Source organism: Xiphophorus hellerii, chromosome 14 (assembly GCF_003331165.1).
Source record: "Xiphophorus hellerii strain 12219 chromosome 14, Xiphophorus_hellerii-4.1, whole genome shotgun sequence".
Lineage (NCBI taxonomy): Eukaryota > Metazoa > Chordata > Actinopteri > Cyprinodontiformes > Poeciliidae > Xiphophorus > Xiphophorus hellerii.
The window spans coordinates 26,477,840-26,549,583 of record NC_045685.1 but is presented as its reverse complement, the minus strand read 5'-3'; the positions used below and the strand labels follow the sequence as shown (position 1 = coordinate 26,549,583).

At 38.5% G+C, this 71,744-nt stretch overlaps 4 protein-coding genes across 4 annotated transcripts; 1 reads left to right on the top strand and 3 right to left on the bottom strand.

Moving 5' to 3' along the window:
• Positions 1-15,352: 15,352 nt before the first annotated feature.
• LOC116733295 (uncharacterized) lies at positions 15,353-20,024 on the top strand. Its single transcript, XM_032584093.1, has 3 exons — positions 15,353-15,443; positions 17,654-17,696; positions 18,612-20,024. The coding sequence occupies exon 3, from the start codon at positions 18,633-18,635 to the stop codon at positions 19,464-19,466; it is 834 nt and encodes a 277-aa protein (XP_032439984.1). The 5' UTR covers positions 15,353-15,443; positions 17,654-17,696; positions 18,612-18,632; the 3' UTR covers positions 19,467-20,024.
• Positions 20,025-21,768: 1,744 nt separating this feature from the next.
• Positions 21,769-29,370, bottom strand: LOC116732114 (L-amino-acid oxidase-like). The gene is made up of 8 exons (XM_032582078.1): positions 27,668-29,370; positions 27,366-27,406; positions 26,510-26,724; positions 25,696-25,808; positions 25,264-25,465; positions 25,117-25,185; positions 23,682-23,818; positions 21,769-22,806 (listed from the first exon to the last, which is right to left on the bottom strand). Exons 2-8 carry the CDS (start codon positions 27,394-27,396, stop codon positions 22,017-22,019), a joined length of 1,557 nt encoding a protein of 518 aa, XP_032437969.1. The 5' UTR covers positions 27,397-27,406; positions 27,668-29,370; the 3' UTR covers positions 21,769-22,016.
• Positions 29,371-30,095: 725 nt separating this feature from the next.
• LOC116732163 (L-amino-acid oxidase-like) lies at positions 30,096-36,809 on the bottom strand. Its single transcript, XM_032582154.1, has 8 exons — positions 35,945-36,809; positions 35,372-35,435; positions 34,733-34,956; positions 33,934-34,046; positions 33,462-33,663; positions 32,265-32,333; positions 31,872-32,008; positions 30,096-30,983 (listed from the first exon to the last, which is right to left on the bottom strand). The coding sequence occupies exons 2-8, from the start codon at positions 35,400-35,402 to the stop codon at positions 30,182-30,184; spliced, it is 1,578 nt and encodes a 525-aa protein (XP_032438045.1). The 5' UTR covers positions 35,403-35,435; positions 35,945-36,809; the 3' UTR covers positions 30,096-30,181.
• A 6,844-nt stretch (positions 36,810-43,653) lies between these two features.
• On the bottom strand, positions 43,654-47,372 carry LOC116732189 (L-amino-acid oxidase-like). Its single transcript, XM_032582182.1, has 8 exons — positions 47,273-47,372; positions 47,000-47,052; positions 46,252-46,487; positions 46,036-46,148; positions 45,713-45,914; positions 45,488-45,556; positions 45,255-45,391; positions 43,654-44,907 (listed from the first exon to the last, which is right to left on the bottom strand). Exons 2-8 carry the CDS (start codon positions 47,028-47,030, stop codon positions 44,103-44,105), a joined length of 1,593 nt encoding a protein of 530 aa, XP_032438073.1. The 5' UTR covers positions 47,031-47,052; positions 47,273-47,372; the 3' UTR covers positions 43,654-44,102.
• Positions 47,373-71,744: the final 24,372 nt, after the last annotated feature.

Here is a 71,744-nt window from a genome sequence, read left to right as displayed (position 1 = left end):
CAAGAAATTCATAAGGAACATTCTGTAATGGACAAAAGGACTGTTTGTCTTTTCTCTGTCTGTTTTATCTGCTCACACGCACACGGCTGTACGCTGACATAACCATAACATTTAAGACTGGCGACAGTCACACAAAAACAAAAAGCGATACTGTAATCCTTACAGAGGGATCAGAATGAGGGGAAGATGAAGCTGAACTCGCTCTACAATCTTTGCTTCAGTTGGTGTCAGGCGTAAGGTGAGCTGAGTGGAGCCCAGCGCTGGACGGTGAATGTCCCTCTGTCTCTGTTCCATTTGTATAACCTGTAACATTTCATCATTTTAGGCATTAAAGCCTGTTTTGTATTTAACCAGAGTTCATTATTTCTCCATGTTACGACACTGGGGTCTCAGTCGGGTCCTGAACCTGTAAACGGACCTGGGTGCTTCCAAGCTTTCTTCACTCAACACATCTTCATCAACACCAAGATGTGAAATTGGTCATTTTAAAATGGTGTTTTTTTACACTTTGTGTTCAGCTGCCTGTTTTATCAAGATTTGAGATAAATACAGATTTTGAAAAGAACATGTGATCTATTATTTACATTTATCACATAATAGCCACATTGTTTTAAAAAAAGGACTCGAAAGGACTTGAAATTCCAAGTTTCAGACTTGAGACTTGTAAAACACTGACTTGGTCCCACTGTTGTGTTAAAATAATCTCAAACATGTTGTTCTAGTCCTTGACCTGTAGTGGGCTTCTGCATGAATGTGACTTAAACATCAAACCCTTTTATTTGTTTTGCTGTCTGCAGCCTCGCTGTAGGACTCATTACAATGTGTCACATGACATCATTTAAACATTTTGCTTTAAAAATATTTCAAATATGTCCTGAACTCACATTTTGTCTGACAAAAACTCACAGGAACTTAGTTCACTCTGTGTCTCCCAGGTAGGATCTTGACTTCACAAACTTCTGCACAACTGAGGCTCCAAATATATTTCATGACTGAGAAACAGCCCTGTTAGTATCTCAGACCATGGATTATATATATAACCCATTTCATGCATAGCGGACAGTGGGCAGCCATCTAAAAGCCATTTTCTTGTGTTTATATGTTTTTTTTTTATTTTGTAAATGCACACAGACCACTAAAGTGGTCACTAGCGCATCATACAATACACTGCCAACTACTGGCCATCCACTGCAAGTGCAAGAAAATGTAATTAAATCCAATATGGCAGACAGATGATAAAACATGCTGACCAATTGAAGAATATCCTGTCCCTCCTTCTACTGTAGAAAACTCAAGCAAGTAAAAAAATATATTGTGACATCAAGCAGCTCCTAAAGACTAATACTACTGATGTAGATTCCAAATAACAACCTTGTATTTGGAGAAATTACAAATGATCACCTGTCCACTAAAGTGGACGGCCTGCATCAGTGGCAATATTTTGACAGGTGTTTATTGATATCATTGCTCTGACAATAGATCTACAATATGCACCATTTCCAGCAAATATTTTGGCTGTAAAAACATTCTTATATTTTAGTTCTTAACTTGAAGATTTATGGAAAAAAGTCAATTTTTGCCAATTTATTTTGTAACAAGGTTAGGCTTTATTGTGGTTCTTAAAAAATATATTGTTATTTATATTTAGATGTTTACATTACATATATTCATTCCAAACTGACCATGATGGACTGAGTGGCTTTAAAGTCCAAAGCATTACGACGACACGAAAAAGTTCTGTTTTAGATTTAACTAAAAATCAAACTTACAAAAAAAAACTAAACCCAAACCAGAGACTTGAAGAGACCAAGAGGAAAACAGGGAGAAGGACCAGCAGCAGTGACGTGGAGTAACAAGATGAACCAACGATTACCAGTCTGTGATTTGACTAATTAGAGATGTGATTACATATTCATCTGCTAATAGAATAAAAACATCTGTTTTATGTGGCTAAAAGTTAGTTTGGGGTAAAGTGGAGCTAATGTGCTAGCAAACATCAAGTTAAGGACAACCATAAATACAAAAATAGAAAAAATGCCCTGATGTTACATTGTGAAAACCAAAAAGACAACTGGAACTAAAATGTCCTTCGTAAAAGAAACTATGAATCTTGTGTTTTTATGGACAAGAAATGTTACAAGAAATTCATAAGGAATATTCTGTAATGGACAAAAGGACTGTTTGTCTTTTCTCTGTCTGTTTTATCTGCTCACACGCACACGGCTGTACGCTGACATAACCATAACATTTATCCCTGGTGTGAGACTATCGGTGTCTATCAGACCCTGCTTGGCATAACGCGGCCTGTTGGAAAGCTGTTATGGGAGGTAATTTTGCAGTTGAAGGCAGAAAATGAAAAATTGAGATGGGAACAGCTTAATGTTGCACCTGGTCCAAATACTGAGCCTCCCTCTCTTCAATCCACATCTTCTTCCAATGCTGGTGCCCAACAGGTGGAGAGGTTGGTGTTTGGTGGAGCGGTTGGAGGAAGTGCAGGTGTTACACGCACCAGGACTGGTGTTAGTCTAACAGATGCTGACTTTCCTGTAAACAGGAGAGAAGAAATCCTCCTGGAATCTGTTCTGTTGTCAGTGATACAGACGACGCTGCCTCCTACTGGTAGCTTTCTGCTACTGCAGTAAAATTCATTACAATAGATGCCGACTCTCGAAATTAGAATATGCATAAAAACATATCAATTAATTCAATATCGAAGGAAGAAAAATAAAATAATAATAATCACGTAACAGAATTTTTTCTTGAGTTTAATGGCAGCTGCTAAGCAGGAAGTGACATTCTGAATGCTGAAGTGTTACCAATTTGTTGAGCATGTTATTGATGGTTCACTACGTCTTGCCATATCAATGACTTTGCAGAAATATGACCCAGCTGATGTTTTTTCCAATTCTTCAACAATATATTTTGCATACAAGTCCAGAAACACCACAGAGACTTTGAAGGCAGAGTTCGAACATGGACCCACGTTTTGAATGGTGAGTAGGGATTAGAATGGTGCTTTTTCATTACATGAAGTGAATGTTAGCCAAACATTTAAAGCACTAACAGACCCAACCTAAGATTTTACTTTTGTTAGTTCACTTATCTTTGAAGCATATTTAACATTGAATGTTTAACTGTTGCTTTTGCATCTAGTATATCCAAAAAACTCTGCATTGAAAATGTGCAGATTTATAAATGAAATCTGTAGTAATGTATTAAAATTAATGCATGTAGTTTTATTGTTTTGATTTTAAATAATAAAGGTGTAATATGCACTATTAAAGGTTTTTAGCTGCATCTAAATTGAATTAGAATAATTTCTTTCAAATCAACTGATAAGCTTCAAGTTTTTACAATAGCAAGTGGCATTTTTTCTGTTTTTTATGGATCTTTCACTTTAATTTTAGGATTTTTATCCCATTTACTACTGACAAGCACATATTATATGTTCACTCTCATGTTAGACTACAGCTTATTGCAGGTAAGCATACTTATGTTTGCCTTTTTGGGACCCAAATTGACATACTTTGTTGACTTTGTTGACCTGAAGACCCTGTAGCGGTTTTTTCTTTGGATTAGTAATTTAGTTTGTTTAGTGTTAGTAAGTGTGAACAACAGACTCTGTGAGGAACAATTGAAAATTTAGATCCTTTCCTTAAATATGATTCCCAAGTGCTTCCAACATTTCCAAATCTAACATATTAAGTGACAGAAAGAAGCATGCAGCTCAGGAGACTAAAGCAGAGCATTACTGCTATAATTTATTCAGTCTTACTGGTATCTGGTACTAAAAGTAGCTAACCTGAACCTTATTACTTGTGTTTCTTTTCATGTTTTCTTCTGTGTTTCTTATAGCCTCAGCTGTGGGAACATGACTGACTCCTCGCCTACCAATGACTCCTTCCCTCCTTTGGTTGACTCTCCCAGCTTTAGGTCTTTTGAAATATGCTTCGACTCCATCACTGCCGTGTACATTTACTTTGGCTACACCTTTCTCCATATCATTCTCCTGCTCCCACTCTCCACCTCAGTTCTCTACTGGGGTTATCAGCAACAACAACGTTCCACAGCATCAGTCATGAGCCACTTTGACTACTACACCTACATCATGGCTGCCACGGAGCTGATGGGAATATTTGGAACCATCCTTCACATTTTCAGCACTTTTCTCCACCACGTAGAGTTGATGTTTTGGGGTATTGTTATTTTTTCGTTTACCTGGGGCACACAGATGTTTTTACCGGTCATGATCTGCCTGGATCGCTACCAGGCTGTTGTTTTTCCCATCACCTACGTAAGGCTAAGGCAGAGAGCTGGACTCCGTATCAGAAACATTTGCACTGCGGTGATCTTACTGCTCTGCACTGCAAACATGCTGTCAGTAAAAACTCTGATCACAATCCCTGAGCTCAGCATTGTGCAAGCCTGTGCATCAGTGCTCTGTGTAATTACAGTATGTTTCTGCAGCGTGTCGGTTCTGTGCGTTCTGATCCGGCCAGCGCCTGGGGCCGGAGATGTTGATAGAGCTCAGGTTGACCCCTTAAAGAGAAAGGCTTTCAACATTATTGTCATCATTATGGGAGTGCTGCTTTTTAAGTTTGCAGGAAATCTGGCTTGCCTAACAGTGAGCTCCTCGCTACAGGCTGCTGACAGTCTTCAGTGTGTAATACGAGCTTCACAGATGATTTTCCACCTGCCCAGCTCTTTGGTGTTACCGCTTCTATTTCTGCACAGAAACGGGAAACTACCAGGATGTAAACACACATCGGAGTCCGGCTGAGGATCACATGACTCTACGATCTCTGCTAACTGTAACACTGACTAATCAGCAAAACTGTCATCTTAAAATGTTACAGTAGTTTGTAGTATTTATTGCAATAACAGTTGAAGTTACAGTAACATTTGTTTTAAACATCAAAGCTAAAAAAACACAACCTAATAATTAAAACTTACCAATTATCAAATAATTTAGTTTTAGTCTTGTGTTATATAGTTTTAATCATATTTCAGTTTTCTCAGTCATAATCTAGTTTTCATTTACTTTTTATGCTGCATTTAAGTTGATTGTTGTTTTAACTTTGTGAGAAATTTGGTTTGCTACATGGGAACTCATTTTGTGTCTACTGAATCTACTTCTATTTGTCGATATCTAAACACTTAATATAGTACATAAATGAATAATAACTGTAGCTTTAATTATTATTACATGCACTATTATTTGTGTGATTATTTGTGAACTTTTCCTACATCCAACCATGATTTATTCAAGATTAGAACAATTTACCTATGCATGACGTTTAACTTTGGAAAGTAACAAACAGCAAATAAAATACTCTAAAACAATTTTGTTGTCTTTGTTTCTCTTTTCTGACAAACAGAATAAATTTAACTATGTCTAAAAAAGTTAACAGCTTTCTGACATGAAAGTTTTCTTTCCATATTGTTTCCACGTCTAGATATAATAACGCAAACATTTGGGTTCACCTCAGACAGGCTCTAAATGCACATAACAGATGATAAACATTAAATGGATTATTAAACAATTTTGAAAATGAAGTAAGACTTTATTTTTACAGTTTTTTGAAGAAGCAGTTTAAGTACTTGTTGCAAAGTTATGTTTAGTACAGCAATATTCACAAATATAAACACATTCAATGGATGTGACTTGACAAAAATAAAAGAAAATCTAGCAATGGAAATTAATGGTAATATGACTTTTCCTCCTCCTCTTTAAACATCTAAACTAATAATATTAGTAAATGCAAAAATATTCTCCACACACTGAATTCACAACTACATAAAATCAATGGAAAACATTTATGAACAATTTAAATAATGCTAGCTGCTGTCATCAAATAATTTACAAAAAACAGTAAAATCATGTTTTTCATTAAACATAAGAATCAAGTTATTTTCAAAGACTTCAAAATAAATGAGAAAGTTTGACAAACATGTTAGGAATAGCTAAAGAGTTTCTTTAGAGTCCTCTCTAAAGTTTGAACTGAACTGTTGAAAAACTTACTGTAATGACTGGAGTTTGTACATTTGACTTGATTTAACTAATTATCCTCACTAATTACATATATATATATATATACATATATATATATATATATATATATATATATATATATATATATATATATAACAAACGAGGGCTATATATTATATATATAGCCCTCGTTTGTTGCACCTACTTCTGGTCACCCTGATTCAAATAAATCCCATTTAGTGTGACTAATCCACCAGTTCATGGAAATTTGCCCACTTTTTGAAATTCTCTGTCACAGAAATTTAGTCACTTATGGCCAGAAAAACAACACGGCAACTTTCCTGCTCTATGGAGGTACAGCAGAGGTAAAACTAAACTGTTGGGTAAATTAAACAAGATTACAGTTATAAAGAAAATACAGCTAAAGCTTTTATCTATCAGGGGAGACATTTCAAAGACATTGGCGAGAATATACCCAGTGAACCACAGCCACTGCATGCTGGATATGGCCATGACGGTTTGTAAAGCTCTCTGCTTTGATTGGTCAACCTGCTTCTTTACTCTACCTCCATCGCCAGGTCCTGGACGGATCAGAGCCCAAAGAACGGAGACGCTGCAGAAAGATGTGAGAAGAGTGGAAACAGGCAAAACGGCGAACACAGTAAACGTGGCGTTGTAATTTTCTACAGTTCCATAAATGGACATTGCTGCAAAGCAAAGCATCCAAACACACAAAATGCTGATGTTTCTCACCCTGAGTCCATAAGAACTCCTCAGGCCCACATAGGTGACGGGGTGAACAACAGCAAGGTACCACTCTATACAGGTGAGGATGTGAAAGCTTATCTCTCCCCATAGAGTGAGGGTGGAAGCACACAGCCCTGCTTTCATCAGAGCTACATTTTTAATCTTTTCTCCCAAAAAGTAGCAAGCCAACCCAAAGGCCCAGATGAGCTCCATGGCAGCCAGGTGGTACGTGAAGAGGTCAGAGTGGCTGGATGCTGAAAACGAGCGGTGCTGGCGCCATCGCTGATACCCCAGGTAGAGGATGAAGGTGCAGAGAGGGAGGATGAGGATGGCCTTTGTTGAAGTCAAAACAGTGCTGACCAGAACTCCTACTTCTGTGCTGGCACAACCGACAACCAGGAGACTGTGGTTGGAGGCTGATGAGTCAACCGACATAGTTACTGTGTTTTCTGTTAAAGTGAACGATGAAAACCCTCAGAGAGAGGAAGAAAGGACACGAAAATCAGAAATTAACTCAGAAATATCTAATATTATTAACTATAATCTGTCTGTCTGTCTAGCTATCTAAGTTTTTTGGTCAGTAGTGGTAGTTTCATACAACTTATGTTTATAAAAATGTATCAGCCAGAGTTAATATGAATCTTAGTAATTTCTTTTTGTATATAAAAAATGCATAAAATGACCAAATCATTTTTAGAGAACTCACCCTGTGAGTAGCGCTGTGCTCCAGGTGTGCTCCAGGTGTGTGAACAGACTCACCTGCTACCTCGGTTGAGTTCACGTCACTTGATTTTTTTGCATGTTGCATCACAAAAACATGATTTACTGAGAATACAATCTACAGATTCTTTTTCAACATTTTTCCTCGCCAAATAAGTCAAACTCGCTACACACCATGTTGATGCAGAGTAGCTTCGGTACGTCAAGTAATGTGTAAATGAACACCTAGCAGAAAGTATTCTACATCTAATACCTCAACAGCTGTTGTTGTGTTGCTACTTTTTGATCAATATTCTAGCTTATGGCACCAAAAGAGCAAAATATCTGGCTGAAACGCATAAAATGAATTCCTCAGTATATAAATGAGTTTTTAAACTAATGAAGTCCACTAATATGTTTCTATATTTACTGAAATATAAATGTTGTTTTAGGAGCATATTAGTTTTAAATGACTTGCAGACATTGAAAGATGTTTATTCAAACTAAAGTGTTTTGTTGCAGAGGGAAAACATGAGACATGTAAATGCAGCTGGATTATGATTTATATTACATTATTTTTTATGGATATGAACTGAGTTTGACCTGCAAATGATCTAAGCTGAAAATACTCAAATGAGACCTAGAACTGAACCCTGAGGGACACCATACCAGAAAGGAGTTTTTTTTATTTAAAAACATAAAAAAAAGTGATCAAGACTTTATATAACAATCACAATTTCAAATAAGATTAAATACTTTTTTACAGATATGTACATAGAAAGATTAAATTATGATTTGATGTTTTCATCACAAAGAAAATATCAATTAGTTTTTCTAATATTTTCACAGAAAATGATTAAAAGAAACAAAATCTGATTGAAGTGACTGTTTTAGGGGAAATATCTACACATCAAGGAGAAAGACTTGTAACTTAGTGATAACTAAATTAAGTAATAATTCAGATGAAATCTCATTCAGACTCAGAGCGGTGTTTACAGAAAGCTAGTTTTCCTGCTCGATGTAGAAACAGTGAAGGCAACACCAGACTTCCTGGAACAGTCAACCAGGCTGCAGACGACTGGATCTTACACTGACTGTACGCATGTTTGGGATCAGTCAACAGGCTGGCGAACAGAACGCCAATAAACCTCAACCACAGAGCTCCCATTATGGCCATGATGGTGTGGAAAGCCCTTCGCTTTGACTGGTCAACACTTGATTTGTCCTTGGCTACCTTTCTCGGCCCGGCATGAATCAGAACGTAAAGAACCGAGACGCTGCAGAAAGAGACAAGAGGCAAGAAGGCCACCAAGACACAGGTTTGTATGATGAAGAGGGTAGAACCACGAAGCCACTGATTCAGGATCAACGCTGCAAAGCAGAGCAGCCAGACGCATCCGGAGCTGATGTTCCTGATTCGGACCCCGCCAGAATGTCTCAGACTCCGGTATGTGATGGGATGGACCACAGCCACGTAACGCTCCACGCAAGTGAGGACATGAAACAGAGACTGTCCAGGCGACGTGAACGAGAACATGGCCTGCGCCACCGTCAGCAGGCTTCTGCTCCTCACAAAGGCGCCGGCGCAGTAAAGGCCGCACGCCAAGGTGCTGAGCAGCTCCAGGAGGATCACGTTGTAGGTGAAGACGTCAGTGTGGCTCGTCTGGGTCGCCGTGGAAACGGAGCGCTGCTTCCTCCATCGCTGCCAGCCCAAGTATAGGATGAGGAGGAACAGTGGGATGAAGAAGATGTTGGTGACCGTGAAGCCTGTGAAGATCAGCATCCCGACTCTGGAGTTCACACAAGTGCTGATTCCTTCACAGGAGCAGTTTGAGCTGTTTGTAGACATATCCACCAATCTGAGAACAAAAAGCATAAAAATCACAGAATAGTACAGAGTAGATCAGTATTTAATTCACTGTGTAATATAAACAACTTAGTAAGAAATCAGGACCTACAGTCACAATAAAAACATTGAAAGGTTGTAAAGTCTTAAATATATTGAAAGTATAATTTTGTAAGCAAAATAATTATGTAAACTGTAACTATAGGCAGCTTGAGTTTGGTATTTTTGATCAATTAGGGATAATTTTCAGACTCCATAAAAATTCTGGAAAACAAACATGGAAAACCTTAATTATGTATTGCATAAAATAAAATGCTTATTTCTGATCCACGCCCTCTTCTAATGGTTAATCAATTTGTTCAGTGAAGGAAAACAAACCAAAACACCAGACAGTTTACAAATATTTCACAATCAACAATAATCATATTCCAAATGATCAGTACAGGTGAAAAAACATTTCAGGCTTTGCAACATACGTTTTGCAGCCTCAACCACAGTTTTCAATATATTTATTATTTCTGTGTTGGAAAATTTGACCAATTAAGTTAAGTTGTACAATGAACTGACTGCTGAGAAAATAACATTGTTCTGTCTCTGATGATCAAAACAGAAATGAAAAGCTTTTTTGATCATTTAGAAAGAAATAGTTAATAGTGGTTCTGCTGGTAACAGCTGGTCCATTGCTGTGGACCAGCTGGTCATGTAGACCGGCCGGCGTGGCTACATGAATCAAGAAAAAAGAGAATAATTAAACTTAATTAAGGAGAGAAAGTATTTTCGTTTGCAGCACATTCGTCCTGTGAGTTTTGAAAAAAACATTTTCCCCCTTTTATTGTCTGATTATTACTAATCTTATGATTAAGAAGGAATTATCTGGAGAAAATGATCTTGTTTCCACAAGACAGATAAAGTCACCATACAAACAAAAATATAGAGCAGATTTCAACTCAGGTTTAATAATTAAACAACACTGCAATAATAATTCTGTAATTAAACTGTACTCACTTTCTCAGCTGTTTCCTATAATCTGCAGCTGACCTCCTCTGGTATTTAGTAAATACAAAATAGTTGTAGTTTATGTGTTTGTGTGTTTTATTCTGTCAAGGTGACAAATGGCTCCTCAACTCTGACTTTGCATATTGCAAAAATAATTGTATGGCTAAACTCTATTCTGCAAGCAAATTAAATTTTTGCATCAGTCTTGACACGCACGCACACACGCACACACACACACACACACACACACACACACACACACACACGCACACCCCCACACACACACACACAGACCCACGCACGCACACACGCACACACACACACACACCCGCACACCCCCACACACACACACACAGACCCACGCACACACACACCCACACACACACACACTGACGTGGCCACAAGTGATCTGATTTGAATAGCAGCTGTTTTTATTTGCAGGTCATTTGAATCGTGTCAACCTGTTGCATGAAATGATGGATGAGTTTGATTCCAGGAACAAATCCTCTCCGACTTTGAACTTAATCTAAATAAAGCCAGTAGAAAACGTTTGTCTGACATTCAGACCCAATCACTGAAAAAGGTTCTGCTGTATTAACGGGCCTGAAGGGATAATCGAGTTATTGATGGATTTTAATTAGAGCATAAATCAGGTTCCAAAGTGGAAACATTTGATTTGCAAAACAATCAGTTTGCAGGACATTCATATATTTAGTTTTAACAAAGATTTAATAAGTCTGCAGACTAGGTAAAGTTATAAAATGACACTTTTTAAAAATGTAATTGGGCACAGTTAGAGATGGTTCATTTATATGTTTTCATGCTCTTTTAAAAAGACTAATGATTCATTAAACTCCTAAACTTCATGTATCTGCATCAATTAATGAGCAAATACAAAGCAGAAAGTTCACAGATTAAAAAAATGTGTAATATTTATCTGGGACCCACAGCTCAATACTGTGAATCAAACAAATGTAAAAAGGATAACTGACTGCAAGAATCTCTCCGAAAAAGTATGTAAAATTATATGAAAACTGTGATAAAAATGTTCTATCAACATCTATATTCATAATATTCTAGGTTCTGTTCTCCGTTTGATCACTGAACATCGTAATGTTTCTGTTTTTATCCGGTCTGGTTTCCCTCCCAGCTGCTCAGCGTTCCCTGTTAGTCTCCATCAATCATCCTCCCCAGCATTTAAGCCTCTCTATTCAGTCACTCTCTTGTCAGATCCTTACATTACCATCGCTGTTGTTCCCAGGTTATACTGCTTTCCATTCAATTTTCACTTTTGTGTTTCTTCCTTTTCTCTGTTCATTTTTTATTAAACATGATAAACATTATTCTGCCGTTTTCCTGCTAGGATTTAGTTTCTACTTCACAGAACAGGAGCAGCAGAGCAAATTCACTTTCAATCACCGCTGGCTGGAGCCGACACAAAGAAACTCCTACCTTTACAAATTAACGTTTGGTGGTAAATGACATAAATGACCTTGGTCAATGAATGGTCGTAAATGACCTTCCTTTTCAGGAAGGTTGGGTATTAAACGACCAAACCTAAAAACAAACAAAGGGACCAGAACTTTATTCCCTTCATTTAAATAAAATGCAGCTGAAATCTGTCTTTCTAATCTGTTTGTTACTTAATGATCTGATTGGTTATTTCTGTAGGATTATTATATTGATTGATCAAGTTGAATGGTAACATCCTGGTGTTGTTTTCAGAATTACATTGTAGTAATTATTACATTTCAAAATGTTCCCTTGCTGAAATAATTCACCTACAATTAGGTATGAATGTAATGAAAGAAATCACTCTGATACTAAAATTAATTCAGTATAAGATCTTTATTATATCAATAAACAGATCAATGTTGCTTTAGTTTTGCTTCAAACGGATGATGAAGTAAGTTGTACATTGGAAGTAATTATGAAAAGGTTGTGAACTTCAGAGGCCTCAGCTGGAGCTCAAACATTGTGACAGAAATAATTTACAAACCGCAGAAATTACAATGTGTTTGTTTGAAACACCTGCGTCTGACTACATAAAGGATAAACAAGCAAGCAATGTGCAAATAGCTGCTGAAAACTGCAGAAGGAAACCGTCTGAGCTCATCTTTGGTCAGGTAGGCTTCTTTCTGTTTGACTAATTTCAGTGTTAGACACCAACTGAGTCTTTTTTCATTTTAGTTTGCAATGGGAATCCATACTGAGTGGATTGATCTGGTCAAGGTTACCAAAAGTCTATAACTTCTGTTTAAATACTGAAAAATTCAGGGAAAAGGAAAATTACCCACAACACAACTGACATATTATAACCGTTTATTTCTTATTAGTTAGAGCTACTTATTTTTAGTTTTACAGACATTTGTGGATCACTAATCAACATTTCAGTTTAAATCACAAGTTTTTTTTGATGACCAAACAAGCACTTCATGAGATTTAACTTTCAGAAATGGTTTTTATATGGATCTTCTGCCACATAATTGAATCTTATATCCACAGTTTAGAGAATCACAATAAAAGCAAAAAATTTACTATCACTAAAAAATTCTGGTTTTAAAAAAAATACAATTTGTAACTCAGTTCTGGGTGAAATTTGGACTGAAGCAACACTGGATTGTTTTAACTCGGCTGGTTTGTGTTGATGGTTTGACCCAACATGTTGGGTCATGGGAATTACCCAAAGATTGGGTTAAACTGGCCATTGCTTAAAGTTAAAATGACCCAAAATGTGGTTGAAACTCATAACCTAACACAAGATGCATTATTCTACTATATTAGCTTTTTAAAAAAAATAGATTTTTGATTTTTTAATTCAGCACAAAAACTAGATAAAAAATGATCAGAACATTTTAAAACTACTTACAGGTATGTAGTATACATCTAATTAATTATTGGTTATTTTCATGACCAATGATGTGTTGATCTATCCAGAAAGTAGATGAATCTGATGGGTGACCATAATTTGACTTCTGCATTTTTATTCTTTAATTTTGTCTGCACCTGTAGACAATCATCCATTTTGAGAAGGAGGGAGAAGCTGAAGACATTACAATGCTTGCAAGTGAAAGGAATATAAAACCAGCAGAATTCATCTGCAGAATTACAAAACATACAAGAAATAAAATGTTTTTTAAAAAGCATATCATTAAACCACTTCAATTACTAGAAATTAAGCCAAAAAAGTTAATTTTAGACCAAACTATAAGTAGAAATTTCAGCCATTAAACACAGAGTAACTTATCAACATTCCAGTATTTCTTTTCCTGTCCCGCAGCAGGAGGACATTTGGTTACCCTGCTGTTGCACTTTGGAGATTCTCCATCATGACTAAAAAGAAAACACAAAGATTTAGTCTCCACCTTGAATGATTTGTGAAAGAGAACATGTCTTTGTCCCTCTCATTCTTTAATCTTATGATTTTCCATTTTTTACAGCCTCACCTGTGTGAAAATGTCTGCCCAGCAGCTGACCTCCAGTAACGACTCCGTGTCTCAACTCCAGTCCCTCAACACATCTGACCTGCAATATGGCTGCTCCTTCTCGGCTGTCGCCACATACATGGGCTTAGCGTACCGCTGTATCTACGTCATCTTGGTTTTCCCTCTTTCTGTCATCGTCCTCTGTTTGGGATTCAAGCGGTGGAACCAGCAGCGCTCCACCTCACAGTTCATGGGTCATTCTGACTTCTTCACCTACAACATGGCCGCCGTTGAACTGGTTGGAGTCCTTGGAGCAGTTCTTGGTATTTTCTCCAAAGTCATGAATTTGTCAGGGATTGAGTTAGTGGGGATATACATTTCCTCGTTTCCCTGGAACGCCCAGATGTTGTTACCGATGCTGATCTGTGTTGAGCGCTACCTGGCTGTGGTTCGACCGATAACCTATCTAAAGCTGAGGCAGGCCATGGGAACGCGCATCAGAAACATGATCACTGCAGTCATTTGGCAGCAGTGCTTTGTGGGGCCTGGTGGAGTGGCGCTGTTCATAGAGTACACTGAGCTAAACTTTTTACCGTTCTCCATAATGGGATTTTGCTTAATCGCTGTAATTTTCTGCAGCCTTTCGATTCTCTGCGTTCTGATTCGTCAGCCTCCAGGTAAAAAAGTTCAAGACAAGATGCAAACTGATAAAGCTAAGAGGAGAGCTTTCAAGATCATCCTGATAATTATGGGAGTGTTGATGATAAGATTTGGAGGCAATATGATTTGCTATGCAGTGAATGCTTTACCAACAACGAGTCGCGACGTTTGGTGTATTGCCACCATATTGGGGTCCTGGTCAAATCTGCCCAGCTCCATGGTGTTACCGCTGCTTTTTCTCCACAGAAACTGCAAAATGTCACGTTTTAAAAAATGATCCTGGATGAGGAACAAGGGCATCTTTGTCAAAAAGAAATTTGTGTTTAAACATTTAACTGACAATGAGTAGTTTACATCATTACCCAGCCTGATTTAGCAAGTTGGACAAAAATAGCTTTTGTGGCAGTTGTTTTCATAGTAGTATGCAATATTTCAAATAAAAAATGACAATCTTTGCTTATTCTCTACTATTAAGATATCCCATCAGCCTTCCTTTAGTTTAGAGGTGGGAGTTAGAGGGCTGGATAACTTTGGGCTACGATGTAAATATTCACATACAGGTTTCTTTCTGTTTGACTGCAAAAACACAAAATCTTGCAAAGTATTTTTGGTGTAGTTTTTAAGTGCAAATATCTTAGTATACTCAAAATAAGACAAAAAACAAGTAGTAACTTTTCAGCAGGATACAGGAGCTTTATTTAAGTAAATAATTCCTTAATAATTCCTGTTCAGCCTCTTTTAGAGTCATTGGCTCCGCCCACCGGAAGACAAACAAAAAAAACTCAAGTAAACACATATTAAAGTATACAAAATAAATTAAATAATCATAATACTGAAAAAAGAAATTTGTGACATAAAAAACAATAATTGAATTAATGGAAAACACTAAATTAATCAATCGCATTGCTGACGTCATTACGTAATCACGTGACTCCCTCCCGGTGCGCCGTAATCCAGGAAATAGTTTTGTTTGAAAATCTGAACCGGGAAAATTACAGGCTATGGAAATAAGGACTGAGGCCGGAACACGGTGCGTGTTCACCCGCGACGAACCGCCGGTTTGAGCTGAAACCAAACAGTAAGTTAAGTCCAGTGTGTATTTATGGGTGTGTGTGTAGGTGTGTGTGTGGGTGTGTGTGTGTGTGTGTGTGCGTGTGTAGGTGTGTGGGGGTGTAGGTGTGTGTGTGTGTAGGGGTGTGTGTGTGTGTGTGTGTGTAGGTGTGTGTGGTTGCATGTTGACACGGACTTTACTTATTACTGCCCGGCTCCTTCATCACAGCTTCTTTTGTTTTCTTCACGTGAAAGAGTTTGTTTAATTTGGCAAAACCGCAAATATATATATATACTGTATATATATATATATATATTATTTCTTTTACATTTGTAAGGACTCGGTTTATTGTGGTTGCCATAGTAATCTCTCTGTGGTTGTAACAAAACCATTAAGTAGGTGAAGGCATAGACCTGGTTAAAGTTGTTTGGCTCAAAAAATGCATAGTGAGAAATTAAAATATAGAATGTGACAACATGAACATGTGACAATGCAGCATCTGTACAGATTATTAATAATGTTCTACTCCTGAGATGAATTTTGGTTCTCTGTCAGAATTTATAATTTTTGGTATTTTAATGTTCTTTTATTTATTTTTTTTGCTTGGATCTTAAATAGCTAATGTTAGTTGATAATTTCTGTGTGTCAAATATATTCTGTTTTTAATGTACTTTTTTATTCTTGGCTGTATGAAAAGTGCATCATAGATGAAAATAAAATCGATAAAAAATGTGTTTAATATCTGCTTAGTGATTGTTACGTCCAATATGACAATATATTATGTTTGCTTAACATCTTTATTAGTCTTGCTGAAATATGATGGCACACAATCTTACATTTTATTACGTCTTTAAGTGTGAACAATTAATTTTGGATACACTTAGAAGTCTTAATAATCTAAACAGAATAAGATATAAACAAAGAAAAAAACATGTTTTTACATTCTTATCCATGTGATAATTAGTTAATGAAATGTTTTTTATTTCTGTCAAATTTGTTATTTTCACTGCTCTAAAGACGATGTTTAGGTTTTGCTTACATAAGTAAATAAATTTAAATTAACAAACTAAATATGAATTTGTGCGAGTTATTACATGTTTTCATCATTATTTGTTTTGCAGAACTAAATTCTGTATCCAGTTGACTCGCCTGTTTTTTATTCCTGGTTCTTACTGATTGGTTAAAGCAGATCTACTCTGCTATTTATCATCTCTGTGGTTATATTCAAAGTTCACTAAACAATAAAGTTGCTTTACATGTTTCCACAACAAACACTATGACTCATTTTGAAAGTCCACAAGGTTTGACACAATTCAAATGTTCTGCAGGTTTTTCTAATGAACAGCGAATCTGCACTTATAGCAGCATTTGAGACAGAACTGAGAAGTGAAGGTGCTTCACACACACAGCGGCAGAATCAACAACACACACACCCCACACACACCCACACACACACTGCATGCTGCTTTTTCTTATTGTACATTTTTTATCAAAGTGATAATAATAATAAAGTCTAATATGTCAACAAATGGATCTGAATAATGACTGAACAGAAAAGAGTTTAGGTCACCAGCTCTTAAATCACATTAATGTAAAATTATAGCAAATAATTTGAATTAAGGATGGTTACAGGTTTAAATTGAAAAAAATCACAACAATAAATATAGGGAATAAACTTTCTATTATCTTGGTGTGTTTCCAGCTATAGTTGTGTATAATATTGGCTGTTGAAATGATTAACTGTTCTCTCTGTAAGGAAGGCATTTAGTAGGATTTCTTTGTAATTTGTTCCTGTTTGTGTTGCAAATTTCAACACTTAAGACATGGCTAATTTCTATCGAAAATGATTAAATTTTACTGAAAAATAACTTCAGAAATAAATCAAGATCTCTTGACAAACGCATGCAAATAGATAAATGTATTTTATAAACTGCCTCCAGCCTCTGTTTATGACTAATTTGAATTGTGTTGGACATTAACAATGAACAGCCTCATTATAAAAAAATATTTCAGTAATTCACAGTTTAATCAGCAGAAAAATTGTTTTATTGCACTTTAATACGTAACTAAAAGCTCAGATAATATAAGTTGAAAATATTTTTCAGTTTTAAAATGCAACCTGCAATGAGGTGAAACAAAGTTTGTCGTTTATATTCTGATAAATGTCTTTTTGGTTTGACAGCAGGATTTGTTTTCATGCAAAAACATTTCTATCTTTGTTTTTTATTCCCTGTCAGTGCTGGTGGGAAGCAGTTCATCTGCAGCTCCACAAGACACAAGGTGGGTCATTTATGTTGTTCCCTGTTATATTCATTCACTTTTAAAAATGACTGTATAATTCTGACTGCAGGTCAGACAATGTGGGTTTGTTTTGGTGACCTCAGCTGCCATTTTACTGCTGTTCTCCACACATGTGGTTCCACAGTGTGACTGCATATTGTTGTCCACTGTTTATAACATTGATCTATTTTCTGAGGGTTGAAATAACATTTATCTCCAGTACAGACATTTTGTGAAATTAAAATAATTAGAAAAGTCTCATTTTGTTCAATTAGTTAAAATGTAATGGTGTTTCTTTAGTCTGCAGCCTTGTAAAGTATTTTATAGATCTTATCACTTGTTTTTCACAGAAAAAATGCATCAAATAATAATTTACTAAAAATTTAAGGAGAGATAGAAATAAATCAGAAGATGGAGTCCAAGCCGTCTTTGTCCAGTTCACTTCTTTAGAAATTAGGTGCAGCTTCATCACATCCTCACTTATTTTCCTTTTCATGTAGTGAGAAAAATATATTCTATATAATGTAATACACAAGGGGTAGCAATTTTAATAAATATATTTTCATTTAAATATTAACACAACATGTCAAATATTTCTATCCTTCTCAACAATTAGTAGAAAGTGTTTTTTTATGACAACATTCCTCACAGTTGCTAAAATGTTTTTTTGCATGTTTCCACTTTTGTCCATTCATATTTTGTGATGAGCTACAAATCTTTAGGGTCGGAAGGCCTCACTGCCATCACCCTAATCTTATCTGCCTCCATAAATTCTCTCTTACTAATGTTCAAAGTAAAACCTGGTAAAATCAAACGATGACTTCAGCTCTAAATCTCAGTGGATTCATGACTTTTTGACTTTAACTGTAGTTATATTCTGCCATCTCATACTTTTCCTATGTTTTCTGTTTTAAGCTCAAAGACTTGAAAACCAAAATGTCCAACAACGCGTCGGGCGGATACTTCAACCTGATGTACAGCTGTGATTCTTATAAAACTGCAGAGTTATTCTCCACAGTCTTCATGATCGTCCGGTTTCTGTGTGTCGTTCCGGTCTCCATCGTCGTCCTCTGCTTGGGTTTCCGACGGCGCTCCACTAAAACCAGCCACTCTGATCTGTTCACCTACAACTCTGCCGCCTTGCAACTCATCTTTGGACTTGCAGCTGTTTTGTACCTCTGTGGCCAATACGCTCACATCTTTAGTGTTTTTATTTTGGGGGTTTATGCAGCCAGCATTGCTTTTCCTGGAGAAATTGTTTTTCACATCTTGACATGCGTGGATCGCTATCTGGCCGTTGTTCATCCCATCACCTACAGGGGGCTGACTCAGTCCGATGGGATCCGGATCAGGAACATCAGCATCGTCTGTGGTTGGCTGATCTCTTTCGGATGGCTTGGGATAATCGCTGTTGTTTTCCCTGAGATGCCTTATGTTGCATATTTCTGCTTCTTTGCTACCTCAATAATAAGCATTTCTTTCTGCAGCGTCTCTGTTCTTTATGTTCTGATTCATCCAGGACCGGGTCAAACTGGCAGGAAAAAAGAGAAGGCAGATAAAGCAAAGAGGAAAGCTTTCCATACCATCATGGCCATCCTTGCAGCGCTCCTCGTGTATTTTGTGGCCTGCATTGTTGTTCTTGCTGTGAAAAACCTAAATCTGCTCATTGATGAGAAATCATGTCTGATTCTAACGTCTGCACAGTGGTGTGGTATTCCATGCAACGTAGCTTTACCTCTGTTGTTTCTACGCAAAGCAAAGAAGCTTTAGTCCCAACCTGCTAATTAGTAACTAACTAACTAACTTAGCAAAGCATTTGCTGAATGGATCCTTTGGAAACACAAATCCTGTGGAGAAAAAAAAAACACGTGTAACTCAAACTTTTTCTCTGTGACTTTTTTTCTAAGGTCTCATGAAATTGATACAAATTGTGTTTAAGAATCCAAGTAATCCAAACAAACACCAAGTCCAGAAATAATTTAACCACAAATTATAAGTATTTATAAAGTGAAATAACTCAGGGAAATGGGAACAGGAAACGTTTTCTGCTTTTTGTGTTGAGAACACAGATGGCATTGGTTTAGACATGTTTCTAAATGTCTGAATGTTTCATTTAGCTCATAATTTGGAAATGTAATTTAATTTCAGCATAAGTTGGGTGTGCAGCCTTCTGGTTGTGACTTTACGTTCAGACTTGGGTTATGCAGCAGCAGAATAATCTGGATTCCTCCACCACGTCCATTTCTGAATGACTTTAAAGTAAAAACAATCTAAACTTTTACTTGTGTCCAAGTGAAATGTTGGGCCATGACCTAAATTAATCCATTCATACCAAATACTGTTTGCTTGCATTTAAATGATCAGTACTTATTACTGCAAAGCTAACAGCTCATTTAGCTCAACTCTGCTGTTAATACAGGGGGAAGAGACCAAGTAGATGCTTAATTTTTTATATTTTTGCACCAAATATAACTTTGAACAGTTTTGTCTTTAAACCAGGATGCAGGTTGCTTGCAGTTCTTGATGACTTTTAATCTTTATAAATCTGTATTTCTGCTCATAATGTGGGTCAGCTTGTCTTGTTTTAGTTTTTCTGATGATAAATAAATAATAATGGATTAATATTAGAAACATTTTTACATATTATTTCTCAGTTTTCTGATCCTCTGGACTTTGTGTTTTATAGATTAAAACATATATAATTAAAACAAAACACAGTTTAAGGATCATTTTCATTTTTAACCCTTTGACCTTCCCTGCTTTCTCTTGGACAGTTGTTGCTGTTTGCATTTGTTCTACAAAACATTTTAATTCAGGAAAATATGATATACATTTAATGTCTTATACTTTTCAGATTTAGAAATCTCTGTGGTCATTTTTTTTGTATTATTTATTTTGAATATTTAGATGATGCCTCACTTCCCACTTAGCACAAAGTAACAATATTTCACAATATGAAACTTAAGGAAACACAATAACTATTGAGCGCTAAAACCAAAGAAAGCAGCTGGGATTCACTGAAGTTATTTCTTTAATTTTCTTTCTGCCCTGATGTTGGAGCGTCTGTTTCAGATCGACACACAGAGATCATATGAATTAAAATTTATTTTACAATTTAAAACACAAACTTAAATACGGTGCTTTATTTGCAAATTCAACACGTAATTAGAAAATAAAGAATGTCAATTTTTATACAGTCAATCGTATTCAATCCAAAAGTTTTGGTCAATGCCACAAGTAAATCCAGCAGGTATGTGTAACGCTCTGAAATACAAAGTTTTAAGTCAGCTTTTTCCCCGTATAAAATAAATTTCCCATTACCAGTTATGTTTAATAAATACAGACTGGTTAATATGACTAGCTTGTAGTCACAAAAAATTAAAAAAAACTTGCAGACAAGTATTTATGATATCTACTGGCTGTTCTTGTAATCCTGTTTAAAAGTCTATAATATATATTTTAAAATATTTCAGGCATTCCATGTAAAACAAATATTTAACAATATTTCCTCATATTAACATGCACAAACCTTTGAGTTTTACTTCAGTTTTGGATGTAATTGTGAACAAAAGTCTTTTTGTTGTGTAACATTACATTAATCAGAGTCAAATAAAACTTTTTCACTGCAGCCTGAAAAACTATAAAATCCAGATACATGTAAGAGTCGCATCACAGTCACTTTTCCCTTTGCATACAGTCTGATTTATGGATTGTAACTGAGGCTGCACTATATGAGACAACAGGGATATTAAAGACAAATAGTGAAACTTATTGGTTTTAATTAGCCAATATTTTCCTCAATCTCTTTTACAACAGATTTAGGAAAATGTCTCCAACATTTTGTGTTTTGTTCATGAAGATATCTGGACTGAACTTCTGTTACTAGAAGACATTTTGACCAACTTTATATTTATACAACTGGCTTTATGTGATCATATATTTATGCAGATGAATCGGCTCTGATTCTGTTAAATTAATCTAAAATATTTGTTGTGAACTGGGACTTTAAAATGAACTGAACCAAACTCTAAATGTATAAAGAGAATAAAATGACGTTTGAAATTGTGATTTCTTCAAATTAAACAAAATTGGTGTCAAATGTTTGTGCAGCACAAAAAGAAAAAAAAAGTTTGTGTTATCATTTTAAAGATTAAAAAATGTTTCCAGAGGTCATCCAAGCTCAACCAGTCCCCCACATTTACAAAGTTAAACACATTTTGTGTAAATCAACTGTGTTGCAAACGTACAACCTGCACACATTTGACATCATTTTGTTAAATGTGAAGGAGGTGAGAGGTTGACCCAGAATCACTTGGTGTCTCACAGCTCAGTTTTGCAGGAATCTTTGTGGACGGCGTTATTAATATTCTGAGCTGCCCTGATCGCAGATTTCATGGACGTTTCAATCCAAGCGTGAGGAAAAGCCATGTGTTCTCCTGCAAAGTGAATGTGTCCCTCATGCCTGAAGAGCTCTGCAGAATACTCGATGTGTTGGTACGGAGTGAACAGAGCGAACGCACCCAGGCTGTACGGATCCAGCTCCCACTTCTTCACGATCACACCCGTGCAGAGACCGCGGATGTTCTTGCCGTGGATGTGCATCAGGTCCCTGAGGGCCAGCTCCTTCAGCTCCTCGTCACTGGCTCCCTGGAAGAGGCGCGAGTCGTCGCCCCAGGTGTAGGAGGCCAGGAGGACGCCGATTCTGTCGTTTCCTGGAAAACTGTGGCTGGGGTAGTAGGTGTAGCGAACGGGTCTGTCTGTGATGCTCTTCCCTCCTATGATGCCGTCCTTCGTCCAGAACTTCTCCTTAAAAGTGAGGATGATTTTGGTAGAGCTTTCATAGTGAACGGCGCGCATTGCCTCCATCTTTCTGGTGGAGAGAGGCGGATCGAACTCTATGAAGAGGGCAGCTTTGGCCGTCGTGGTTACCAGCACAGCGTCGGCCTGGAGACTTTCTAAAGACGGATCGTTTTCCCTCTGGTACCACACAGTCACACCGTTATGTGACCGCTGGATCCGCCTCACCCGGGAGTCCAGAAGGATGGGAGCGTCCAGGACAGTCAGGAAGGCTTTAGCCAGAAGATCCGTCCCTCCAGTTATTTCATCGTACCTTCACACAAAACGGATCAGAATGAGTTCATCTTTCTTTATAATGATTCTGGGACATTTGTTGCTTGGATATATTGATGTAGGCAAGAAAACAACAAAAGCCTATTAGAGAAGGATAAACAAAACGCAAAAGCTGATCATAAAATTATGAGAAAAAAAGTACAATTTGAACAAAATAAACTTATAAAAATAAACTAATAACTTTAGAAAATTGTTCTGGGTCATTTTTATCCCTGCATTACTATTTTGTCTCTTTGTATCATCATTTCATAACAACAGACATAATATATAATTTCACATAAATCAAAGTTAGGGTGGAAAAAAGGCAGGGATGAAACAGCAGGAATACAGGATATGACATAAATATGAAACATTAACTTGGCAGGTATCAAATTACACAATTTTATAACTGAAAATATGAAATCATCAAAATGGGTGCTCCTTTTGTGTCTTTTGGTTTATTTGAGTTTTCTTTGGCTTGACTCGTTTGGACACTTTGTCATTTCATTTACACTTAATCTTCTTTAGTTTGTTAGTTCTCCTTGTTCTTTTAATTCTCTCCTGTATTATTTGGGTTGAATTTTATTGTGTCTTGGTTCTGCGAAACCTTCTTTTTTTGTAATAAATCATCTTTTATTATATAATCCTTTTTTCTCTGGACATTTTTATGTTACTGCCCTGAACCCCTAGACCTTGGGGCGCAACAGTTTCTGACAGTTTATTTTCACTTGAATAGTTTGGCATCAATCCCACAGATAAATCCATCTAATTGTGGTCATGGTGACTGGAGACACAAAGCTTCTCCCAGTTGGCTGTACTGGTTTACAAAAACTAAACTGTAAATTCCAGAAAGCATCAGAAATGGCCTGTTCTCACGTTGTGGCGTCGCTGACGTCGTTCTCGATGTAGATCATCTCAGTCAGAGCCAGATGCATGAGGCTGTTCTCATTTAGCAAATCCCCGATCATCCTCACTGCCTCTGCGCTCAGACCGCCTTCAGTGAGCAAATATTCCTGCAACAAAACAAAAACAAACTGGTTTAACTGCTGGGTTTCAGCTGGTTAGTTTTACTTCCTGCAAGTTATTGATTTCATCACTTTTTACAATAACTATTATTTGACTGCTTGTCCACTTAATAATCTATGTTTTATTTATGAGTTTTGTGGTACATCCTGTTTGATCAGCTCTAAGTTAAAGTTCAAGCTAAAATGTTCAAATTCCCAAATGATAATTGATTAAATATCAAAAAGTCCAGATTCTGTTATTTTTTGCGATTTCATAAGTCTTTGTAATCAGACCAGCCACCAAACTGAACATTAAACTCGTTAAAAATAAAAATGTTCAATGCAGAATATGCTTAAGTTGACAAATACTCTAGTATAAATAGTGAAAATGTTTGTTTGGTCCAGATCCTAACATTTGCTGTAAATCCATCAAACCAGTCAGAATATTGCAATTTCCTCAGTGCAACAGTTAAAACAGGAATCTGGTAACAGTAAAAAAAATAAAAAAGCTTTAATATCTTATCAAAAACTCTGAAGGCGTGAAATGAAAATAAAATCAGACAAATTAACGATTTGAATGTGGAAATTGACACTGACTTGGAAAAACGGAGGGCTGAGGACCTCTAGTGTTTACTACAAGAATTACAATGACATTTCTCCATTTTAAATCCATTCATAAATTTACCTGTTTGAAGCTCTATATTACATGCATTATATATAAAAATGAAAAGTACAATCTAAGTTTTTCATTTCCAGAGGTTTGCATTAAGCTTTGCCATGTGAATAAAACAAAATGTTTATTTTGTTTAATTTCTACTATAAAATCAAAAGTTGCTACTTATGGTTATCAACTGTTTCACTTTTATGCAGGGTTATGAAGTTAGAAGTAAATTTACTAATAAATGAGTTTATAATGCAGCCCAGATGTTTTTACTGACTTCCCTCGTTATGTATGGTCAGGATTTATAAAGACATATTCTCACTTTGCTCTATTTTAATGTCAAAATCCTCATTATAACCTAAAAACCTGAATATCTAAACAACAATATTCCTCACTTTCTAACTGGATCTGGTGGAAATACTTTCTATTCTTCATCTTCAGTTTTCTGCTTTTTTGAGTTTATTTTTGGTCTTTATTTAAGAGGAAGACGTGTTGCACCACTGAGAGACCTGGTGCCTCATTTTTAACATTTTCTAATGATTTTTTTTTAATTTGCTGAGAAAACGTACCTACAGCATGTTTTTGTTGCTTCATTGAGTTTCTGCACTAAGTTAGGTCTCTGGTTGTGATGTCAGCAGTGGTTTACCTTAACAGAATAATGGTCGTATTTCTTGAGCATAGCTTTGCAGCCGTGAGCCTTGACCTCTTCTTTGACCTACAGAAACAGGAATAAAAGACAGAAAGGATTGCTTTTTAAGTTTTCAGTAGATGTTTCCGTGTTTCCTTTGCGTACCTTTTGCAGAGTCATCTCCAGCAGCTTGAGCGGCGCTATGTGGCGTTCTCGTTTTGGCAGGTTGTACTTCAGAACGTCGGGGTCTTGCATCACAGAGTACGTTTTCTTCAGCAGGCCGTGAACGTAGTAGAAGGTGTTCATGTCGACCATGCGAAATTTATTCATCTTCAAACCAAATTCTTGGATTAATGATCGGACGATGCTGTTGGAAGATATGTTCATGAGTTCTTGTCTGAATTATTTTACGTTTCACATCCCATATTGGTGACCAATAGAGACGGTGATTCAGTTTCATTCTTCTGTTTTAGTGAAGTAGCTCCGATGAAACAACTCGTCAGTTTTCTTCACTTCTTTTGGAGTTGAGGTCTTGAAATATCATTTCTAACCTCACATGTAAACTAGGTTTTGATTTGATTTGTAATCTTGACTCACTAGTGATAACTGGGGATCCTCATGGCGCCCAGATCGGCGTACCAGCCTTCGTTTTCATTCCTGTGGGTTTGCACACGACCTCCGACCCGACCACTGGCCTCCACTATGGTCACCTTTTATAAACACATGAATGAAACAGTGACCAAGTAGAAAAGGGAGTGTTGTTATTATTTTACTAAGTATTGACTCTTATAGGTAATAAAGAACACAGTAGATTTATTCATATAGGCAACAGAAATGTGGTTTATTGAATCAGTAAGTGATCAGTGCATTTAAAATTTTGAGTTTTGTTTGACAGAAAAATCAGCAAATATTTGAATCTACAAAAACTAAACCACAAATAGGTTTCATTGTGTTTTTATTATTCCAGTTACATATTAAAGTTAAAATAATTATTAGTTAACATATAAATAATTATTTTTAATTGTTAATCAATTCAGGCAAATTAGGGTCTTTAGAGTTTTAAACTCTGAGTTTTAGTATTGATGGTTTCTTCAAGTTTTCTGAAGAAATTTGACTTTCTTGGACGACTCCTGCTTAAATCAGTGAGATATAAATAAAACCCTGGTGATTCCTCAGAATCCAGATAAAAAACCAAAATACCAAATTAGAAGGCAGCTGGATACTTTTGATTAATTGTAGTCACAGTAATCACACTAAGGGCCATTTAAACGTCTAGCTTAAACACAGTGACAAAGATAAGATTATGTTTAAGCTACGTGCTTAAACACAATGATAAACATGTGAGATATTTTTTATCTGCTGCTGCCATCCAACAAAACTTCAAAGCGTGAGCGATGTTTGCATTTCTAACCTGGTGTCCTGCTTTCTCCAGCAGCTTGGCGGCCGTCAGTCCAGCCATGCCGGCTCCGACTATGACAACATGATGAGGCGTTTGGATGGCGGGGAGGCCGTGCTTCATCGTGTTCATCAGGTCATCGTAGTCGGTGTCGTTCAGGCATTTGGCCAGGTCTTCCTTAACGCTGATCGCAGCGACGGTTCTGCACTCGCTGAGCAGCAGCAAAGGAACTGCAGACACACAAAAACAAACATTTTCAGCTTTATTTTAAAATATAATAGAAAGAGACATATCCAGGCATTTTAAAGCAATTTTACGTTGTTCATTTAAAGATTTAAGCATAAAACTCAAATTGTATTTAGTGCATTTTCTGTTTTTTTATTTCAGAAAACAACCAGATTATTCAAAGTCATATTTCTATAAACTATTACACCCGGATCAATCTGTAACTTTCAAACTATGTTGCTAAAAAATCAGGGACAAATTCCTGTAAATATAGGTTGGATATTCAGAAATTAGTAATATTTAATAAATTAGAATATTTGCTCAGATGAGGTTCATTTGTCAGAATAAAAGTACTTTCTGAAATTGGACCATCTTTAAGCAGGTATTAGTTTTGATTGGGTTTACATTTCTGTATAAAATGTTTTTATTATGATGTAACACTCAAAATTTAAATATCATGTTTTCATCAAGTGGACGCAGAAAATCATCATAATTAACAGAAATAAAGGCTTTTGCAGAGCTATGAAAGAAATTGACTTTTCAATAATACTCAGATTTATTGACTGCGTCTAAACTATTCATATACAGAAAACAGCAGCTCTGCTATTTTAATTCCCAACTTTCAGGAAGGTCATGAAATACTTACATAAGGCCCACAGCAGCACATGAGGCCCCATCTTCAGGTTTCTATAACAAGCATTGAGAAAAATGAGGAAAATAGTCAGCAAGTGAAGCAGGAAACACACCTTTAAACTAAAAGCATAAATATAAATATAATATGTTTAGCATTTTTTGGTCATGTTTAGTTACATTTTAAGAGAATAAATCCAAGAAAATGACTTCTAAGATGAGTTTGATGTTTGTTTAACACGAGGTTCAGGTTATTCATCTTCGACATATTTCTTTTCTCATTTCACTTTTATAAGAGGACAAATTAAAGAAACTTACCTAAAGAGGAGCTTATCTGCTGTAGGAGAAACGTGCGCTCCGATGGAGACGGCGTCTCTTTTCTATCGTTCTTCACCTTCCAAACCCTCCCAGAAGAGACGCCTTCCTTTTAAATACACAGAGAAACCGTTGGTTTGATTTTGGTTTCACTTTTAATCAGGTCATGCAAACAGTTGATCAACCACTCAAGTCTCATGATCAACCTGTAAAAGTTCATTAATGCAACGTTTTTTTAGCTTGTGCCAACCGCCCTGATTCTCTGTATCCTCATATTTTAATAGCTAATGTTGGCTTCAACAAAACCTCAAAGCTGAAGTTAGTTACTGTATAATTTCACATCTGCTGCTGTGGGTTATTGCTCATCTCTCTCAGTGTAGGACGTTTCTCAAACACATCATTCAATCAGCTGACAGCAGTGAAATCTGCCTGATGATGTGTAAAACACAAACAAGGAAATGGTTCCAAAGATTAATTTTTAATCTTCTTTTATGTGGTAACCAAACATTTTCTTCTCCGTGTCACATGCATGAAGTGACCTCTGCAAGCAGGAATGTTGTCTGTAGGGAGTGAAAAAGAGAAGTAAGAAAAATTCTTTCGATTTCAGAAAACCACTTGACTCTACTGATTAGTAAACTTTAATGTTTTGGGATTTCTGAAGTTTTAAATCACACTGACCATTTCCCAATCATCAAAGTCTCACTTAAAACACCAAAAAACGAGTAATTAAAAACAAAAATGTGTTACACTTGTGTGAGGAATCTAATAATATTTCCAAAGAATGTCTAATAGATAAACTTCACCGATTTAGGATCAAATGAAGAGCTTTACATTAAAGTCATAAGCTAGCCAAATCCTAAATTGTGTTTTTTTGCAGATAAGTTGTATAAATTGGGCTGGTGTTGGTCAGAGGGCCCGGTGGCGCCGCTACAATGCAGCCTCACCTCCGTCAGTCTACCTATTGTAGCTGTGGCTACTATCCAGCAGCTCCCCACCATCAGTGTGTGAACGAGTGAATGAGTGAATGTAGCGTGAAGCACTTTGGGGCCTTCTGATCTTGATAAAGAGCTCTACAAGTGCAGACATTTACCATTTTGGATCGTTTCTGCAGAGCAATGAGTGCTTCTTTGGTAATTTAGAAAACAGTTTCCAGATTTTTAGGGAAATAAAAGGCAGTAGAGGGGCCTATTTGTCTGGGAGCGGCGTTAGTTCCACTTTAATATGATACATTTCCAACCAAGAACAGATGAATCATGCTTGTACTTTAAATAAACTTTCTGGATTCAGATATTAAGTCAAAGTTTTACCCTCTTCAGGACCAGGAAGTTGGAATCAGAGATTCTGGAGTGATTCAGATATTTAACTTAACAGGCCAAAGTTTTTCTAACCTTGTATTTTCCTCCATTTCACTCTTGTGAGGCGTTCCACAGGGCTTCATGTTAGGCCCCTAATTCTCTAATAATTTTATTTATTCCCGGTTGGTTCCAGTCTTTGCATATGAGGCTTTCTTTGAAGATCACAGTCTAATTTCAGCTGCCCTAATTGATCAGTGTCATAGCCTGCATGGCCTAAAGTTTGTAAAAATACTTGAAAATAAATGAATGTTTCATTTTTTCCATCATCTATACTTATTAAATATAAAAACTTAACACCCAGTTTTTTGCTTTCTTCCTGGCTCGTCCTTCCTCTCTCTGCACCAACCGGTTTTCTGAGGAACGTTCCTGAAAATGAAGCAGGACGGGTTTGTCTGACATTTTTCTTCTCTTCTGTTGAAAGCTTGATCTTCCCAGAGCTGCTGGTTGATCTTTGTTTTCTGATTTCAGTTTTATGCTGTTTTTGTTCTGTGGTTCTTTTTGTTTATTGTCTTATTTCTATTTTTTGTTTTTGAATTTTCTTCTTTGCAGTTCAGTTTGAGTTTGATCCTAAAACACAGTGGTTGACTGCATCTTTTATATTTTATAATGTATTTTGAAATAATCTTTTGCAGTTTATTTGCATTGCGTGCATATATTTATAAAACTCTTGTGTTTTTTATTTGTTGCTCTTGATGTTGCTCTGTGGTGGACAGACTGAACCCGACATAATCAGACAATGAACAGGTGGAAAAATGAACTGTGTGTATATATCTGAATTTAATTCATGAATAAATGAAATTAATCTGCCAAATTTGTAATTGTAAAGTCTTTTATGCTAACATTTGAGAAGGTAAGACATGCAGAATAAATTAATTTAATAAAAAATGATTAAAAAACATTGTTTTTATTTGCAGAGTTTTACAGAAGATGATCAGGGCCACTGAGAAAAAAAAAAAAAGAATCCTGACTATTTTCTCTGAATTTTAACTTTAATCTGTTCTGACATTTTTTCTCAGAATATTTACATTTTTCTCTCTTTAATCACAGAATTCTTTTTTTTCTGTGGCACTGCCATCAGATGCAACTAGACAAAAACCCAAATAAAACAAATTACAAAATGTTTCTCATTTACAAATGAACAGAATTTGATTCTTCTTTGGTTTCAGAGCTCATCTCTCCCTCTGCATCTGTCTGAAAACAATATGGCCTCCGTGTTGATGTTGGCGGCGGCCCTGATGGCCGACTTCATGGCCGTCTCGATCCAGGCGTGCGAGAAGGCCGTGTGCTCTCCAGCAAAGTGAACTCTGCCTTCGCTCCTGAAGAGCTCCGCTGCGTACTCCAGGTGCTGGTAAGGCGTGAAAAGAGCGAAGGCGCCGTGGCTGAATGGATCCTGACTCCACTTCTTCACCAGAACACCGGTGCAGAGCGACCTGACCCTGTCACCGTGCAACAGGACCAGATCTCTGAGAGCCAGCTCCTTCAGCTCTTCGTCGCTGGCGCCGAGGAAGAGGAGGGAGTCGTCAGACCAGGTGTAGGAGGCCAGGAGGACGCCAATGGAGTCGTTGCCTGGGAAGCCGTGGCTCGGGTAGTAGATGAATCGTGTCGGCCGGTCGGTGATGCTCTTTCCCCCTCTGATGCCGTCTTTCTCCCAGAACCTTTGGCTGAAGGTCAGGAGGATTTTGGTGGAGCTGTCGTAATGGACCGACCTCAGAGCGTCCATCTTCTGGATGGACAGCGGCGGGTCGAAGTCCATGTAAAGAGCTGCTTTTGTGGTGGTCGTCACCAGGACGGCGTCGGCGTCGATGTGGCGCAGAGAGGATTCCTGGTCCGCCTGGTAGGAGACGGTGACGCCTGTGTTTGACCGGCTGATGCGCTGAACCTTGGAGTTCAGGAGAATCGGACCATGAAGCAACGTGAGAAAAGCTCTGGGCAGGAGGTCCGACCCACCAATCACCTCATAGTACCTTCAAACAACAAGGAAACACTGAGATCAGCAACAAGATTCATCCTAAAATGTTGTTTTGTGATGATAAATACAGATTCGGTTAATAAGGGAGTAAAACATCCAACTATTCATATTTTGCATTGAACTTAGTAGATTTAGAATGACTTTATTGTCATTGAATTTTGATTTTGCACTAAGAAAATTGTGATTGTCTGGATTTGGCTGAATTTCAGTGTTTAAGACAACAACAGTTTCTCAAAGTGAGGGGCTATAAATATTATATCTATGTTTATTCTTTATTTCTACTCATAAGATCTTAAAACTGAATAATATCTTATAGGACAAAACCTAATTTAAAACTTACAGTATATGTAAATCAGTCAATTAACTTTTCTTTGTCTAGGTGAAGCTACAGTACAGATGTTTACTGCTGCATATTTCAAGGAAAATTAATTTGAACTGAATACAAAAGACGTGGTAAAACATTTGCTTTGTGTTTTTTATTCGTTTCTGCAGGCTATACATCTCACACACAAGTTCAGGCTTGTCTAGAGTCTCCAGCCATGAATCATTTTGTTTTGCTGCAGCTTCGTTCTGGCAACTTACCCAACAGAGAGAATGTCGGCTTAAACCAGACGCACTATTCAGCATGGAAAAGAAAACCTAAAATCATATTCTATATATTATATTCTGAAACTTTTATGTGAAGCCAGGTTAAAAAAAATATCCTGTGCAACAAAAGATGGTTACTTTAAATGTAATTTGCGTTCAGAGGAATATTTTTGTTTATGACTAAAGTCAGTAAAATACAGAATCATTCTGAAAGTGAAACGATAAACTGTACATAATGTAAATATTTAAATATTCTGCCCTCCTGATCTGATGGTATTCGGCTGCCTGGTCTTACGTGACGTTGTCGCTGACGTCTGTCTGGTCGTAGATCATCTCGGTCAGGGCCGTGTACATCATGCTCTGTTCGTTAAGAAGTTCTCCAATCATCCTGATGGCCTCAAGGCTCAGATTCCCTTCTTCTTTCAAATATTCCTGTTAAAAACAAAGAAAGAAATATTAATGTCATGCCATTTTTCCTTATTTCCAAACCTACAGAGCCATACAGTAAAATGAAAACCACAGAGTCATGCAGAAGTAAATGTTCTTTAAATAAGAAAACGTTAGATTTAATCCCAAAGTAATTTTTTAGGTTCAAGTTCAAGGTTTCAGCTGTATTTGCTGCTTTCATCCTTTCTTTACCAGTTTAAAGTAATAAACCAGTTTGTGTTGAAGCGCCGCTGTGCTTTACCTTCACAGAGTAATGATCGTACTTTTTCAGTGCAGCTTTGCAGCCGTGAGTTTCCACTTCATCTCTGACCTACGAGAAAGAAAGAAAAACTTCATCAGGATTAGTGAAGTGAAAAAACTCTGAGGTTTTATGGTTGCTGTCGCTGCAACCATTAATGTTTTAGTTCTTTCTGGGTTTTTTAAAGAAATACAGATTACAAGAACATGGAAATTTGCTCCACCACATATTAGCTGATATAGGTAGTTTAAAATATTACATTCTTTTCTCCAGTGGATATTTACACAAATCTTTACTTCCTGAAGTTTTTAGTTTAACATTAACATTAAACAATCAGCTCTGTTCAGGGTGAAATGACCTTTTATGAATCATGAACAACATGAACTTGCTGCTTGACTCCAGCTCATTATTTGTGTTGCATGTTGTAACATGACATCATTATCTTGCTTTACATTTGCAGGAATGTAACTCCAACCCTCCTCTATCTATGTGGCCCTGCTCTGCCTGGCTGGGGGCTCCAGGTGTTACGGGCGCCACAAAACGGGGCAAGAACAAATAAAACTTTCACTATTTTTGTTAAAACTAGTAGGTAATTATGTGGTTTCCTACTATGGAAACATTTGCACTAATTAAACTGCATAGAAAAATATTAAATACTAGATATAAAAAATTAGCATAGCTCTTCTCCCTCACAGTATCTCACCTAGAGCGCCAAAGTGTCTGATCATCATAACTCACTAAATTCAAATCTATTACATTTTAAGGCTAAATCTTATCTACATCAATCTGTATGTGAATCCCAGATCATCCTGCTGCCACTACCATGTTTCACTGGTGGCTTTCTGGTGATAATCAGATCTTTGGTGCCAAATTCAACCTTTTAGAAACCTGGTCTAGTTGATGACACATTTAACATTTTTCAGAAGATTTTCACCTGACCTGGATTGTTTTGTATTTTTTCAGATTTTTTCTGATCCATGTTTGTTTGTTTTCCACCAGTTTTATAGAAACATCAAGTTTTTGCAACACACTCTGATATTGGCGTTTGTCTTCCCACAGTGTGTGTGAATGTGTTTGGCTCAGGGATGCATCCAAAATGTTTTATACATGTAGCTTCTGCCTCCAATAAAGAAAAAACCCATCAAAACTCAGTCCATACTGCAGCTACAAGTGAAAATAGTTGTGATTTTTTCCACGTACTTTTTTCAAAGCTGCCTGCAGCAGCTGGTCGGCCGAACGCCCCTTCTCGCTGTCTCGCACTTTGAACTGGAGGATATCAGGGTTTGCTTTGACTGCATACGTTCTTTTCTTCACCCCGTTGACATGGTAATATGTGTTGTTGTCGTCCATCGTGAACTTGCTCAACTTCAGGCCCAGCTGCTCCACAAACCAGAGGACGATCCTGTTGGCAAACAGTTAAAACCTTCAAAGACGTTAAACCTGTTTGAAAAGGACGATAGTTTTCATGTTCCAACCAGAACTCTAGTTTAGCCTCCAATTTTCTAAACTGTTTGCTTCTCCTTAGAAACTCTTTGATTTACTGGACATAAATGTATCCACAAAACATTTTGCAACTTCTGTGTGTGTATAGTACATCTGTAGGCTTTCTCTATTCACATTTATTGTCGGGTTTTTTTTATTTAGAAAGTTTAGATTTGTGTGGGAAACTCACTGGTGAAAACTTGGGATTCTCATGGCTCCCAGTTCAGCGTACCAGCCCTCGTTCTCATTCCTGTAGGTTTCCACTCGTCCACCAACGCGGCCGCTGGCCTCCACTATGGTCACCTGGTTAAATAAATGAATGTGAGCTTTAGGAGTTATCTCAATGTCACACAATCCTGTCATGCACTTGCAGTATTATGTATAAATTTGAATGACTAATGAATAAACTAATGTAGGAAACTATGTGGCTCTGTATAATATCAAAGAAATGAATAGTGAACAAATAAGCAATTTACTCATTTAATCACATTTAACTAACGATGAGTAAACTCTGATAGTTAGATCAGTTTCCATTCGACAAGCCTTTTCAGAGAACGGGCAGCTGATCATCCAGTAATGATCATCTTCCTGGTTTGTTCTAATAATTTCTTTGTACTATTAGGTACAAAGGAGCTATTAGAACCTTTGTACCAGTTTCCAATTGTTTCCCATTGTAAACTACATTGTTTTGTCCTAATTCAGTCATTCTAGCTGCTGTTGAAACTCTAATAATGCTTCATATGTTTCATTTATCCATTTATTCATTTGGGGTCATCACTCAGTGACATCACTCTTAACTAATTCCTGGATTTAATTTCCATCTGGTGAGTTGACTTCACATGTTTTTCCTCTGTTTTCATTGTTTATTTTTCTCTGACATGCTGTGTGCTGCCTCTACCCTAACACCTCCACACACTCCGGACAAGACAAGAAGGTATAGAAGGTTTATGATTGCAAATTGCTTGATTGAGGCTATAATTTCTAAGTACCTCGTGTCCAGCATCTTGAAGCAGTTTAGCTGCGGTCAGTCCAGCCATGCCAGCCCCAACAATAACGACATGATTAGAGGTATTAATGCATGGAAGGCCGTTTTTCAGCGTCTCCAGCAGAAGGTCGTAGTCTTTGTCCTCCAGGCATTCGGCCAGATGCTCCTTCATGCTAGCAGCAGTGATGTGGCTGCAGCACACAGTGAGCAGCAGCAAACTGATGGCAACTGGAAAGAGAAACTAAAACTATTAGTCAAACTGACCTGATTTCCTGGGAAAATATTTGAAATAAACTGAAGTTCTGCAGGTTTAATGTGCAAATTTATTTCTACGCTACAAATTGAAAACTTTTTTTATTTTCTAAAAAATCAAAGCAGTTCAAGAGTTTAGCTCTTCTAAATTTGGTCACATGATTTCAGTGGCTGTTAAGTGAGAATAAAAGACTTTAATCATGTTGACCTCCAGGTCATAAAGCAGAACTAAATATTCCTCAGTGGTTTTTTCCTGCAGACAGGAAATGAAAGAACTGTGATATTGCTGATCTGCACTTTCTACATATTCATTCATCACTTTGCTTCATTCATACAAACATTGTTAGACAGTTTAAACTCCTACTTATCATTTTCAAGTGAAAATACTCACATGTTTTGGATTTCCCGTCATGCCGACCCATCTCAGATTTTATTTTCTTGTTTCCTCTTTATTGCTGAAGATGAAATGGAAATAAAATTAGAAATGTTTTTGTCTCATCTTTAATGTAACAAAATTTTATACCTGTGCACTTCTAGGATTCATCATCTGTACGATTAAATGCTATTTGTTGTGATTTATTTAGAAAATACCAAAGAATTTCACATTATTGTATCTAAGAATATTATAAAATGAAATAACATGCTGTGTGAGAAGCCTGCACTGTATGTGTTTCATGCTGTAATCTTAATAAACATTCACAATATTATCTTTCATTTTATCTTTAAATCTATGCGCAGATGCATTTTAAGTTTAAATGGCAAAATTAATAACATTGTGATTTTTTTTTGACGACAAAACATCTCAGGTAAGGTAGAACTTTTTCAAACTAAATTTATTAAATTCTCTCTGGATTTACTTTCATAAGACAAAAACTTTAAAACCAAAACCCTGTAAAATATCAACATTTAAAGAAAATATTCTCTGAAGTAAATCAATATATTAAAACATTAGATATTTCTGTACCTTTGTGAGGGACTCCAGTCAGACTTGCTGCTGCGCTTCAGAAGTTGAACGAATGCTTTCGGTTTTAGACAGTTTTTTTCCCTTGTTATTGCTAAACAAGTCAGACTGCATGAGTGAATGACTCATGTTTTTATACGACCGTCTCATCCACCATCTATTAAATCACAAAACAAATAACCTAAAACACATGAATAAATTCCAGAAAGCAAAGGTCTGGATTTTTTTTTCTTTTCTTTTTTTATTGTTTCCTGAATTCATGCGAAGTCGTGTTCTTACATCGTACCTGCTTATTACAGGAAATAGTTTTGCTTTTTGTTCAAGCAGCTGCAATCATTTGTCTTATCTAGTGTAAACTTTTATCTGAATAACTGAGTTTAGATAAACAGACGGAAGTTTGAACCAGAGAGTTTAGCTGATGGCCAACACTGATTTCCAATATTCCCCGTGCAAATCATGATACATAAAAACCATGAAACCAAGTCAGGGGTCAGCAAAGTTCAGGAGGAAGTGAAAGCACAAATTAAATTTTCAGAATGGAGTTGTTTAATTATCTTAAAATCCACTTTGGATTTTAATCAACGCTGACGATGTGCTGAACTACCTGCTCCAAACGTCAAATGATTGAAAATGTCCCTCTGCAGCTGAGATTCCCCTCCACTTACAAAAACACAAACATTAACGTTAGTATGCAATATAAATAAAATAAATATTCCCCTCAAAGTTCCCCAGAAAAGCTGAATTTCATAATCGGGGATTTAATTTGTGTGGGTCAACGTGTGCTTTCTGGTTTCCATTAAAGACACTTTCAGTTTGCTGAAATGTACAGCACTGTTAGAAAGCAGAACTTGGACCTCATGGATGTTTTACACAAGAACTGTGAGACCAAAGTCAGCTGCTTTGGGAGTAATTTACTGGTTTACAACATTAGACTTCTGCCAGAGATAAAATTAGATTCATTGGCGAAGCAGCAAGTCTGAGTGTGATCTCTTCTGCCATCATCTGCTGCGGTTGAAACTTCTGAGACTTAAAAATGTTCAATAACTGGTAAAAATAAATCTATTTATTAAGCTGGACGCACAAAGCAGGACGTTTCATAAAACAAAGAACAATCCAAAGAATAATCCTCCTGATGTGACTCTGATGATGACAAAGTGTCTTCAGTCAGAGGTTATGACAGAAAAACGGATTTTATTTTTCTCCCTAGGATAAAGGAAATATTTTTGAATTTTTAACTTCTTTGCTATTCATAAGCACAAAGTACAAACAGCTGAAACCAGATGTTTACATACGCTGAATAAAAAGACAAATTTTTTCCTCACAATCTCTGAACTTAAATCAGACCAAACGTTTCTTATTTAACTTAGAATTACCAGAATTAATTGTTTTCTAAGAAATACAAAGAACATCAGTGGATCTAATTCTTTGGAGGACAATTATGATGGTATGAATGTGTATAAAAACATGTGTATAAAACATGTTTTTATACACATGTTTTTATAAACATATAAAACATGTGTATAAAAGCCCAGTGTATTGCAGTCAGCACCAGGAAATGAAACCATGAAATGTGTTTTTAGATATCAGCACCTTTTACAAGTCAGAACCACAAAGAAGATAAAAAAAGAAGATATACTGATAAAAGTTTTCAAAGCAGACTTTTACTTTCAGCTCAGTGTTTTTTATTTCCTGCTTGCTTCAGTTTTGATCCAGCAGTTTTAGACGTAAAGAGAACTGAACTGAACTGAACTGAACTGAACGGAACTGAACTTGGCATAATGAGTTTCTCCAGTCGAACAAACAAAGGTTCATATTTCATACATATCAGGTTAAAAAGCAAAAGCAGAATAAATAGTGAAGGTGAAGACTTACCTTGACGATGATCAAACTGTTAAACCTGTCAGTGTTACGATTCCTCCGCGTGTCTCTCCCTCCTCTATAATCCTCCCTCTCTTTGCCTCTGCATATTTTTCTGGTGTTTCATAGAGTGAGATGTTCAGAAGCCTGGCAGCACAATCAGCTCGTCTCCATTTGTTTTTCACTTTAATCATCTTTCCTCTCATGTCTGCCTCGTGCTGCCCAACCGTTTTTGACCATCTGAGCCTCAACTGGCTTTATTTGTCTTTTTATCAGCGTTTTGTCTGTTACGGGACACCTGGCCGCCATCATCACCTCTTCTGGTTCACTCACTCACCCACTCTCTCACTCACTCACTCACTCACTCACCCACTCACTCACTCTCTCACCTTCTGCCACATTTAATCAGTCTGATCAACAACTACTGAGAAAACCACAGTTCAGCTACATCGTTTCCAAAACATGAATTATGAACCGCAGTCCTGAAAAAGTAGGTTTAAATTATAAATGTGTTAAATATCCAGATGATAAATTAGCAAACAAACATCCACATTAACAGCCACACAAATAATCCAGACAGCTGAAGGTCAAACAAACACAGGTTCATATTTCATCAATACTTTAATGCCAGAATCATTTCTGATTAAGAAAACAACCAGATTTACTCAACAGGGATTAAGTTCTTCATCCAGGTTTGGAGAAAGCTGGACTCAAACCCACAACTTTAGATTACAAAACAGTTACTGAACCTTTTTACCCAGGAAGGGAAATCTGGTTCCTCAAACTGACAGTAAACGTAGAATCAGTTTCATTTACTGTCAAAGTGATGCCAACACTGATTCTAGTCTATTTAGAAATATAATATCACTGTTTAAGGTGAGTAATATTAATACTGTACACTTAGTTTTAATTTTAAAAGTTTTTTGGTGAAGTAAAATCTTCTACATTGTCAAACTGAAACATTCCCAACCCTTAAAAACCTTGTTTAGTTAAACATTAAGCAGAAAACCATCATTCATAAACCAATTATATAAAAGGATGAGGTTGATGAAAAGAAACTTGCATGTGGAAAACTAAAGTAAAATCATTTTTATTCAAAACTTTTACTTACAGAGCAGTTAGCAGGTTAGAGGCTTTTCTCTTTCTGAATGCTGAGTTAGTCTGCAGCATCCTGCCTTTACTCAGGAAATCAGAAACCCTCCCCTAAACCAACAAATAATTCACAAAATGTATTAATAGTTACTTTCTATCAGATGTAAATATAATGAAATATAATGTTTGTAGTTTAGTCCAACTATAAACGTTCCCTAAATTGTGTCCAGTTTCTGCTTCAGAATATTTACAACCTGAGAAAATGTGTGAACAAAAACCCACCACATCTAGACTGGCGTGAGAACGACAACGCTGGGCGTAAAACAGGAAATGAACCAGTTACAGAAACCAACACGACAACATCAGTTTCACATCTGGCCACCAACATCACCACCAGGGCATCAGAGAAAAGAAACAAAAGACAAACCAGTTCCTCCCAGTTGAACTGCAGCGACATCAGAACTGCAGAGCTGGAAGTTTCAGTACCGAGAGTTTAGACAGAATGTCGAACAGAAATATCCAAAATTATCCCTCAGTGGTGAAATCAAGATGTCAGCAGCAGCAAGTAAAAGGAAAATGGAAGAAGATAAACGTAAAGAGAACTATCAGAGTAGAAAATAAAATATAGACTACAGCGAGGTCAAATGTATGGCGGGAAAATACTGTAGTTATGAAAAATTAGCATATTCAGATTCTAATAAACGTGTAACTGAGTGAGATACTCTACAAAATATGAACGTACTTCTCTGTATATTTGTGCAAAAAAAGTCCAAGAATATGGAAATAATAAGAGCAGAGATGGAAAGAACTTAATAAAATAATTTGGAGCTCAGATATTTAGAAAAGTCTAACAGCTGCTGGGAGGAAGGATCTGCAGTAACGCTACGATGTGCATTTAGGATGCAGCAGTCTGTGACTGAAGGAGTTCTCCAGTCCAGCAACGACTTCATGCAAGCAACGGGAGCCTTTCAGTTTCCTGTACAGGGTCAAAGGTCATTCCTGATGTACTGATCTGCAACGTACTCCACTGTAGAAGATGAGTGATGCCACCAGAATCAGAAAGTCATTTCATAATGTGATCCACATTCATCCACAGCTACATTTGAGATCCTCTGTCTTCAGATTTAAAATCTGAGACTAAAAGTTGCTTAATAACTGATCACATTAATATTTAATGTCATTTTGCATATTGTCTGGTACGACTAAACTAGGTTGAATTATGTACAGTAGATTTAATTCTGCTGGTCTCAGTAAAACAGGTTCCTTAAGATTCCTCCACTGTTCCAAGGCTGCATGTTAAACCCTTACAGACCTGAAGATGCTGCCATCTAGTGGACAAACAGGAGGAAAACAGGAGTTGGCTGCAGAAATGACAGTTTAAATCTTTGATTTGATCCGTTTCCTTGGAGTGATGACAAACAGAAACAAACAGGTCAAACAAAGCAGTCATGAACTAGATGGTGTCTGGATGTTGCAGAATTTGGTATTTGTTAAATTGGCCTTTATTGGTATTTATTTATTTATGTATTTGGTATTCATTAAAAACTGACAATAATGCACAAGAACAGGATGAGGGATCAGGCAGGGCATGATGGGAAACTATTACATACTGAGGCTCAGAAAGACCAGAACTAAATCATAAAATGATCTAAACATCAAAAGGAAAGCACTAACAGGAAATAATAAGCCAAAAGAAAAAACAGAGCATTAAAATATATAATAAAAAAGAAGCTAAACACATAAGAGAGACCTTATCTGGCCGTTCAGTCGCCTCTGATGTTCTCAAACAAACCTCTGCAGGATCCACCCTGAGATTAAATGACCTAATTATAACGAAGCCCAGTGGTTTCAAACATGATCCACACAAGAGTCATTTTTATTTGTAATGTTTTTTTTCTTAATAAATAAAAGCATTTTCCAGAAACCGAGTTATAGTATCCAAACAACTATAAACAGTAAACATACAATGCATAAATAGAAGATCTACATTATTGAATAACAGTTTATCAAAAACTTATTACAGTTTTCTCAAAAAAAAGAAAAATAATTGTCATATCAGGTTTAAAAACTTTAATTCATGAATATTTGAGTCAACTGATTCTTTTCTGGTTAATTTATTAGAAAAATGAGGACAGAAGGCAGTTAATAGAAAGTCAGGCTCAATTCTGAACAATATAAAAATATTACAACACATTAGTCCATGTCTGTCAGTGATCCAGGCATTTATGCTGTTTTAGCTGTTTATTCACTAATAAAGAGACAATGTACAACATTTTATTAACATTTAAACCAAGCTGTCATGTCAGTGAAGGTTCCTTCATCAGATCCAAAGGATGAGATTTATTTCTGGGTTTTGCTCTCAGAGGTCCAGCTGCCTGCTGAGGAAGCATTGATCTCTATAATCACCTCCAGTTTACCTTTCAAATGGATTAAAGGTTTTACAACAACAACTAATTATACAAAACTGACCTATAAACTTTATGCTCATGTTAATGTGTTAAAAAGAGAAAATCCTGACCAACTGGAACCAGAATCCTGTTTCCTGTTCTGAATTCAGCTCCTTTTATAAAGACTGGAGGCGAGAAAACAAGAAGTGATCCAACAACTTCTGCTAAGTTGCTCAATATTGATTGGAAATGTTGTTGCTTTTTGTGTGCAACTTACTTGGAACATTTTATTATTCTCCTAGATGAAAGTAAATAGTAAATATAATGTTTGGAGCCTGAGGGCTTTGCAGTTACACAAATTTCTAATTTGGTCATTTAAAGTAGGAAGTTTTCACAGCAACATTTGATCACAATCATTGAATCATTCTTTATTTTTCTGCTATAACTATAAATATTAGTGTGACTGAATTTAAAGCATGTTGTATCTTCATTATTTAGGATCTGTCCTGCCTCTGGTTTGATACTTTTACTCTCTGCACCAGTTTAACTTCCTCTGTGGATCCTCTGAATGACAGAATGACTCAGAAAGCAGAAAATCTTGTTTCTGGACCTGATATATGTAGCAGCTGATTTGTTGCCACAGGATGAAAAATAAATGCAACTCAGTTATACATTTTACCACATCAGTTTCAATCAGTTTGACGTTTCTCTCTTTTTTAAAATAATAATTTCTGGTAAAAGTACATGAGGCTCCTTAGTGTTGATCTGTTTCCTTGCAGAAAGAAAAGTTCTGAGTTCAAGTCTGCATGTAGTTTGCATGCTTTCCTCTTTTGCAAGTTTCTAAAAACAGAAATGGACAGAAGATGACAAAAATAGACGAGCTTTAAATTTAAACTTCTGGAAAAAAAAGTTTGATTTGAAGAATAGTACTGAAATGATTATATTTTATTCCATTAACAATGATTAATGAAAAGCAACTTTGACCTTTTCAAAATGATTCTATTAAAGTTTTTAATCTCTCAGTAACCCAATATGCTGCAGTTTCAGCTGCTTTTCTGAGGAAGTTAAGGAAACGTTAACAAGATGCAAAGATTGTGAAATAATCACCTGGAAGTAAGAGAAGAGCCGAGCCTGAGGGGCTTTAGCTACGTTATTACAACAGCCGAGCTGTAAAACCAGTTTAAACTACTCTCTGATCACTGACTGGTGTTCAGTACAGAAGAGGATTAGGGCCAACGAAAAAAAAAAAAAAAGAATTCTGAGATTAAAGTCAGGATTCTGACTTTAATCTCAGAATTCTGACTTTAATCTCAGGATTCTGACTTTAATCTCAGGATTCTTTTTTTTTTTTTCGTGACCCTAATCCTTTTCTGTAGTTTAGGGCAGATATGTTTTGGAAATATTTACTTTCATGATTACAGCTCATGAAAATCCAAAATGAAATGGTTTACAAGATAACTTTCTTCCAGCCTTATCTTTGGGTCAGTAAGAAGAAAAAATAAAGTTTCCATCTGCAGGTGGTGAATTTACCACAACCTAAATGAATGTCCCAGAAATCTTGTGAATAAGTTTTGTTTTACAATTCACTCATGGCTACAGTTATTGCCATAGTTTGTACATCTTTTTGAAAATCTTTTCCTTCCACTCAACTTTCCATTAAGGATGTAGCAGTGCTTGAACAGTCAGGTTCTTTTGAAAATCCACTGTGTGGAATGGGTTAGGAGTAACATGCAATCATGGTGGGAAAGGTCTTTGCAAGGCTTTACAAAATTAGATCTTAAAGAAAAATGTGGTTATTCATTTTATTTAAAAACTTTCTGATCATTTTCTCTACTTTAAGGCTGTATGCACATGCTCTAGTGAATTATAACTTCATAGAAATGACGCAACATTTCTCACTGACAAGATCTTGCATGTCCAGAGACTGATACCTTCATGGAATGTCAGAAATTCTCCATGTTGCAACTAAAGTTATGTTCTTCACTTTTATTTGAAGAGGAATGACATTTGGACTTTATCTTGTCATACATAAAGGAACATATTCCTGCATGTCACCACATCCTTCACAAGAGGCCCAGCATCTTTTTGTATATTGATAAATGTTTTCTGGATTACTAATGTTATTCCTTTTTGAAAGGAAATAATGACTACTCTTCCTTTCCAGGCCTATTGATAATTTTACAGTAACACTCTTTCTACATTATTTCATTACTTCTTTGACTGACGAGCTTTTGAGACGTTTTTAGCCTCAGGAAGTGGCTGGTTTAGATTCATGGCTTTAACCCAAACCTGACCCAGAAGTCAGGCCAACTCACATCCTGCCTCCATAAAGAAAAACACAAGAGTCATAGTTGTTACATCAACTGTTTATTTTTTTTCTTTTGTAAAATGCTTCAGATTATATAAAAATGCTGCAAGGACTTTTAGCTAATAGGTACTTTAGATCTTGAAGAATAAGCACAGAAACAAAAATAAAGATGAAAATTTGCCTTTAAGGAAAGAAAATGCACCAAAACAATCCCACAAATTCCACAAACAAACAAAACCGGTTCCACATATACAGGTGGTGGAAAAAAGTTTCTTGGAAAAAAGGTTTCTTTTTCCAAAATGATGTAAAGTTCTTTATCTTGATCAATTTTTGAAAATCAGTGAAGATTGACTTGCACAAAGAAGAACTATAAAAGGTGCCATTCAGGGGCCAAAAACTACTAACATGCAGAATAGCAATAACATGTACTATGATAATAAACATCCAGAGATAGCTCAGAAACATTGGAAATGAATCAAGATCCCTAATATCTGCAACTGGCTCAGGATTAAAGGCCTTACAGCTCATCTCTGGCCGAGTTTAGGTGTTTCTTTGCATCAGTATTTGTGTGGTTGGCTGCTCGAATTGCAGATTTTATAGCCGTCTCAATCCAAGCGTGGGGGAAGCCTGTGTGTTCACCAGCAAAATAAATTCTGCCCTCATTCTTCTGGAGCTCCGCATTGTACTCCAGGTGCTCGTAAGGAGTGAAGAGAGCGAAGGCGCCGTGACTGTGGGGGTCCAGACTCCACTTCTTCACCAGAATGCCGGTGCAGAGGGACTTGACCTGGTCGCCGTGGATCAATGCCAAGTCTTTCAGGACCAACTCTTTCAGATCCTCATCGCTCAAACTCAGGAAGAGATTGGAGTCTTCAGCCCAGGTGTAGGAAGCCAGGAGGACGCCGATCTTATCGTTTCTTGGAAAGCTGTGGCTGGGGTAGTAGATGAATCGAGAGGGTCGGTCAGTGACGCTCTTTCCTCCATAGATGCCTTCTTTCTCCCAGAACTTTTCACTGAAGGTGAGGACAACTTTGGTGGAGCCTCCATAGTGGATTGACCTCAGAGCCTTCATCTTGGAGGCGGAGAGAGGCGGATCGTAATCAATAAAGAGCGCTGCTTTGGCAGCGGTTGTTACCAGAACCGCATCAGCTGTAATATTAGAAAGACCGTCTGTTTGGTCAGACTGATACGACACCACGACTCGATCTTTTGTCTCACACCGGTAGATTTTCTTGACTGTAGAGTTTACTTTGACTGTGTCCTTTTTGAGAGTTTTGTAAAGAGCTTTGGGGATTAGATCTGTCCCTCCAGTCACTTCGCTGTATCTGGAGATTAGAAACAAATCAAGTAATTGTTACTGAATGTTTGATCAGTGGATTCCTTTTACTGCCAAATTGTATTAAACAATCATTCTTTAAACATATATTGCACAGATTAAGTGATTATAACACTTGAATTTAATAACATTTGGAAGTAAAGTGTTTAGACAAATCCTTTAACACTGTAGCAAATAAGGTAGAGATATATACTCTGAATTTTTTTGTCTTTTGTGCTCTAAAAACGCTCAGGTCCTTTAAGTGAAAGGCCACTGGAGACTCCAGGTATGTTTATACTTAGGGGAACATGACATTATTAAATGCATTGTCACAATAACATTTTGTTTTGCTCTTACACCACAGAGTCGTTGACGTCATTCATGAGGTAAACCATCTCAGTCAGAGCGTTGGCCATGATGCTGTTTTCATTCAGTATGTCTCCCATCATCCTAATGGCTTCTGGACTCAAATTGGTTTCTTCTCGCAGATATTCCTGTTCACAGAAATATGTTTTGACCCATGAGGATTTAAAAACCAGATAAAAAAAGAGCAAAAATACAAATCATGGATGCTGCAAAGTGAAACTTACCTTTACAGAGTAGTGATCAAACTTCTTGAGAGCTTCCTCACATGTATGATTTATAATATAATCTTTCACCTACAGGAAGCAGAATTTGATCAGTTTACTGGATACAGGATTCCATCCATACACAAACAATATCTGAACAAAAGTTTTTTGTGTGTTCTTCTAAAAATCTAAGTAGTCTGTAGAAGCCCCAGCACAGCTAGCAGACCCCACACTTCCTCCATTTACCTCCAGTAATGCCTCCTGCAGCAGCTCACTGGCGTTTTTCTTTGTCTCGTTCGCTGGTACGTCATAATTCAGGATGCTGGGATTTTTCATCACTTCTGAAGTCTTGTGCTTCTTCCCATTCACCAGGTAATAGGTGTTGTCATCAGTCATATTGAATGTATTCACTGTCAGGTTCAGTTGGTGGATAACCTTCAGCAGAATGCTGTGGAAAAGTTTTTACATGGTGACTTTAAGCTCTACATCAGGCTTAAATTTCATTTCTGAGATCAGCACCTCATGTTTTCAGACAGAGCAGATTTATATTGGAAAACATTTTTACTCACTGATGAGAATTTGGGATCCTCATGGCCCCATATTCGACATACCAGCCCTCTTCTTCATTCCTGTGGGTCAACACCCGTCCTCCAACGCGCTCACTTGCCTCCAAAATGGTTACCTTATTTAGAAACAGCAAAAAAGTCAATAATATCTAAGCAGATACAATTTATACACGCACACACACACACCACATACAAATATATATTCTTGTGTGTCATTACCTCATGTCCAGCGTCTTGCAGAAGTTTGGCAGCAGTGAGTCCAGCCATGCCAGCCCCAACGATAACAACACGATAAGGTTCAGTTATTTTTGGAAGGCCTTTCTCCATTATGTTTTCTAGTGCTTTGTAGTCTGCATCATTCAAACAATCTGCCAGGATTCTAGCAAGGCTCTCAGGAGAAGAAGAGTGGCTTCGGTTCAGAGACAGCAGCAGCAGCAGCAACAAGCCCAAAGCAACTGGAGGTACAAAGATGAAAAACATAAACAATTAAAATAACGAATCCAAAAATTTGTCCTTTTTGACACATGAAAAAATGCAGCTGGATGTTGGCAAGATGAAATATTCAGAAATTTATTTAAGTAGAGTAAAAGTAAAGTCTTTACTGTCTCCATAGAATCTACAAAAATCTTTTTCCAATCTACCCACAACCTCCACCCTTCACAGTTACATCTTAAATTTATAATTTTCAGCCACTATAATTGCTAATCATGTAAACTTTTACTTTACTTAAATACATTTCTGAATATTTCAGCTGCATTATTCATGTGTCAAGTTTTACCCAAGTATTTATTTTCATACAGAACCCTCTCTGTTCCTTCAAACCTCATATCTGGCATAAACATAGTCTGGTTTGTATGCACACAACCTTTCATAAGAATAACAGAGTAATTCTCATTTTTGTTGCTCTAACAGTGATCTTAATCAAACAGGTTTTCACAAAATTATTGATTAACTATAACATACTCACATGAATGTTGTTTTATTTTAATCTGGTCCATTTTGTCAAGTTTGTGCTCCGTTCTGAATAAACACATTAATAACAACATTAAATGCCACAGTGTTGAAATAACAATAATTCAAATTGTGCAGTGATTAAATACATACAGAAAATATTTATTTTTATATCATAGTTTAAAAAATCTAATATTTTTTAACAACATTTGTAATTTTTCGTACTAGAAAACATGTTTTTTTGAATAATAATAATAAAAAAATACAAATATGATAGAATAAACTTTACCTTTCAGATCCAAAGATTTTCCCAGCCAGAGACCCCGAGTCCCGTTTCCTGCAGTGATCCCATCCTCTTTTATATGTTAAGGAGGGAGGGGTAGCAAAGAAGCAAAGCAGGTTTTTTATGGTTGTAAAAAGATTTTCATTGGAAAATGATTTTCCAATGAAAATCTTCGGTGTTCAGTGATGTTTCACAATCTTAACGGCCTCCTTGCATTTCCAAGGAACTACAGGTGCAGAATTTTAAAAAGACGCAGGTTAATAAACAATTTGTACATTCCTACGCCCACACATAACCGACTTCACATGTATGGGAGCAGGGCCGGCCCAAGCCTCCTTGGGGCCTTAAGCAAAATTTGGTTTTGGGGCCCTCCATCTCTGCTAACAATGTGGACTGTCAGCAATCAGCAGTCCGATCATTAGGTCATTCACACACCTGCATAATTGATAGTGCTGTTTACATTATATGCATGTATAATAGGATACATTTATTGGCCAACTCATTTATCGACCAGTTGATTTCTGGGCACCGATTTCCTTCGTTTTGGGGGATCGTTATCGGCCGATACTGACATGTGAAGCTGATCTTATCCCCTGATCTTATCTTTGTCAGCAAAGGTGTAAAAATCTCTGTTCTCTTATGCTCTACAGTGAGAGGTTTGACTGACAGACCCACCCACCAGGTCTGAACGTTTACCGTTAACAATATTCACCATTGTTGCCAACTTACAGACTTTCTTGCTGTATTTAGCAACAAGTCAGACAAAAAAAAATTCATATAAATCAAAATCAGCAGGTCAGGCTTTTTAAAGATCGTTAACCAGGGATCGGCCAGAAAACTGCAATCGGTGCAGTCATACACACATATTCATGACATGAGGGATGAGGGATCAGGCAGGGCATGATGGGAAACTATTAAATACTGAGGCTCAGAAAGACCAGAACTAAATCATAAAATGATCTAAAAATCAAAAGGAAAAAAAAAAAAGCAAAAGCAACAACTAATTATATAAAACTGACCTATAAACTTTATGTTCATGTTAATGTGTTAAAAAGAGAAAATCCTGACCAACTGGAACCAGAATCTTGTTTCCTGTTCTGGATTCAGCTCCTTTTATAAAGACTGGAGGCGAGAAAACAAGAAGTGATCCAACAACTTCTGCTAAGTTGCTCAATATTCATTGGAAATGTTGTTGCTTTTTGTGTGCAACTTACTTGAAACATTTTATTATTCTCCTAGATGAAAACATAGATTTCTTCAGAAACTTAAGAACCTTATCAACTTATTAACTTATAACTCATAACTTAACTTATTAACTTATTATTAACCTTACCAACCTAACAGGAACCGTTTCTGAAGCAGAAACTTAAAGTTTCTATTTCAAGTTTCCAGAAGTAAATCGGTATATAATCTGTGGAGCCTGAGGGCTTTGCAGTTACACAAATTTCTAATTTGGTCATATAAAGTAGGAAGTTTTCACAGCAGGGGTGCCAGTGTCTATCTCCAGCTACGTTCCAGGCGAGAGTTGGGTTCACCCTGGACAGGTTGCCAGTCTGTCGCAGGGCATCATCATCATCATAATACCAAAATTATGGTATTAAAAAAAGAAAGAAGTGCTGCCATAAAAACACTAATAATTAGCCACACACCCTCTGGCTGTAAAAGCAGAAATGTCATCATCCTTTAGCGTTTGATGTGGTTTTTCTCCTCCCTCTTAAAGGGGCAGAGCAAACTGCAACTATAAATCCAGAAAGAACAAAAAAAACAAAAAAAAAAACTAAGATTCTGACAGGAATTTGAACTTATTATTTTCCAGATTCGTCACTATGGCTCTAAAGCTGCAGATCGACGCTCATCTTCACCAGTGGAGTCAGTTATTGTGAATGTCTGCATATGAATTCACTGATCAAATTTAAAGACTCTTAAATTTTTCCAACTCTTTGCAACAAACGACTCTTGGGTTAATTTCAGCTCCATGTGTGGAGCTGGGATACAACTACAGTCCAGCTGTCAGAAACTGGAATGATTCTGTGGAAATGACTGAACGTTGGCAGGTTTTCTAGTTCAAGTCTGGAACATTGCAAAAATGGAAATAAACATGTAGTAAGGCAAGAGTAAAAATATCTGTCAAACATATGAATTAATATAAAATGTGTTATTGTTAAATAATTATTTATTATAAAGATGCTAAACTCAATTAACAATACAAAGATCTTTCTAAGGAATCTTACTGCAGTGACAGTTTTCCAGAAACTCCAAGGAAAGAAACGACCAAGAACCGACCGACCCATCAGCTAGATTCAGCAACCTATCTGTTTTTATTACGGATACGATAGTTTATAAAAACAGACATAGTATAAAACATATTTACTGAGATTACATTATAGAGTTCCAATTATAGCAGCATATTTTATGTTTCAGGTCAGTGTTGCTTCATAGACTGTCAGCTCCATCAGTATCAACCTCCAGGTAAAACAGCCGGTGTTGTTGCACAGGTGAGAGATCTCCTGCTGCATGTTTCATTGGTAATCGTTCTGCACTGATTGCTGGAGAACTCAGACTTCAATCATAGTAGCAGGCAGAAATGAGGAACCTTTACTGGGGTCAACAAAATGGAAGACACGGCGTGTCTTATCTCTCAAATATCAAATATCTCTACAAAAGGAAGAAAGGAGACCAACAGATTATTCCACCAGCTTTAGCTCTGTAGAGCAAATAATAATAATAATAATACAAAAGACTTTGAGGCATTTTTTTTTAATCACATCACAAAAGAGAAAACTTTTGTCTAGATTAGTTCTGGAGAGCCGGTACCTCAGGCCAAACGGATCCAAAGAGAGACAGCAGACAGAAGCAGCACAAAACCAAGAGTAAAAAAAAGACAAAAAGAAACAGATAATATTTCTGTGGGGACTTAATGGACCAAGAACTGATTGATGGATGTAAGCTCCCGCTGATCTCGATCATCGCTGAGTGTTTGTGCTGCCGAGCCTCGTGAGGGGTTTAAAGAAAGGCCAACAGGAAAACATCTAAACGTGAAAATGAATGTACAGAATCACAGAGGAGGACAAAAAAGTCCCAATACAAACAGATAGCCAGCAGCGACGCTACATATTAAAACAAAGATTTAAAGTAGAGTATCATTTTTCTTTGCAACTTTCAGGTTTGTAAAAGTGTGAGTGTGTGAATACTTTTGAAAGGTTTTATGTTTCATTGGACACAATGAAACAAATCTGGAAATCTAAATTCACACATTTTATGTAAATATTGCCAAAAAAAACGTCTCTCCATAAACTGCTTGTATAACATCATAGACAGTGTAACCAACGGTAACACATTCCAAAGATGAAGGAAAACTCTGTGATGTCACAACTAGAGTCATGCTTGTGATGTCATCAGCACTCTATCTATGTAACAAACTTCTACCTTCTTGTCATTGCTTGCTGCACAACTGAGGAGTTCAGACGCACGCAAAGCGCTTTTACAGTGAGATTGTTAGCAGACTGATTTGAACAAGTATTATTTTGTCAAAACATGGCACATCAAAGCCAAAATTGTTCCATCAGTGATTTAGCCAAAGGACGTCAGTATGGGTGGGTAGGGAACAGACCTCCTCCCTTTGATTTCCACATAGAGATACAACGACTTGCCTCTCTTTTAAAAATGGAGAAAGCAAAATTATTTGAGCAGAACCAAAAGCTGGACGACACCCAAACAAAACTGGAGGAAACAAAAGCTGAGGTAGAGACACAGAGGGCTCTTAAGGAGATTTTCATCGGCAGGAGCATCGAGTTGAAGAAACAACTACAGGAAATTGAAATGTGCAACAATCCAGAGACTCTCAGCCCAGCAATTATCGATTCCGAGGTGGACAGCGAAACAAAACAGCAGCTGCAAGAGGACCCAGACCTAGTGAAGGTAGATCATATTGCCACAGAGCGAGCGTTCATGTCAAGGATTGAGGAATTAAAAGACAAAAACAGAGCACTCCAACAAGAGCTGGATGACACGAAGGCTAAATACGAGGAGCTTCAGTCCAAATCTGAAGCAGACATTAGTGAGAGGAAACGTCAGGCTGACCTGCAGATGGTCAATGAAGAGAAGATCAGACAGGACCAAAATTTAATAGAGAAAATGTCAAAGGAGATCAGAAGCTTCAAGGAAACCGAGAAATACCTGTTGAGAGAACTAGAGCAGATTAATGGTTCATACCTAGAACTAAACTCGAGGTATGAAGCAGATGTGACTCATATGACAGAAGCTAATTTGGAAAAAACCAAACATGATCTTATTGAGCTCATCAAGGCACTCAGAGCAGAGAAGGACAACCTCAATCAGAAAACTGCAGAAGATATCTCTTTCCTCCAATGGCAATCAACTAAGGTAATAAAACATCTGCAATCTGTTCTGGAGTTCGCAACAGTTAATTACCAAGAACTAAAAGCCAGATATGATGGAAATGTTCTGACTCTAATGCAGCAGTTAGAAACATTTAAGCAGCATGTACATAAAGAGTTTAAAACTTATTCAGAGCAAATGATGAGTGGCATGAAGATTATCACCGAGCTTAAAGCTGAGAAAGACAGTCTCCTAAAACAACTGACTGCTTTTCAACAACTTCCCTCCGGCTGTGAGCTTAACTCACAGCAGCAAAACATGAAAACTGATCATCAACACAAACACGAATTAGGACCTGCGAGACAAAAAGAACCAAACGAGAAAGACAAGGTTTCTGACACTGCGTCCATGGATCAGGACCGTCTGACAGAGGAAACCCTGTCAGAAAACATTGATGTTCCTGATGCCTCTCCCAACCAGGTAAATGACTTTACGGAAAACATGCAGAGTAACATAGAATCCATGGACGTGACGGACCGCTCTGTGGAAAATCTGTCACAGGAACCAGTGGGGGCAGTCGCCAAGGAAAAATCAGTGTGGAAGAAGATACGACACTATTTGGGGCTCAGAAAACCACAAATGTTCAAGAAGAAAAGCAAAAAAGCCTCTGAGTCAAGCGACTAGGAAAAAATGTAATTTCTGAACCGTTTGCCACCCCAAAATATATTTCTTATTTTAGATCCCCCCCAAAAAAATGACCGTGGGTTTTTCTCCGGGTGCTCCGGTTTCCCACAGATTTCCAAAACCATATAAATTAGGGTTATTGACCAATGTAAATTGTCCTCAAAAAAGGTAGTATTAATTTCTGGAAAATTTAATTTGCAAACGGTTCCGATTGGAGAAACATTTGTGGTGAGAAAAGCAAGAAAACCTCTAAAACAAGCAACTAGTTAAAGAGTCCAGGTCAGTCCTGAACCATTTTCAAAACCCCAAATTACATTTTATATTTTAGACTAAAAAACAAAAAAGGACAACACGGTGATGCAGTGGTTAGTGCTGCATCTTCACAGAAAAGCGTTCTTCATTCTCAACCAGGCGCCTCTTTCTGTGGGAGTTTGTCTGTTCTCCCCGTGTTAGTGTGGGGTTTTCTCCGGGTGCTCCGGTTCCCCCCAGGATTTCAAAAATGATGTAAATTCGGGTTATTGACTAATGTACATTGTCCTCAAAAAGGTAGTATTAATTTCTAGAAAATTGAATTTGCAAATAGTTCAGATTAGAGAAACATAGTGAGAGTTGCTCTCCACAGGTTGCTCTCCACAGGTTGCTCTCCACAGGTTGCCCTCCACAGGTTGCCCTCCACAGGTTGCTCTCCACAGGTTGCTCTCCACAGGTTGCTCTCCACAGGTTGCCCTCCACAGGTTGCCCTCCACAGGTTGCCCTCCACAGGTTGCTCTCCACAGGTTGCTCTCCACAGGTTGCTCTCCATAGGTTGCTCTCCACAGGTTGCTCTCCACAGGTTGCTCTCCACAGATTGCTCTCCGCAGGTTGCTCTCCGCAGGTTGCCCTCCACAGGTTGCCCTCCACAGGTTGCCCTTCCCCACCAGTTTCTAGATGCAGTCAAGGTTTTTTAATGGGATCCGTTTTAGTGGCCTTAGCATCTCGTCTCTGCTTTTTGCAGATGTGATGAGGTCCTATTGGCTTCAACAGCTGTGGGCAAATAAACTTTGTCGTAGGCCTAACAAGGCGAATGCCTGAACTGGAAAAGGAGGGGCCCTTGCTGTTGCTGTTGAGCCATGTTGCATTGCTTGATAGCTAGTTGTTGCCAGGAATAAACCCAGTCCTGTTTTTTTTCTTTGCAAAAGTTGTTCTCACTGTTGCGTTTGATATATTTTAAAGAAATGTTTATTGTCACAATAGAAGGAGCAAAGAGTCGGGGAGGAGACAACAGACCAGAGGCCAGCAGCAGGACCATGATGTAGGATCTTCTCTTACCTGAGAATAATTTGCTTAAGACGAGCAAATTATTACAGACACACATTTACTTATCTTAGAGATACATAATAATTTGCTTATTATCTTAGAGATAATTTGATTATCTCTAAGATAATAAGCAAATTATTACTTATTACAGATAATAATAAGCAAATTATTACTTATCTTAGAGATACGTAATAATTTGCATATTAATAATAATTATCTTAATTAATAAGATAATTATTACTTATCTTACAGATATGTAATAATTTGCTTATTATCTTAGAGATAATCCACTTATCTCTAAGATAAGCAAATTATAACTTATCTTAAATATCAGTGATAATTTGCTTATGCCCTAATTTCCACACAACTCACACAAACACAACCCTAATGCGCTTCATGTAAGTGGAGCACAAAATCAACACAATGCTTATGAGCCACACAAATGTGGACACGTTGTGTGTCTGACCCACACAAACACAAACACGCACAATGCAACACAGGCACACACATATATTCCTACATAGCTTATTTCTTACAAATGAAGTAAATCATAAAAATAGTAAAATAAACCCCAGCTAGTAGATATGAACGCTCCTCTTGCCGGTGCTCAGATTCTGTGTCTGTGACACCCAGAGGAGGTGAAATGATCCCATATGCCCCATTTATATTTTATTTGTAAATATTTCTGACAAAATGTTGTTGCACCAATTATTACAGTAGTTTAATTTTTAGCTTCACCGCACAGTCACATTTAGATATAGAAAAATCCATATTGGAATATTGGAATATTCCAATGTTAGCTATTGGAACAGTTAGCATGCCATGACGGCAACACTGTCTTTAGAAGACTGCTTGATACTGGATATTACGACATTTAATTTCTATTTACATTGAACTGAATTGTTGATTTGCTGATGCATATTGGAGCATTAAATATTTGACTAATTCTGACATGTAGCAAGTGGTTTGTGGTTAAAAAATTCAAGCTTATGATTTTTTTACTAAGTGTCCAGATGAAAAGCTAACTGGGACTTAATGGCCAACATGGGAACTGGTACTTTTCCCCACAATTTTAAGGAATTACTAGTGATGTTACGTGATGTGCCGAGGCTTCGAGGCGTGTGTCGAGTAATGGAGGGGGCGTATCGAGGCTTGCTTCATTTAGGGGAGGAGCCGAAAACGATGACGTCCGAAGCCTCGCTGCCTGGCTGTACCACGTGACTGCTTCGGGAAGTGGCTCAGATGTTGGCGCGGGGTTTGACAGCTTTAGAAACCCCACAGGCTCCATTCAAAATGTGGGTTGTTGTAGGCGAGTTGGGTCAGTTGAGAGAGTGGAGAAAGACGAGGATTTCCCCTATGTGGGAACATTTCGATTTGATAAGCCCTAACAAGGTAAGGCGAACTGAACATTTGCAGATGCATTAGGTTTGCTTATGAGGAACTGTATTTTTCACTGTTTCTTATTTTCTGTAAAGGTGAGGTGTTTATTGTGCTCCAAGGAGTTGGGGTACAATAATAACACCTCATCCATGCTAAGGCACTACTGTGCCTTGCATGAGAATAGGGAGGAAACTGGAGCTTCACCCAGCCAAGGTATTTCATTACTATATTACAAACACACTATCACAATCTTTGCATGCTGATGTTTGCTTGTTGTGCAAATAAAGACAGGTAACAGACACTGTATTTATTCCCTTTTAACCAGCCACCAGAAAACAAGAGCTGGATGAAGCTCTAGTCTCCATGATAGTGAAGGATACCCAGCCTTTCACTATTGTGGATGACGTTGGATTCAGGACATTTGTGTCTAAGCTGGATCCCAATTATGTTCTCCCTACAAGGCAGGTATGGTCCGTCCTGGTCCAGGTGAAAAATCTGGACTCAAGAAGAAACTTGACCAGCGAAAGCGAAGAGCTTTTATCGTTATTGTATCAATCCTGATGGTGCTGCTGCTGCGATGCGCTCTGACTATAGTTTGGTTTGCCATGCCCCTGTCTGACTCAAACCGTTACTGCTTAGTCTGGCGTGTACCATGTTTCTCATGCTGCCTGGGAGTCTGATGCTTCCTCTGCTGTTTCTGCACAAAGCAGTGAAACGTCACAAAAATGATAAATAAGGGCAGGATTTTCAAGACGGACTCCAGAAAAACTAAATTACAAAGAATGGTTGGACTAAATAAAAGATTTTAGATTGTTAATATTTAACAAAATAGTTTATTTAGAGATTTAGTGGATAACTATATGAAGATGCAAATTACTTTGGATTAGAAACTTATTTCTCAGATTCTCTAGATTTAAGCTAAAAGTTTTGTAACTTTTTCTTCATCATTTTATTTTGCATTGCTTTGTTTTATGCTTTTTAAATAAATGTAAATGATTTGACAGACCTGTTCATAAGCGTTGAATGATATGACTTAATTGGGAAGAAAATCACACAATTTATTTAATATTGTATAAGTGTTGGCTATGAAGCTAGAATGATGTTCTGGTGTCGATAAATGTTGGCTAAAATGAGGTTTGACAAAACACTTAGGGGTTGCACTTAAACAATAAACACTTAATCCACTGCTCTTATTTATATGATAAAAGTTTCAACACCTACAGATAATCCATGCATTCTTTGTGAGAGACGATGCATTTTATATATAAAAACATATCAGGATTCAGAATTAGAATAGAATAGAATATAATTCAACTTTATTGTCATTGCACTGTCACAAGTACAAGCAACGAGATGTAGTTTGCATCTATCCAGAAGTGCTCTCTGCAAGTGCCAGAGCCGATAGTTTTTCCCCACATCGTTTTTTTTTGTCCTGCGGTGCCTCGCTGTCTCTCCCCTCCTTCTCCCTCTCCTTGCGCGTTTTGCTCTTCTGCCAGCGCTACAGCGGAGAGTTTTTTTCCCTCGGTCGGTCCACTGCCCTCATATCAAGCGTGTGCTCCACACATCTGACCAATCACACATAGTTTCAATTAATAATGTGGCGGGAAAACACTGAAAAAAAAAGTTTATCTCCACTTTTTTTGTGGAAACGGCAGGCAATTGGCCAAGCTGTATAGCGTTCGTCGGCAGGTGTTTATGTACAGACACTCACTCAGCGGTCAAGAAGCACAGAAAGAAGGGGAGTCAGTGTGAGAACTGAATAGGTGAAAATAAATGAGTGACAGAAAACGGAGCAAGATTTGGACTCATTTTAATGCTACATCAAGCTCCAGGGCAGAGTGCAGACTGTGCAAAGTCAGCATTTCCTATCTGCAGGCTCGACAAACAACCTGCACAGGCACATGCGGACATCACATGCATAGGTATTGCTATAGCATTGTTATGCGGCATTTTTACTCATCATAAGTGCTTAACAATGTCAATAATGAAACAAAATATTATAAAATTAGGTTTAAACTATTAATTAATTAATAATGTCAAAAATATATATGGGGAGCCGTTTGGGAGCCGAAAGAGCCGGCTCTCCGCAGTAAGAAGAGCCATTAGAGCCGCATCTCGAAAAGGAACCGAAAATCCCATCACTAGCCAGCTGAATTATGACGTTACAGTCTAGAGGTTTTTAAACACTAAAAATATTAACTTATTGCTAAAAAACTGCTGACTTTTTTAAGCGCTGGGGTTGTTTTAAGAAGCAGTAGAGTCACAAAATAAAGAACAAAAACAGGCAAAATGTGAATTTTGCATTATACATCCCCTTTAAGGAAAAACTGAAGAAGTAAAATGTTAAAATTCATAAGAATAGTAAAGTAAATAAATATTTCCCTAGATAAACATTTTAAATATCATTAACTTAACCCTAAAAGTGTAACTTCTCTATCAAACATTGCAGCTTACAACACTGTAGTTCTCCTGCCCTGTGTAGAAACAGTAGCGGTAACACCAGGCTGCTTGGGATGGTGAACCAGGCACAGGACACTATTATGATGCAATCATCAGCTCCTTGTCTTAGGAACAGGAAAGCGTAAAGAATGCCCCATGTTAGCCTCAGGAGAAGAGCTGCCAGAATGGCAGAAATGGTGTAAAAGGCTCTCTGCTTGGACGGGACGACCCGGTCCCGGTTTTCAGCCTGTTCCCCGGGACCGGGCCGGATCAGGACACACAGCACAGACAGGCTGCAGAAGGAAACGCTCGTCAGGGAAATGATCAACATGCAGGCAGGGAAAACCAGATTCCGCACAGTAATTAAAGCCATTCCAATAAAGCAAAGCAGCCAAACACAGCCAACGATGCGGTTCCTGATTCTGACTCCTCTTTCATTCCTAAATCCCACGTAGGCGATGGGATGAACCACAGCCAGGTAGCGCTCTACGCACGTCAGGACATGGAAGGACATCTGGCCGTACCACACAAAGAACATCAGATGGATCCCACAGTAAATCAGATATAAATCATTGTTATTCATGCCAATGAAGGAGAAAATATATCCCAACACATCGATGAGCTCCATGGTCACCAGATGATGGGTGAAGTAGTCGGTGTGACTCATCGTCCCTGAGGAAGAGGATGGACTTTTCTTTTGCTGCTGAAGAGCGTGGCTGAGAATAAAGAGTCAGAGAGGGAGGACGAGGAATATTCGGATGATGTTGACTGTGGTATAAATGGAGGAGCTTGGGCTGGTGCTGAGGCAGAGTGTGTGGAAAGAGTTGAGGAAGAAGCTGGAGGACATGTTGGAGTTCGAAAGGCTGTTGTTGAAGAACGAAGAGGCGTTCACGGACATTTCTGCTGAACATGAATACGTGAGAAATGGATTAAACAAAAGGAACACACAAAGTCTTACCAAGTATTTTTGATCTAGTTCCTACTGAAAACATCTTAGTACACTTGACATCAGACAAACCTGAGCAATAAGTAATTTTTTATCCAGATATTAAAACTTGTTTTAAGTCAATAATCCCTGAATATTGATAAGTGAAAGAATCTGCCAGTGGAATAAGAAATTTTAACTTATATCTTAGATAAAGATATCTATCTTTTTAGATATCGAAGAGTGAAAATATCTAAAAAGTTAGTTTTTATTATTTCAGGTGTACTAAGATATTTGCACTATAAACTACTAAAAACTACTCAGTAACATTTTGTGTTTTTGCAGTGTACCGTAATCAGCAGTGGCACAAAATATTCTAAATGTGTAAACATTTGAATAAATAGATTTATAAATAAATTTTTGAACTAGGAATTGTTATTTCTGCTGATTCAGGTTTTAAATTTCATACTAATCCCACATTTCTAAATATCTACACAGCTAATACTGTAAAGGTTAAAGTTCAACAAAAAATAATTCAGAGTAGCCTTTTTTCAGCAATCAACTCACATGCTGATTAAGAACAAACAAAATTAAACATACTGAGAAAAGTGACACAAGACATTTTGTCAAAATGTTATATTTTGCATAAAATTGCTTGGATTTATTAAACTATAAATAATATTGATAAAATATTGGTCTCTTAATGAGATGCTGATAATGCCATAAAAACAAACTGTTTTAATATTCGTACATTTATTACTTACAATAAATTTACTTCTGAAATGTCTTACTTTAAACATGAAAATGACCCACCTTGATTCTTGGATGTTTTTCTCCTGCTTGTCTTACAGAGTTAAAGACAGCTGTAAAATTATTCCTCATCTGGTAAATAGTTCAGATGTATTTATATGAAATGTTGAAACAAAAGTCCAAGTGGTTTTTGCATGTTGCAAACAAATTAGCCCCCAGTCATTCTTTTTTGAATGAGTTATTGCTGTAGGAAAATTAAAATATCAGTTTACATGTGAGAGCAGGACTCTACCAAACAAACACACACAAAAACATAAACTGTCATAAAACTGAACATTTGACTTACTTATAAATTATTGCAATAGAAATACAGCCCCTAAAATGTACAATGTAAAAACACCTGACATTAATAATTGGCTAACTATTCTAAATATATTTTGTCTGGTGTAAGCAGGTGAAGGATTTGTATTTATGTTTTGTGTTACTGTCATGTCCACGAAGCGGTGCTGTGAATGTGTGTTGTCTCCTACCCTCTCTCCTGCAGGGCGTGTCGGACAGGAGCGGCCAGCTGGAGCTCATCTATTCATCAGGAGGAGCGTTTTTATAGAAGCCGGATCCTGATAGCGCTGCCAGATGGTTCTACGCTTCCAGTGAGTTCCTGTTCCTGGTCAAAGAGTCCTCGTTCCGAAGTAAACCTCGTTTCTGGTCTGTAAGAGGGTCTGGTTTGGCCTCTCGTCCGGCTCCTGCTCACAGCCGTTCCCCGTCTCCTGCCTGGCTCCGTTTCCTGTCCGTCCGCCTTCGTTGCTGGATCCCCCCCCCCTACCCTCGCTCAACGCGCTCGTTTGCCTGTCCACCCATCGACCCCAGTGGATGCTCCATCCGCCTGTCTGCCCCCCCCCCCCCCCCCCGCTGCTGGTCACAAATAAATTCGAACTTACCTTTTGCTGGTGTGGCGTTTGTAGTTGTTTCTGCACTAGAGTCTGTGAACAAACATGTCAGAACCATCTGGCCATGTTGACTCTGCAGCGCAACTACGAACTGCAGTAACAGAGCAAGGAGTTCTGTTAGGCCGCCATAACAACGCGCTTCAGGCTATGCAGCAGCAGCAGTCTGAGCTAACGCAGAGCCTTTCCGAACTGTCGCAGCAGCTGAAGGAGATAAGTGCTAAGATCAAGCTGTCTGCTGCAGGAACCGGTACTCCTGCCGCCTCGCCTGCTCCCGTCACTACCTCCCCTTCACCCAGCTTCCGTGAGGTTATTTCCCCTCCGCCGGAGCCGTTTTCCGGGGAGCAGGGTAAGTGCAGGGGTTTCCTGCTCCAGTGTGCTCTGGTTTTTGGCCGATCGCCTCAATCCTTCCGCGATGACGCCAGTAAGATTTCATATGTCGTTGGTCTTTTAAGAGGCAAGGCCCTGAAATGGGCTGAGGCGATAATTAACGAGTCAAGCGTGCATCGTTACTCATATGATGACTTTATTGAGTCCTTCAAGCAGGTTTTTGATATGGCAGCCAGTAGGGAGGACGCTAGCAAGAGACTTTGGGAGCTACGACAGGGTAACCGGCCTGTCTCTGAACTCGTAGTGGAGTTCCACATTCTGGCTGCTGAGACGGGGTGGAACAGTGCGGCTCTTAAAGGGGCTTTCCGCAACGCTCTCTCCGAGAGGATGAAAGATGAACTTTCTTACCGTGACGAATCTAAGACTCTCGAGGAGCTAATCAATCTAGCAGTCCGGATTGATAACCGGATACGGGAGAGGTCCAGACAACGATCCGGGACCTCCGCAGTCCCGCCTAGGACCGAGGTTCCCAGAGTCACATCTCCGACCCCGAGTTCCCCTTCGTCCCCATTACCACCGCCTGAACCTATGGAGATTGGTCGGGCCCGGCTCACTCCCGAGGAGCGTCAACGGCGGAGAGACGCCGGATGCTGCTTGTACTGCGGGGTTCCCGCCCACTTCATCGCCAACTGCCCTGTTCGCCCAAAAGCCGGGGCCCGTCAGTAAGCGTGGGGGTACTGGCGGGCAAACTCACCACCAAACCTCATGTGAGTATCCCTTCCCTTCTTTGTATCCGTCGAGAGACGCATCCCATACTAGCATTTATTGATTCAGGGGCCGAGCAAAACTTAATCAGTCCAGAGGTTGTTAAGGAGTATGACATCCCGGTCCACACTCTCTCTGCCCCCATTCCAGTATCGGCATTGGACGGAGGTCCATTAACTACCATAACCTGCCGCACTGACCCACTCTCGTTAGTGGTTTCAGGAAATCACCATGAACAGATTTCTTTTTTTGTGTTTCCGACCGAGTCCGCCCCCCTGGTTCTTGGTTACCCTTGGTTACAGACTCACAACCCGCACATTAACTGGTCTAATGGTCTCATTGAGTCGTGGAGCGAACACTGTCATAGTTGCTGTTTACAATCTGCCGTCCCTAGGGGGCCCCCCAGCCCTACTGCAGAACCTGAACCCCCAGACTTATCATCGGTTCCCACCGAGTATCATGATCTTAAGAGAGTTTTCAATAAGGCACTAGCTCTATCTCTCCCTGCACACCGCCCTTATGATTGTGCAATTGAATTGCTCCCTGGAGCCCCCCTGCCTTCAGGCAGACTTTACAATCTGTCAAGACCTGAACATGAAGCCATGGAGAGATACATTTCTGAGTCTGTTTCCGCAGGCATAATCCGTCCCTCCTCTTCTCCCATGGGGGCGGGGTTTTTCTTTGTCCAAAAGAAAGACAAGTCACTCCGTCCCTGCATTGATTATCGGGGGCTTAATCAAATCACCGTCAAGAACAAATACTCTCTCCCTCTCATCTCTTCATCCTTTGAGTCAGTCCAAAGGGCCACCGTTTTCTCCAAATTAGATCTGCGCAATGCTTACCACTTAGTGCGAATAAGAGAGGGAGACGAATGGAAGACTGCTTTCAAGACCCACATTGGACATTTTGAATACTTGGTTATGCCTTTTGGACTTTGCAACGCTCCAGCAGTTTTCCAGGCCCTAGTAAATGATGTCCTTCGGGATTACTTGAATGTTTTTGTGTTTGTCTATTTGGATGACATTCTAATCTTCTCCAACAGTCTCACCGAACACCGGACCCACGTAAGGAAGGTTCTTCAACGTTTACTGGAGAATAACCTGTTTGTGAAAGCAGAGAAATGTGAGTTTCATAAACCATCCTTGACCTTCCTGGGTTTTGTGTTTGAGGGAGGACAGGTGAGGCCCAGCCCTGAGAAGACCCAGGCTGTCCAGGAGTGGCCAGTTCCAACTTCCAGGAAGCAGCTGCAGCGCTTCCTAGGTTTCTCGAACTTCTACAGGCGGTTCATCAGAGGCTTCAGTTTGGTGGCCGCCCCCCTCACGGCTCTTACCTCTATCAAGAGACCTTTTTCCTGGACCCAAGAAGCTGACCGGGCCTTCTCAGAGCTCAAGAAGAGGTTTGTTAACGCACCCATTCTGATTCACCCAGACCCATCTACTCAGTTCATATTAGAGGTGGATGCATCCGACACCGGGGTAGGGGCCGTTCTGTCCCAACGGTCTCACCTCGATAATAAGCTTCACCCATGCGCCTTTTTCTCTAAACGTTTCACCCCTCCCGAACGCAATTATAACATTGGCGACAAGGAGCTCCTAGCCATCAAATTGGCTTTGGAGGAATGGCGACACTGGCTTGAAGGCACAGAGCAGCCCATCCTGGTCTGGACAGACCATAAGAACTTAGCCTACCTGCAGTCTGCTAAGCGCCTGAACCCTAGACAGGCCCGCTGGACGCTGTTCTTTTCCCGTTTTAACCTGACAATCACATACCGCCCTGGGTCCAAAAATTCTAAACCAGACGCCCTCTCCAGACAGCATTCCCCTGACAGCTTGGATGACTCCTCCAAGAGTGTCCTCCCGCCCACCTGTACGGTCGGTTCCATCACATGGGAGCTGGAGAGTTCCCTCAAAGCAGCCCTAGCAGGTGAACCGGACCCTGGAGGAGGTCCCCCCAATCGAACCTTTGTCCCCACCTCCATGCGGTGTCAAGTGATCCATTGGGGTCACGCATCGAGGTTCTCCTGTCACTCTGGGGTTAGCCGCACTATTGGACTCCTCCGACGCTATTTTTGGTGGCCATCCCTTAACCAGGATGTGCAGGAATATGTCAGGGCCTGCAGCGCCTGTGCTAGGGGTAAATCGTCCTACCGCCCTCCTGCCGGCCTGCTCCAGCCTCTCGAAGTCCCTTCACGTCCCTGGTCTCACATTGCCCTGGACTTCATCACTGGTCTTCCCTCCTCCCATAATAAATCAGTCATTCTCACCATCATTGACAGGTTCTCCAAGGCATGCCACCTAGTGGCATTGGCCAAGCTCCCGTCGGCCCCCGAGACAGCCAGACTCCTTTTACAGCATGTCTTCCGCCTGCACGGCATCCCATCTGAGATTGTCTCCGACAGAGGGCCTCAGTTTGTCTCACATGTGTGGAAGGATTTTTGCTCCACGCTAGGGGCCAAGCCCTGTCTATCTTCTGGCTTCCACCCCCAGACCAACGGACAATGTGAGAGACTTAATCAGGAGCTGGAGAATACCCTGCGTTGTGTTTGTGCATCTAATCCTGGTTCTTGGAGCACCCACCTACCTTGGGTGGAGTATGCGCACAACACGCATGTCTCGGCCGCTACAGGCTTTTCCCCGTTTGAAGCCTCTATTGGCTACCAGCCACCTCTCCTACCGTCCTTTTTTCCAGAATCAGCCACCCCTTCTGTTAAAACCCACCTCAGAAGGTGTCAGAGAGTGTGGGGGCAAACTAAGGCTGCCCTGCAACGCACCTCCTTTCAGAATAAAAGGATAGCTGACAGACGACGTATGCCGGCTCCCCAGTACACCCCTGGCCAAGAGGTTTGGCTCTCTTCGAAGGATTTTCCCCTTAAGTCCACCTCTAAGAAACTCTCTCCTAGGTTCCTTGGCCCTTTTACCATCATTTCGGTCATTAGCCCCTCTACGGTGCGCCTCAAACTCCCTTCTCACCTCCGGGTTCACCCGGTTTTTCATGTTTCTCAGATCAAGCCTGTTCATTCCAGTCCCTTGTGCCCTCCACCGGACCCCCCTCCACCCTCCCGGCTAGTGGATGGCCATCCTGCCTTTTCTGTCCGACGCATCCTGGCGGTCCGCCCTCGTGGGCGTGGCCGTCAATATCTGGTGGACTGGGAGGGGTATGGACCGGAACATCGGTCCTGGATTCCCCGTTCCTTTATTTTGGACCCTGATCTCATCTCTTCCTTCGAGAGGTCGTCTGCTCCTACCTCTAGTTGTCCGCCAAGAGGCGTCCATTAAGGGGGAGGGTACTGTCATGTCCACGAAGCGGTGCTGTGAATGTGTGTTGTCTCCTACCCTCTCTCCTGCAGGGCGTGTCGGACAGGAGCGGCCAGCTGGAGCTCATCTATTCATCAGGAGGAGCGTTTTTATAGAAGCCGGATCCTGATAGCGCTGCCAGATGGTTCTACGCTTCCAGTGAGTTCCTGTTCCTGGTCAAAGAGTCCTCGTTCCGAAGTAATCCTCGTTTCTGGTCTGTAAGAGGGTCTGGTTTGGCCTCTCGTCCGGCTCCTGCTCACAGCCGTTCCCCGTCTCCTGCCTGGCTCCGTTTCCTGTCCGTCCGCCTTCGTTGCTGGATCCCCCCCCCCTACCCTCGCTCAACGCGCTCGTTTGCCTGTCCACCCATCGACCCCAGTGGATGCTCCATCCGCCTGTCTGCCCCCCCCCCCCGCTGCTGGTCACAAATAAATTCGAACTTACCTTTTGCTGGTGTGGCGTTTGTAGTTGTTTCTGCACTAGAGTCTGTGAACAAACATGTCAGTTACAAGCAGTACTGACTCATTTTGATTAACAACCTACCTTTACATCAGACTGCAAGTTTTGTAAATTCACACTAACATGATTGCCATGACGCCGGCGCCACCCTGATGATGTACAGTTGGAGAAAACCTCCGACAAACAAACTGTGTTATAATGGCAGAAGTAGTGGAAGGTCAGCATTTATATTCAGCTCTAAGCAAAGACGAAAAGTTACTTTCTATAATCAATCTATTAAGAGACAAGTCAAAATCTATTAGAAATCAATTAATTAGATTTATTTTTAAATACCAGGGTGTTTAATCTTATTTAAAAGTATGTATACCTATAAGTATGTGTATGTACAGTATACACATACGTATGTGTACCTCAATACAGACGCCATTAATGTCTGTATTGATGTTCACACTCCTTACCGGCAGGTGGCGGTAATGCTTACCTATCGTTTTTTGTTTTTGTTTTTTACCAACCGCCAATAAAACTGAAAAGAAGAAGAACTCAACCCGTTACCCAAAACATTTTTTGAGTCATTTTTGCCTTATCAACCAAAATCTGAGGTAAAAACAACAAGCAAGGAAACATTTTCAACGAGTCCTGCATCAGGTCTTTAAGGTTATTTGCGGGAAACAACGTAGAAACCGTCGTTAGAGACCAAGTCTTTCTCAGCCAGAGGAAGAATGAGGGAGACAAAGTCTCACTGGGTGCGTGAAAGCTGGTGGGACGCATTTTGTACAAGAAAAAACAGGTGAGTAATGGAGCCTAAACTGTATGAACGGAATGATTGAAATATGCTATGAAATATTTAATTTGCAGAATCCTGGTAATAAAGCTTAAATTGTAAACTGAACGATTAGATTGCCTCTAGACACAACAGAATTGATAATTAATAATCACACTATGGAAATGACTAACAAGATCTGATCAAACAAGAAACTTGACTACCTCAAGGGATTTCTGAGGTTGGAGAACGAACCGTCTGACTTTCTTTAGCCGACTAAATTTAACCTTACCAAAGTTTTGCCTTAGAGCGGACAGGTACTGAGATTGAAGCGGATCAGATGCCTTCAGCCGTCTGCTAGAGCTGGACTCTGGCCTTCCTCACTGTAAAATAAAACATTCTGGTTAAAAAAAAAGAAAAGTTCAAGTGAGCATCACTTAATTCTCATCAACTTGTTATTTGTACTCATCTTAAACAAGTGGCAGAAACTTTTGGATAAAGAAAACAAATATAGTAATTCTTTATGAGTTAATCTATTTAAATTGAGTCCATGCAACAACTAAAATAAAATAAAAAGTGAATTATTTGAAAGTGGTGAGGATTTCGGGTGGTAAAAGTTTAACATTTTAACAAACCCAGACACTACGCCATTTCTGCTCAAGCAGACGGAAAATGAGACCATGAATCTTTAATCTATGTAGTAAATATATTGCTGCTGTTGTAGGCAGAAAAAAAAAGAAATAATATTCCATAATTCTTTGATCCAGCAGTGATAGAAGTTTAGTAATAATGCAAATCTTTCATCACATTTGCCCCACATTCCCTCCTAATTCAGGGATTGTGGTTTCTTAATTTCAGTGTTTATGCTACTGGACGAGAAACAGAGTTAAAATCTTCTTTTGTTCCTCACAGCACCTGTGCAGATCGATCACTGTGCGGTTTGAAGAGTTGGGTAGGAACTGTGTTTGCAGCCCCGGCCCTCATAATGAAGAACGGCTCTAGGAGCCGGTTCCCATGGTTCAATTCAAAGAACCGACTCTAACAGCCCAAACATTCGGGACCGACCCATCAGCTAGATTCAGCAACCTATCTGTTTTTATTACGGATACGATAGTTTATAAAAACAGACATAGTATAAAACATATTTACTGAGATTACATTATAGAGTTCCAATTATAGCAGCATATTTTATGTTTCAGGTCAGTGTTGCTTCATAGACTGTCAGCTCCATCAGTATCAACCTCCAGGTAAAACAGCCGGTGTTGTTGCACAGGTGAGAGATCTCCTGCTGCATGTTTCATTGGTAATCGTTCTGCACTGATTGCTGGAGAACTCAGACTTCAATCATAGTAGCAGGCAGAAATGAGGAACCTTTACTGGGGTCAACAAAATGGAAGACACGGCGTGTCTTATCTCTCAAATATCAAATATCTCTACAAAAGGAAGAAAGGAGACCAACAGATTATTCCACCAGCTTTAGCTCTGTAGAGCAAATAATAATAATAATAATACAAAAGACTTTGAGGCATTTTTTTTAATCACATCACAAAAGAGAAAACTTTTGTCTAGATTAGTTCTGGAGAGCCGGTACCTCAGGCCAAACGGATCCAAAGAGAGACAGCAGACAGAAGCAGCACAAAACCAAGAGTAAAAAAAAGACAAAAAGAAACAGATAATATTTCTGTGGGGACTTAATGGACCAAGAACTGATTGATGGATGTAAGCTCTCGCTGATCTCGATCATCGCTGAGTGTTTGTGCTGCCGAGCCTCTTGAGGGGTTTAAAGAAAGGCCAACAGGAAAACATCTAAATGTGAAAATGAATGTACAGAATCACAGAGGAGGACAAAAAAGTCCCAATACAAACAGATAGCCAGCAGCGACGCTACATATTAAAACAAAGATTTAAAGGAGAGTATCATTTTTCTTTGCAACTTTCAGGTTTGTAAAAGTGTGAGTGTGTGAATACTTTTGAAAGGTTTTATGTTTCATTGGACACAATGAAACAAATCTGGAAATCTAAATTCACACATTTTATGTAAATATTGCCAAAAAAAACGTCTCTCCATAAACTGCTTGTATAACAACATAGACAGTGTAACCAACGGTAACACATTCCAAAGATGAAGGAAAACTCTGTGATGTCACAACTAGAGTCATGCTTGTGATGTCATCAGCACTCTATCTATGTAACAAACTTCTACCTTCTTGTCATTGCTTGCTGCACTACTGAGGAGTTCAGACGCACGCAAAGCGCTTTTACAGTGAGATTGTTAGCAGACTGATTTGAACAAGTATTATTTTGTCAAAACATGGCACATCAAAGCCACAATTGTTCCATCAGTGATTTAGCCAAAGGACGTCAGTATGGGTGGGTAGGGAACAGACCTCCTCCCTTTGATTTCCACATAGAGATACAACGACTTGCCTCTCTTTTAAAAATGGAGAAAGCAAAATTATTTGACCAGAACCAAAAGCTGGACGACACCCAAACAAAACTGGAAGAAACAAAAGCTGAGGTAGAGACACAGAGGGCTCTTAAGGAGATTTTCATCGGCAGGAGCATCGAGTTGAAGAAACAACTACAGGAAATTGAAATGTGCAACAATCCAGAGACTTTCAGCCCTGCAATTATCGATTCCGAGGTGGACAGCGACACAAAACAGCAGCTGCAAGAGGACCCAGACCTAGTGAAGGTAGATCATATTGCCACAGAGCGAGCGTTCATGTCAAGGATTGAGGAATTAAAAGACAAAAACAGAGCACTCCAACAAGAGCTGGATGACATGAAGGCTAAATATGAGGAGCTTCAGTCCAAATCTGAAGCAGACATTAGTGAGAGGAAACGTCAGGCTGACATGCAGATGGTCAATGAAGAGAAGATCAGACAGGACCAAACTTTAATAGAGAAAATGTCAAAGGAGATCAGCAGCTTCAAGGAAACCGAGAAATACCTGTTGAGAGAACTAGAGCAGATTAATGGTTCATACCTAGAACTAAACTCGAGGTATGAAGCAGATGTGACTCATATGACAGAAGCTAATTTGGAAAAAACCAAGCATGATCTTATTGAGCTCATCAAGGCACTCAGAGCAGAGAAGGACAACCTCAATCAGAAAACTGCAGAAGATATCTCTTTCCTCCAATGGCAATCAACTAAGGTAATAAAACATCTGCAATCTGTTCTGGAATTCGCAACAGTTAATTACCAAGAACTAAAAGCCAGATATGATGGAAATGTTCTGACTCTAATGCAGCAGTTAGAAACATTTAAGCAGCATGTACATAAAGAGTTTAAAACTTATTCAGAGCAAATGATGAGTGGCATGAAGATTATCACCGAGCTTAAAGCTGAGAAAGACAGTCTCCTAAAACAACTGACTGCTTCTCAACAACTTCCCTCCGGCTGTGAGCTTAACTCACAGCAGCAAAACATGAAAACTGATCATCAACACAAACACGAATTAGGACCTGCGAGACAAAAAGAACCAAACGAGAAAGACAAGGTTTCTGACACTGCGTCCATGGATCAGGACCGTCTGACAGAGGAAACCCTGTCAGAAAACATTGATCTTCCTGATGCCTCTCCCAACCAGGTAAATGACTTTACGGAAAACATGCAGAGTAACTTAGAATCCATGGACGTGACGGACCGCTCTGTGGAAAATCTGTCACAGGAACCAGTGGGGGCAGTCGCCAAGGAAAAATCAGTGTGGAAGAAGATACGACACTGTTTGGGGCTCAGAAAACCACAAATGTTCAAGAAGAAAAGCAAGAAAGCCTCTGAGTCAAGCGACTAGGAAAAAATGTAATTTCTGAACCGTTTGAAACCCCAAAATATATTTCTTATTTTAGATCCCCCCCAAAAAAATGACCGTGGGTTTTTCTCCGGGTGCTCCGGTTTCCCACAGATTTCCAAAACCATATAAATTAGGGTTATTGACCAATGTAAATTGTCCTCAAGAAAGGTAGTATTAATTTCTGGAAAATTTAATTTGCAAACGGTTCCGATTGGAGAAACATTTGTGGTGAGAAAAGCAAGAAAACCTCTAAAACAAGCAACTAGTTAAAGAGTCCAGGTCAGTCCTGAACCATTTTCAAAACCCCAACTTACATTTTACATTTTAGACTAAAAAACAAAAAAGGACAACACGGTGATGCAGTGGTTAGTGCTGCATCTTCACAGAAAAGTGTTTTTCATTCTCAACCAGGCGCCTCTTTCTGTGGGAGTTTGTCTGTTCTCCCCGTGTTAGTGTGGGGTTTTCTCCGGGTGCTCCGGTTCCCCCCAGGATTTCAAAAATGATGTAAATTCGGGTTATTGACTAATGTACATTGTCCTCAAAAAGGTAGTAATTTCTAGAAAATTGAATTTGCAAATAGTTCAGATTAGAGAAACATAGTGAGAGTTGCTCTCCACAGGTTGCTCTCCACAGATTGCTCTCCACAGGTTGCTCTCCACAGGTTGCTCTCCACAGGTTGCTCTCCGCAGGTTGCTCTCCACAGGTTGCCCTCCACAGGTTGCTCTCCATAGGTTGCTCTCCACAGGTTGCTCTCCACAGATTGCTCTCCACAGATTGCTCTCCACAGGTTGCCCTCCACAGGTTGCTCTCCACAGGTTGCTCTCCACAGGTTGCTCTCCGCAGGTTGCCCTCCACAGGTTGCCCTCCACAGGTTGCCCTTTGCCACCAGTTTCTAGATGCAGTCAAGGTTTTTTAATGGGATCCGTTTTAGTGGCCTTAGCATCTCGTCTCTGCTTTTTGCAGATGTGATGAGGTCCTATTGGCTTCATCAGCTGTGGGCAAATAAACTTTGTCGTAGGCCTAACAAGGCGAATGCCTGAACTGGAAAAGGAGGGGCCCTTGCTGTTGCTGTTGAGCCATGTTGCATTGCTTGATAGCTAGTTGTTGCCAGGAATAAACCCAGTCCTGTTTTTTTTCTTTGCAAAAGTTGTTCTCACTGTTGCTTTTGATATATTTTAAAGAAATGTTTATTGTCACAATAGAAGGAGCAAAGAGTCGGGGAGGAGACAACAGACCAGAGGCCAGCAGCAGGACCATGATGTAGGATCTTCTCTTACCTGAGAATAATTTGCTTAAGACGAGCAAATTATTACAGACACACAATTACTTATCTTAGAGAAACGTAATAATTTGCTTATTATCTTAGAGATAATTTAATTATCTCTAAGATAATAAGCAAATTATTACTTATTACAGATAATAATAAGCAAATTATTACTTATCTTAGAGATACGTAATAATTTGCATATTAATAATAATTATCTTAATTAATAAGATAATTATTACTTATCTTAGAGATACGTAATAATTTGCATATTAATAATAATTATCTTAATTAATAAGATAATTATTACTTATCTTAGAGATACGTAATAATTTGCATATTAATAATAATTATCTTAATTAATAAGATAATTATTACTTATCTTAGAGATACGTAATAATTTGCTTATTATCTTAGAGATAATTCACTTATCTCTAAGATAAGCAAATTATAACTTATCTTAAATATCAGTGATAATTTGCTTATGCCCTAATTTCCACCCGACTCACACAAACACAACCCTAATGCTCTTCATGTAAGTGGAGCACAAAATCAACACAATGCTTATGAGCCACACAAATGTGGACACGTTGTGTGTCTGACCCACACAAACACAAACAGGCACATTGCAACACAGGCACACACATATATTCCTACATAGCTTATTTCTTACAAATGAAGTAAATCATAAAAATTGTAAAATAAACCCCAGCTAGTAGATATGAACGCTCCTCTTGCCGGTGCTCAGATTCTGTGTCTGTGACACCCAGAGGAGGTGAAATGATCCCATATGCCCCATTTATATTTTATTTGTAAATATTTCTGACAAAATGTAACTGTTGTTGCACCAATTATTACAGTAGTTTAATTTTTAGCTTCACCGCACAGTCACATTTAGATATAGAAAAATCCATATTGGAATATTGGAATATTCCAATGTTAGCTATTGGAACAGTTAGCAGGCCATGACGGCAACACTGTCTTTAGAAGACTGCTTGATACTGGATATTACGACATTTAATTTCTATTTACATTGAACTGAATTGTTGATTTGC

What these genes read in the sequence shown, in the direction of transcription:
- LOC116733295 (XM_032584093.1), top strand. Translation starts at nt 18,633, where the DNA reads ATGTCCAACAACGCGTCGGGCGGATACTTCAACCTGATGTACAGCTGT.
- LOC116732114 (XM_032582078.1), bottom strand. Translation starts at nt 27,396, where the DNA reads ATGGGGCCTCATGTGCTGCTGTGGGCCTTAT. An exon ending in TGGAGAAAGCAGGACACCAG is followed by an intron (nt 25,809 to 26,509) that starts GTTAGAAATGCA and finishes TGTTTATAAAAG; the next exon opens with GTGACCATAGTGGAGGCCAG. An exon ending in AGGATCCCCAGTTATCACTA is followed by an intron (nt 25,466 to 25,695) that starts GTGAGTCAAGAT and finishes ATCTTCCAACAG; the next exon opens with CATCGTCCGATCATTAATCC.
- LOC116732163 (XM_032582154.1), bottom strand. Translation starts at nt 35,402, where the DNA reads ATGGGTCGGCATGACGGGAAATCCAAAACAT. An exon ending in TTCAAGATGCTGGACACGAG is followed by an intron (nt 34,047 to 34,732) that starts GTACTTAGAAAT and finishes TTATTTAACCAG; the next exon opens with GTGACCATAGTGGAGGCCAG. An exon ending in AGAATCCCAAGTTTTCACCA is followed by an intron (nt 33,664 to 33,933) that starts GTGAGTTTCCCA and finishes GTTTGCCAACAG; the next exon opens with GATCGTCCTCTGGTTTGTGG.
- LOC116732189 (XM_032582182.1), bottom strand. Translation starts at nt 47,030, where the DNA reads ATGGACCAGATTAAAATAAAACAACATTCAT. An exon ending in TAAAATAAAACAACATTCAT is followed by an intron (nt 46,488 to 46,999) that starts GTGAGTATGTTA and finishes TTGTACCTCCAG; the next exon opens with TTGCTTTGGGCTTGTTGCTG. An exon ending in TGCAAGACGCTGGACATGAG is followed by an intron (nt 46,149 to 46,251) that starts GTAATGACACAC and finishes TTTCTAAATAAG; the next exon opens with GTAACCATTTTGGAGGCAAG.